Source organism: Lathyrus oleraceus, chromosome 6, assembly GCF_024323335.1.
Source record: "Lathyrus oleraceus cultivar Zhongwan6 chromosome 6, CAAS_Psat_ZW6_1.0, whole genome shotgun sequence".
Lineage (NCBI taxonomy): Eukaryota > Viridiplantae > Streptophyta > Magnoliopsida > Fabales > Fabaceae > Lathyrus > Lathyrus oleraceus.
In genome coordinates, this window is record NC_066584.1 from 261,772,338 (window position 1) to 261,844,426 (window position 72,089).

At 38.5% G+C, this 72,089-nt stretch overlaps 3 protein-coding genes across 3 annotated transcripts; 2 read left to right on the forward strand and 1 right to left on the reverse strand.

The window, feature by feature from the left end:
* Positions 1–31,929: 31,929 nt before the first annotated feature.
* Positions 31,930–34,448, forward strand: LOC127097573 (WAT1-related protein At3g30340). The gene is made up of 6 exons (XM_051036069.1): positions 31,930–32,191; positions 32,265–32,321; positions 32,408–32,524; positions 33,345–33,735; positions 33,810–33,961; positions 34,047–34,448. Exons 1-6 carry the CDS (start codon positions 32,004–32,006, stop codon positions 34,168–34,170), a joined length of 1,029 nt encoding a protein of 342 aa, XP_050892026.1. The 5' UTR covers positions 31,930–32,003; the 3' UTR covers positions 34,171–34,448.
* LOC127095057 (uncharacterized mitochondrial protein AtMg00240-like) lies at positions 34,218–35,700 on the reverse strand. The gene is made up of 2 exons (XM_051033802.1): positions 35,367–35,700; positions 34,218–34,309 (listed from the first exon to the last, which is right to left on the reverse strand). Exons 1-2 carry the CDS (start codon positions 35,698–35,700, stop codon positions 34,218–34,220), a joined length of 426 nt encoding a protein of 141 aa, XP_050889759.1.
* A 28,063-nt stretch (positions 35,701–63,763) lies between these two features.
* On the forward strand, positions 63,764–65,641 carry LOC127095058 (uncharacterized). Its single transcript, XM_051033803.1, has 2 exons — positions 63,764–64,045; positions 64,103–65,641. Exons 1-2 carry the CDS (start codon positions 63,764–63,766, stop codon positions 65,639–65,641), a joined length of 1,821 nt encoding a protein of 606 aa, XP_050889760.1.
* Positions 65,642–72,089: the final 6,448 nt, after the last annotated feature.

Consider the following 72,089-nt stretch of genomic DNA (forward strand, 5'->3'; position numbering starts at 1 on the left):
TAGTCAAAGTAGTAGGAATCAGTTGTATTCGGCATAGTCAAATACAACATATTGTTGTTGTGTCGAAGCAAAATATAACTTTGTATATTTTGGGTTTGAGTTTTGCTTGCCTATATATATGCATACCTTTGTACTTTTCAATAACAATTTCATTGTAATCACTTCAGTTTTAACTCAATAGTATTCTTCTCCTTTCTCTCTTCTTCTTTTTCTTGAAACCCCAATTGTTCCCTCAGTTCCAACAAATTGGTATCAATGAACCCGATTGCGATTCAGAGAAAATTTGTAATGTCAAACAAAAACACAATTTCCATCGAATCTACCGGTTTTCAAAGGGGAGAACTACGAGATGTGGGTTTCGCAGATGAAGGTCACCTGCACATTTCAAGATGTGGCTGAAATTGTGAACGATGGAATACCCGCATTGAAAGAGAATGCGAATGATGTTCAAAAAGTTGCACACAAGGAACAGAGAAAGAAAGATGAAAAATCTCTGATTTTGATCCATCAATGTGTGGATCCTAACATGTTTAAGAAGATCATTGAAGAAGAGACAACAAAATAAGCATGAGACAAGTTAAAGTACTTGTGCGGTGGAGATGAAAAGTTGAAGAGGGTGAAGTTGCATACGTTGAGAAAGCAATTTGAGATGACTCAAATAAAAAAAAGATGAGTCAGTTTCAAATTTCTTTATGCGTGTGCTAGAACTAACAAACAAGATGAAGGAGAATGGTGAATCAATCACTGATCTGCAGAAGATTGAGAAAGTATTAAGATCTCTGACTGGAAACTTTGATTACATTGTCATGTCCATTGAAGAGCCCATGAACCTAGATGAGATAAGGGTGGAAGAACTTCAAACTTCATTGGAGGCTCATGAGATGCCACTAAAGCAGAGGAACTCAGAGAGGGAGAAAGTGGTTAAACAGACAATGCAAGCAAGATTCACCAAGAAATTTAGGAAGGAAAGGGTGAAGCAGAGGAAGAATCTTTCTAATGATGATAAGTCAAGCAAGAACTCAAAGAATCACTCTAATTCAATCGAGGTAGTCATGGGCAACAAGTATTCGGGGAAGAAAGTTGACATCAAGGAGGTGCAGTGTTACAACTGTCAAGGATTTGGGTATTACGCTCTAGATTGTCGAAGAAAGAAGTAATCAAGAGAAAAAGATAATGACTATGTGCAATATGCACATGATGGAGAAAGAGACTCTGTTGACATGCTGCTCATGGCAGATACTCAATCGAAAAATTAATAAACCAATATGTGGTATCTGGATTTAGGATGCAGTAACCACGTGACTAGTTATAAAAACTAGTTTACCAAGTTATATGAATCAGTTAAAAAAGTGATCAAGTTTGCAGATGGCATGCACGTCACATCAGAAGGAAGAGAAAACATAGATATGGTTAGAAAGGACGGTCGAAGAGCCACTATTACTAACGTATTGTATGTACCTTCAATGACAAGTAACTTGATAAGCATAGGTCAATTACTTGCCAAAGGGTATAACATGAAGTTGGAATAAAATCTAACCAAGGTCTATAATTGTGAAGGAAGATGATCCTTAAGGCACCATTTTCATATAACAAAACCTTCATGGTTGAGATCAACATGGTTGATCAATAGTGTCTTGCTTTGACTGTTGTAGAAGATAAGAACTAGCTATGGCATCATAGGTATGGACACCTAAACTTCAGAGGTCTAGGTATGCTCAACCAGAAGAAGATGGTGTATGACTTACCTCAGGTTAAAGAACCAAGTCAAGTATATGTATTGAATGATACAAAGCAAAGCAAGCTAGGAAGGCATTCAAACAAGTCTTGTTTATGAAGTCGAGAGAAATGGATGCAACTGTTATTTTCTAACCTTCATAGATGAATTCACTAGATATATGTGGATTTACCTTATTAAAAGAAAGAGTGAGGTACTCACACAGTTCAAGAAATTTAAATTACATGTTGAGAAAAAAAGTGGATGCAAGTTAAAGAAACCGCGAACTGATGGTGGTGGTGAATACACCTCTAGAGAATTTGCAAGATTTTTTATTCATGAAGGTATATAGCATGAAGTCATTTCCACATATACGCCTCATCATAATGGTATACCTAAGAGAACAAATAGAAGTATATTGAACATGACTAGGAGCATGTTTAAAGATAAAGATATGCTAGAGATTTCAAGGTGAAACAACTTTGATGGCAGTGTACATTCTAAATAAATGTTGGGGAAAGATGATAGTCGAGAAGACACCTTATGATGCTTAGATAGGAAATTAGCCAAATGTTAGTCATCTTAAAGTCTTTCAATCAATATGCTTCAGAAATGTGCTTGAACAATTGAGGAAGAAACTAGATGATCGAAGTCAGGCTATGATACTCATAGGTTTATAATTTGAGTGGTGCATACAAACTGTATTCACCAAATAATGATAAACTTATGATTAATCGAGATGTTCTAGTGGATGAAAGAAATGGGTGAGATTTGATTCAATGGTCAGTTCGACAGGAGCAAGAAACAGTCACAAGTGTGCTTGATGAAAACAACAGACTGAACTCATAACCAATTGAATTGAAGAACCACCTGAGAAGAATGTTAGGAGATCGACTAGATCAAGAACTGAGTCAAAAAGGCTAGATGTATATGAGATATTTCTAGATCAAGTAGTTGGTTCAAATGGTGACTTAATAGAATAACTAATGATAATGGCTGAATTGGAACTAATCGATTTGGATCAAGTCGTGAATGATTTGAATTGGTTAGCAGCCATGCAAGAAGAAATTAAGTTAATCAAGAAGAACAAGACTTGGGAACTTATCGAAAAAGCTATAAAAAAGCCAAGTGATGTGAAGTGGGTCTACAAGTTGAAGCTAAGGTCAAATGGTGAAGTTGTTAAGCACAAGGCAAGACTGGTGGCAAGAAGGCTTCTGCAAAAACCTGGTATTGATTTTGATGAAGTTTATGCACATATGGCAAGGCTGTAAACCATCATAATTATTGTGTCGATGAAAGCATTAAAACCATGGAAGATACGTCAACTAGATGTAAAGTCAGCATTTCTGAATGGACCTTTAGAAGAAGAAGTTTATGTCAGTCAACCACCAGGATTTGAAATCAAAGGGCATGAGTCAAAGGTATACATATTGAGAAAAGCTCTATATGGTTTGAATCAATGCCCAAGGGATTGGAATAAGAGAATAAATAGCTTCCTAATCGAAGCAGGTTTCTCAAAATATGTCTTAGAACATGGAGTGTATGTCAACAATGCAAGCAGGCTTCATCGATTCATCATTTACTATTATATGGATGATTTGTTGATTACAGGTGCCGATGAAGCAGAAATAAAATAAGTCAAGTCAAAACTGACGCAGGAGTTTGAAATATCTAACCTAAGGAACTTGTCATATTTCTTAGGGATGGAGTTTAAAGACACAGGTGAATGATTGTTTTTGCACTAGGTGAAGTATGCCCGAGACATCTTGAAGAGGTTCAATGTGAGTAATTGTAATGCAGTTGTTACACCATAGGAGAATAAAGCAAAGTTGAGAAAGGAAACAAATTATGAGTTTGTAAGTGCAACACTTAACAAACAAATCATTGGATCCTTGAGGTATCTTTGGAATACCAGGCCAGACGTTTGTCAAAGTATCAGATTATTGAGTCGGATCACGGAGAAGCCTCAAGAATGTAATCTAACAGTATACAAGAGAGTGCTAAGATACATCAAAGGTACGATTGATCATGGTGTGTTAATGCTGAGGAAAAAGAAGATGATCATAGATGCAGAGGTATAAGGCTACAACCATTCAGATTTCAATGGAGATCAAGGCAAGAAGAAGAGTACTGAAAGCTTCATATTCATGATTGGAGGTGTGCCAATCTTATGGAGTTCAAGAAAGAAAATAATTATGGCTTTGCACTCTTGTGAAGTTGAGTACATTTCTGTATCATATGTGTAAGAACAAGATTTGGTTTTGAATATGGCCTTTAGTTTTGATGATTATAATACATTGTTTCTTAGAGAACAATTTTCTACTCTGATAGTTTTGTCTAGTGTGTATTTTTTGCTAACAGGTTTTGACTTTGAAGATTTGGCGTGTGATATCATCAGATTCTGGGCTCAACACATTTTGACTCTGAAGAGATGCAAAAGTGCTTTAAAAGATTATGTCAAGTTCTGGAACGCTTTTAGATAATGATTCTGATAAATGTTTGTACTAAAGCTTCTAAATATGACTCTGATAGAAGAGCCTCTGAAGATATTTCAAGCTCTCGAGATTTTGCATTCTCAAGTTCTGAAGACTCTGAAGACCAGGTTCTGAGGAACCGTGTCAAGACTCTGAAGACTCTGAAGACCAGATTATGAGGAACTATGTCAAGACTCTAAAGACCAAGGTTCTAAGGTTTCTCTCAACCAGACTCTTGATCCTTCTAAACATGCTTCAACAACATTTATTCAGAAGCCTTCAAAGATTAGAAGATAAGATCAAAAGGTTTTACGTAAGGAAAATAGTACACAGTACAAGATCAAATATTCCTTTCACTATGCTGATTTTGTGAGCTAAGGATTATACTATTGTATCATTTTTCATCCCATTATGCAAGCCGTTTTGTAAGGATACAACTGCATTTTAGTATTCCAATTCTACCCTCCAACAGATCTTTTCATTGCATATATAAAGGAGACTTGGAATAATGAACAAGTTGTTAATTCACGTTACTACACATAACACTTTTGATGAACTAAATATTATTTTTGTGTAGAAAGAAAAGAAAATAAACATAGAGATTTTGTTCGTTGTTGTGTGATAAATTCATTGTACTTAAATCTATGTTATCTTCTTTCTTAAAAGCAATCTTGTAAACACATTTCTTGTAATCTCATTGGTTGAGTTTGTATTCCTTGACTGACTAGGGTATAGTCAGAATTACTCGAGAAGATATTGACGGGTAGTCTTTGTGTGTCTTTAATCAATTTGGTTATAGTGGATTAAGTCCTTGTTGATAAAGCGAAACCATCTTGGTGGGTGTAGTGGAGGCAACTTAGTTAACAACAAACCAGGATAAAAATAAACTATTTCATTTATTTTTGTTCTTTGTTTACTATTTGTTGTGTTGGGTTGAAAAAACTTTTATTTTTAGAAATCCAATTCAAACCCCCCTTTCTTGTATTTCTTGCCACCTTCAATTGGTATCAGAGCTCCGGTTATGGTATTCATAAGATTATCAAACACTTAACCGTGTTAGATAAAGATCCAATTTGTGAAATACAATGGTTGCCATTCCACCTCTAGTTGCTCCTATAAATGATAGAGATCACTATAACTTTAAACCTCCTGTTTTTTATGGAGATAAATTTGATTACTAGAAAGATAGAATAGAAAGCTTATTTTTAGGTCATGACGTAGATCTATGGGATATCGTAGTTGATGGCTACGTACATTATGTAGATCCTAGTGGCAACAAAATAAAAAGAAGAGTGATGACGGAAAAACAAAAGAAAGATTATAAAAATCATCACTGTAGCGGGAAATTCATGATCATCAAGATATTGACAAGTTAGAGATCAATTAACAAGAGTTGCCACCGCGCTTTTATTGTTTCCAAGGGAAAAGGGAAAAAGTACGAAAAAAAACCAAATAGTAAAAAGTTTTCAAATAAAAACTAATAAAAGTCAGAGATCACATGTAAGAGGGTTGGTTACACAGAGGGAAGGTGTTAGCACCCAAAGTGTCTTAGGTACTCCTAGGGAGCCCTTTTTGTGTGCATATGTATTTTGTACAAAGTGATGTTTACAAACAAATAGAGTGGAGGGATGAGAAAAGAATTCATTAATTACATTTTTGTGTTCGACAAGACCTTCGGTCTTGTGCCTACGTACCAACATATTAATGAGGGATCAAAACCTCGTAGTTCGTATTAGAAATTTCAAAATGAGTGTGTTGGTTTTAACAAAATTTAAGTTTGAAAGACACAAAGGCCAAAAATGGTTTGAATGAGTTAGTTCTTTTTGGCTTTTTTTGAAAGTTTAAGTCAAGTATAGTTAAATTTATTCACAAGTTTGATTTAAGAAAAAATAAGTTTGAAAATGCAATGGCATAAGGCCAAAGTTTCTATCATTTTTGCAAAACGGTCCAAGTTTAGAACAAAAGTAGTTCACACAAAGAAGACTTTGAAAATGTAGGGAGAGATTTTGAAATTAAAGAAATGGGGAGAAGATGAAGATACTACCCTATGCACAAAAATTAAAAGTTTAAAGTTGAAAAGATCTGACCAAATGGGAGCAATCCAATAGACAAGTATGTCAATAGAAACCCAGAATTCCCTTGGACTTTTAGAATCAAGCAACACACAAATGCACAATTATATCAATCTTGAAGAGCAAAGGCATCAAATAAATATGGCCTCATCCAAGCTTATCCACTTCAATAATCTTCTTCGAAATAGTCCATGTAGCAGATGAGTTCCACAAGTCACAGGTTCAACATAACAGCTTAACAAATAATCAATGTTGCAGATGAAACTGGAGAGATCTTCAAAGATGTATCAGATGAATTCAAATTATAAGTTCTTGGTTCTTCAACAAATTGGCATTGACCAAGTCCATTAGCAAAGGGATGTTGCCTAAACTCTAAGTCCAATTGGGCTAGATCAAACCAACAATCCACTCAAAAGTCATTTAGGTGTTTTTTTTATTATTAAGTGTATTCATGGTTAAAGACCAAACAAGCAAACAAAATATACACAAAGCAAAATAATATCACACAATATGGTCCAAGTGGACAAAGGAAAAATTATATTAACATAAACAATTAGAATGATATGTATAATGGCAAATGATAATAGAATACTAAAAGTAAATTGCATTAAGGTAAAAGCTTGAAAGTAAAAGTTAATGGTTAGTAAGTTAGTAGTTTGTTTTGTTTTATTTTTTGATTTCAAAACATTCTTTGGAGAATACTCAACCCACTTGCCACAAGCATGGATCCTTGAACCAAAACATCTTCCAAAGGAAGGAAAGAAGGCCAAGTTTCCACACAATACCATGGAAGAGGGGAGACTTACAATCTCACTAACAAGAATGCTTATGCCTTTTGTGTCACAAATTTAGCGCTATGTTAAGCAATCGTAATTGGACTTATATAGAAGTCACAACTATTTGAGGTCGTGCAATAGACTTTTGGTGTTAATGCATGTTGGAGACATAATATTATGAACTATGCTCATTTAAACATACCACACACACAAAAATATGCAAAGGTGTGGCCTAATCTCATCCATACTCATGTTAATCTTTCAATCAACTAGCATTAGGACTTTGAGATGTCATTGGCCAATTAAAAATGAATGAATGAAGAAAGGGAATTAGATGAAGAGGGAAAGGGATGAATGAGATCACAAATTGGTCAAAGGAGGACTTTGACCAAATTAATATTATTCATTCATTTTGGGAAATGTACATTCCATCAATCCCCTAAATCCAATAATATTAACTTGACAAAGTCAAATCAACCTTGACCAAGGCCCAACAACAAATAAGAAACTCAATTAAGTCAATACAAATGGTAAACACAATTAAAATGACATTTATTCAATTACAAATAGTAAAATAATGCATTAAATTCAAATATATTTTGTCCAAATCCTAAAATCTCATCAAAACACCAAATAAATGGCCATGAGATTTATCATAGGTCAAACAAGGTCAAAGTACCTTGGAGAAAAAATTTCATAATTTTTGGACACTAAAAAATATTTTTAAAGAATTAAAAACAAATGAAAAATCAATTAATTCATGAAAAATATTAATAATGATCCAAAAAATAATTTTAATTTAGAATATGAAAGAGTGAAATATTTGAAATTTTTTGGTGAAAGTCCCATATTTTTTTGATCAATATTAAATTTATCATGAATTATTGAAGGATATGGAATAAAAATGAAATTTCAGAAATTGAAAAATATGTGGGCCATCAGATCTCCCTCATTAATTGAGGTGGCAGGTCTGATGATCCAAAACGCGCGTTCCATGTGTTCCCTGGTCAACAGCGATGTAACATGAGTAATCACAAGGCACGGCTAAGATTAAAACATGGAACATGGATCACACGGTTCAGACTCAAGACATATCATCACTGGAGCCAAAGCTCCGATTGTCTTCTCCGGTGAGATTCACCGGACTGGTCAACATGAACCATCACCAAAATTCAAAATAGGGACATGATATTAAAGAGAAAACATCACTCAGCACGAATATCACCTCTAATTCCTCCAATTCCAAATATATTAAGGGATATATGGAATTGAAAAATAAGGTTCATGATTTGAGTTGCTTCGATTTGACCTCAAAGCAACTCAAACTCCTTTCCTACATTGGTAGGACTTCAGACAACTCAAGAATCAATTGAATTGAGCAACAAATTAAGAGAATCAAAGAGTTTAAAATTTCTGCAAATTACCTTCAATGGAGGTTTGAGCTTGCTAGATCTTGATATGAATCGTGCTTGGCTTCACTCCACTTGCTTGCAGGAGAGAAATGGAAAGGTTTAGAAGCAATGTACTCCTGGAGAATTGAATTCCAAAACAGTGGAGATTCAAGCTCAAATTCAAATGAATTTATCAGGGTTATCCTCTTAGAGTGAAGGGTTTTCAATGGAGATTCAAAGCTGGCGCAATGTGTGTGTTAATTCTGAGCATAAGGGCCTCAATTTATAGGGAAATCAAATGATATTTGCACACTCTTTCCACTTTCCAAATTTGGTAAAATAAGGATGCCATGTTGCATGGGCATGCATAGGCCCATGGAATGATGGTTTGAAAGTCCAAATGAATGATCAGATGCTTTTAAGATGGATTATGTAGCGGTGTATTCGTCACTTTATGATTTATTGACTAAATCAAAAGCAAAGCATACAAAGATAGAGTCGCCACCGCACTTTTATTTATCCAAAGGAATGGCTAAAAAGCGAACAAAAGCCTAATAAGTTTTACACATAGAAAACTAATGAAAGGTCAGAGATCTGGGTAAGGGGGTAATTATGCAAAGGGAAGGTGTTAGACACCCAATGCATCCTAGGTACTCCTAGGGAACCTCTTTTCACAACTTGTTGTATCATTATTGTTTATGAAATATTTTTGTGCAAACATTGATTGAAGAGATGAGAAAAGAATATACAATTTTTATTATTTTTGTGTTTGAACGGATGAACCCGTTGCCTACGTACCTTTTCATGAAAGATAAGGATCAAAACGCCGTAGTTCGGCTAAAAGATTTCCAAAATATGAGTGGATTGATTTTAAACAAAAGCCTTAAGGTCTTTCCTTATCCACGGGAGAAAACTCAACCTGAACAACCACAAGTCCACCATGTGAGAAAAGCTTCGACATACTAGAGGGGTTAACCCTGTTTTCAGTATGGAAGTCTTACAATTCGATCACTAAGGACAAAAGGTGAGATTCACATCAACCACTAAGATAATTGAGATCTATGGCTAATGTATGAAAACTTATCAAGAATGGACAAAGCCACAAAACAATTGAATGAGTGAAATTAACCAATTAGGATTTGTTCACAAAGATGAAGTCAAAGTTGACATTATGTTCAATTCAGAAGAAGTATTGTGAAAATGAAGTTTGAAAATCAAAGGCTTAAGGCCTAGGTTTCTAGTTTTGAAAACAGATGAAAATGTTTGCACAAAGTTTTCTGGTTTGGGTTAACATGCAAATGGAGGTTTAAAAACAAAAAGGGTGAAGGTTGAGGGATGCAAAACTTCTTAGGTGTTCACCTCTTGAGATCATATGTAGATGATCCAAGTGATTCCTTTGGAAAAGGCAACAAGCAAAGCGGATAAACAACATAAATGGAAACCAGATGCCAATCAATGGACTTATACTAGTCTCACAAAATAAAGATGGATACCGGATGCCAATCAATGGACTTATACCAATCTCACAAAGCAAAGAAAACATGGATACCAGATGCCAATCTATGGACTTACACTAGTCTCCCAAAGCAAATAAAACATGGATACCGGATGCCAATCAATGAACTTATACTAGTCTCGCAAAACAAAGAAAAACAAAGAAAACAAAATGCAATAAGCAAGAGGAAACAAGTTGCCAATAAATGGTCTTACACTCGACTCCAAGGAATTGGGAGGCCAATCAATGGTCTTAGTCCCAAATCCTACCAGATCACAGGAAACAACTGCCAATAAATGGACTTACAATTGACTCCTCAATGGTCAAAGCAAAATGTCACCAAGTATGAACAATGATCATGAAATGATATTCAATTAATGTTCAAAGATGAAAGCAATGCACAAAGTCACACACAAACAATTATGCACATATGGGCAAACAAGCCAACAAGCAACCAATTAGCACACACTATACATAATCAATGGGCTCAAGCAAGGTTAGGCTTTAGAAACAAGCCAACTGGAATGGGGTGTTTTGAGCTCTTAACCCTAACATTTAGAGTTAGGGTGAAGCAGATGAAATGGGAATGAGGGGTGTGCCTCATAGCTCTTATCCCTGGTCAGGGAGAGCTTTAAACAATAGAAAGTGTGGGAGTTCAGAATGTAGGAACTCTTCTCCACAAATGATTGACTCTATAAGATCTTGGGTTCTTATTCACAATGCATCAACACATGGTGTGAGCAATGTGAATGACACAACTGAATAGCAGGGGATGGATTACACATCCCTTTTATCTGCCAATTGCCTCTTAAGAGGAATTTACCTGCTTGGCACAAAATTAAACAAGCCAAAACATGGCCTCTTAAGGAGGGCTTCATACAGGTGCCTGCCAATAACAGCAGGTCTTCCAGACTACATGAAGATTAGGAATTATACCTAAGTGGTGTGCCAACCACAAGCAAAAGCAAAGCAAAGTTCAAATGAACTTAAAGCAACTTAAGTACCTGTGGAAACAACTAAACAAATCAGTACAATGCTCAGACAAATAGACAGCAGTCAATAACAAACAGACAATCCCAATGTACAAAGTATAAGCCATGAGGCAAACTCAAATGAGTTATCATCAAAGCCTACAAAACAGCAAATGTTAGCAATCAAAAGCAAATATCAACATTCAAATGATGAAGCACCATTAACCATGGAATTTGGATGCTTGAACCTGAAATTCAAAGCTCACATGTAAGTAACAAACCACTAGGTCAAAGCCTAGGGTCAAAGGTGAAGAAAAAATTCAAAACAGGAGCTGAAATTCAACACAATGCAACTTCAAACACATATTAACATGTCCAAAAAAGGATCACATCAAAATCATCAAGAAAAAGCAATTCATGATCAAAAGAAGTCAAAGACAAATTTCAAAGCATTCAAATGGTCAACATGAATGAAAATTCCAAAACAAAACAGAAATGATTCAAATAATTCTGGAAAAATTCATAAGCAGTTAACACACCCAATACAATCATCACACAAAAAATCAAAAGCATCAAAGATCATTTGGCATGGAAATTAAATTGCACAAGTTGAACAACCAAATGTGTGACATAAATTGTCACACCATGTTAACACATGCATAAAACAGGAATGGAGCATGGGAAAAATGTCAAACCAAGCCTAAAACATCCACCAATGTGTCTATAATCAGCATGTAAAATTTCAAGTCCATTGGATTAAAATCAAGCATTTCATGATAGGAAGAGTAAGGCAAGGTCATACATGCACACATGATCAATCAACCTAGAGAAAATAAAATTCCAGCCGTGCACAACTTTCAAACTCATCATCATTAAAAACTAGACATCTCAAGGATCAATTTGCAAAAAATTGGGAGTGAATTGATGCATTTTTCAATTTGTTATGGATTTTTGAAGTTAGCATAAAAAATGAAATCAAACATGAACATGTACATGGAATATGGAGGGAAAACATGAAAATATGATGAATATTTGAAAACTGCCTTCGCTGAGAATCGATCCATGTATGAATTCAAAAATGAGCGCGCCACTGGAGTGAAACATAGCGTTTCATAAAACCCTAAGCCTGCGTAGATTTGGACGGTTCAAACCGACGCTATTTGCCAAAACCGACGCTATTTTTCCAGAAACCGTCACAATGCATGCATCTTCATCTTCTTCATGATGAAGATGATGAACATTCATCCTCAAATTTCCAGAAAATCCAGAAACTTCCAGAAATCCACAAAAAGCATATCATTCAAATCCTTATTACATGTACATCATAGATCAACTAACAATTCATTCTAAAACATCATAACAAGTGTGAATCGAGCATGAACATTTTTGGATGCAAAACTTTAATCGCTCATAACTCAGTGAATAATGCTCCATTTCCCGCGATTTTTAGCTCAGAATTCTTAGCAAACAAAGATCTACACAAATATACACATGGATTTGAGGATCGTGAAGGTCAAAAATCCTACCTCTTGAAGAGCAGGTTCTTGTTTTGCACGATCCACAGCTCTAAATGCTCCAAAGCTGCTCCAGAATCCTTGTTATGATGATTGATGAAGAAGTTGAAGCTTGAGAACGTGTAGATCTAGCTTAATCTTGAATTTCTATTTTCAACTTCATGAGCTTCAACTGCACAATTCTTGCTCGAATTCACCAATTCAACACTTAATCTACACTAAATCAAAGCTAGGGAACAAGAATATGAAGTAAAATTGCAATGATATTTGGAAAAAATTTGAATTATGAATGAGAGAAAATTTTGGAGGGAGAGAGAATTTGGATCTAGAAATGTGAATTGTGATTAACCCCCTTCAATTCTGTTATGATTAGAGTATATATATGCCTTCTTAATCCACTTGCTAATCCATAATTAACTTGGTTAATGAAAATAAGGTGTTTTTGCAAATTCAAAAAAATGCATGGTGCATGGGCTAATTACACGTGAACAGTACCCTTGGCTTGATCATTTTCACTTAAAATTATCTTTTAAACTCAATGGCAATGGTAGAAAGTCCATACAATGCACCATTTTTGAATTTTGCAATTTCCCTCAAAAAAAGGCATGGATATGCAAGTGATCATGTGATGAGATTTTATGTAATGTGATGCATGATTTGGAAATTAGAGGTCAAGAGAAGAATATTGCAAGAAGAGCCACTCATTTTGGAGCTTTGGTTCAAAAGTTATGGTCATTTGAAGTTTCATGCACCCTTGGCAATGATTTGATCATATCTCCTCAACCATTCATCAGATGCTCATGATCTTGGACATTTTGGAAATGGGAGAGAAAGATCTACAACTTTCATGTTCAACAAAATTTCATTTGAAGCTTTCTTGATGATGTAAGATTGAGTTGAAGTTGGTCCAAAACCCTTCCATTTTTGGAAATTTCAAATTATGGGTCACTTTCCATTTTGGGAAATTTTTTCCTTGACTTCAAATTCTTCAATGTGAGTGTTTGAAATGTCAAATGAGACTTGTTTTAACATGAATGAAGTATTTCTAATCACTTCCCACCTCCAAATCCACAGTTGACTTTGCAGTTGACTTTCTGGGTCTTCAGATGACCTGAAAATGTTCTGATGAAATTGGGGCCTTTGCCACTTGGGAATTTGCTCCAAAATGAACCTATAGCTCAAATGAGCTCCAAATAATGATCACATGATCCATATCTCAAGAAAATGCCATCTGCTCTTTGTACCATGAATTCACTTGATGCCTTGACCTGTTGACTGCTTAAGCTGCAAGACAAATGTTAGATGACATATTTTTGTACATTTTTGATTAGTGATTAAAAAAAATGCAATGATATACAAATGCAAACTATTCTTGGTGATCAAGAACCACTCTAAAAGAATATCCTTCCCACAGAGAAGGAAGCCAGGTGTCCAATGATCCTTGAGGCAATGCAATGTTATGATATGATGCCATGAGGGATCTTAGGGACAAAATTGGGTCTTACAGATGCCCCTATTTAAGGTCATTCTAGCCGGAGAAGTGAAGGTTAAAATCTTCATCTCGACGCGGTAGAATGGGCTTAAATAACAATAATGAGACAAATTTTAGTCCCTAAGAGACCTCATGATGCAAATGTATGAATGCAAAAGAAACAAACTCTGTGGGGCTAGAGGTCCACAAAGAAGAAAATACGATCCATCGGAGTAATACACTCACCAGGAACAGAGACTCTAAAAGGACTCTCATGGGGATAAGAAAAAAAGAATGCGTGAGCAGGACACGACTCTGAATTAGGGGAAACAAGAACTAGACACATCGTGAGCAGGACACGACTGGACTGGAGACCCTACTGGGGAGTAAAGGACTCAAACTTGGGAAAAGAAAATTCCAAAGGGAACAAATCCAATGGAAAGACTCAAGTTGACTCAAAGATGCGTGTATTGGGGAAACGCCAACACAGCAAAACTATCCACAAAGGATACTTCGGATAAAAATCCAGACTCGGACTGGGGAAAAATTCACACAGAACCTCCCTGCCGGGGAAAATTGCATATATTGGGGAAAACGCCAATATAGCAAAAGGGTAAAATCACAACAGAAACTCCACTGGGGAAATGTCTAACAAAGAGACTCTCCTGGGGAACAACTGCAAGATGAGGTGTTACCGGTTAGTGAGTAACAAGCTCAGGAAGAATGAATATCTAAGACCTGTGTACGGGTGAGAGATATCAATCGACCAAAACATCTGAGGAAGACCTGAAAAAGGTATATCACTCAGGAAAATCTGACTCCACAGGGGACCAAGGTCATAATAGGGAGCAGAAAGGAAGGAACACCAGGGATACCGGGTTGTAGGCATATAACAGGTGACCGACCAAGGCGTGAATTAGTGTGTGTTCCAAGACACTCATCATCCTGAAGAAAGCTAGAAAAGCAGACTTGTTTATAGGATGGATATTCGATTCTGTAAAGAATACGAATCTTACTCAACTGAAGAAAGACAAAACTTCGACTGAAGAGCGCATGAGGTATATTACCTATAGCCGTCAAAACGTAGATAATATACTCGCATGGAAGATTATCCATAACCGGGTTGTAGGTTGTTAAAGGATAAATCAACCGAAAAGAGAAACAATCGTTACCAACAACAAAAGGGTAGACGAGAGATGACTCACTGGGGATAAATTGCAAGCAAGGCAATCATCCAAACAAAAAGTGAAGAATATTCGACTTCGCAAAGGGACGACGAATCTTACTCGACTGGGGAAACACGAAAGGCTTCGACCAAAGAGTGCATGAGATATATTATCTGTAGCCGTTAAAACGTAGATAATATACTCGCATGGAAGATTATCCATAACCAGGTTGTAGGTTGTTAAAGGATAAATCAACCGAAAAGAAAGGCATCGGAATACCAAACTAGGTATGACAATGATGACCAATCAAAAGGGCGCAACAAACATTACCGGCAAAAGGGTAAATGAAAGCTGACTCGCTGAGGATAAAATTGCTTACTCGTAGCAAATACCCAAAAGGAAGGGGAGGACCCGCTGAGGATAAGATTGCTTAATCAAAGCAAACATCCAAAAGGGGAAGGGATATCAATACCAAAAACTGGATAATGATAACCGCAAAGAGGGGATTACATCTACCGGTTAGTAGGCAGAAAACCACGGAAAAGTAACTGTCATCGGTTGGGATGAACAACAAGGTCAACTCTGCAAGGAGAGAAAATAGGGTTTACAACTACCTAGATGATGGGTAGAAAACCAAAGATTCCGCTGAGGAACAAAGCGAGAAAATAGGATTTACAACTACTGGTTAGTAGGTAGAAGACCGCAACAATCCGCCAACAACCAGAATGAACCACAAAGGTTACCTCTGCTAGGGGGTAAAAGTAGGATTTATAACTACCGGTTAGTAGGTAGAAAACCGTAAAGATAGGACTTACAACTACCGGTTAGTAGGTAGAAGCCAAAAGTTCCACTGAGGATAAGATGAATGAGTGCCGGTTAGTAAGCAACTATTCATTTATACCACAGGGAAGCACAAGAGACAGTTGCAAAAAGGCCAATTCAGGATCAAACCAAAAAGGCGGACTGAATCAAGACTCATCCTAATGAGGAAATAACTCAAAAGGGAAAACCCTTCCCAATATATGTGTTGGGAGGAAACGGAAACAACCGTCATCCACGAGGATATAACTCAGTGGGGAAATGCGGAAGGAAAGACAGACACTTTCTGCTTAAGGGGCTGACTCTATATTGAGATATTAGACACCCGACATCTACTTGGGGAGATCTACTGGGGAGATCTATATCACCAATAGCAGGAGACAACAAACAAAAGATATATGACAAAAAATGCAACATGTATATCTGAATGTTGAAAGTATGCATGAATATGCGTGATTTATGTTTGATGAATGCTGACAAAACAGACATTTCTAACACAAACAGGTCCAGGAATCAAACGCTCGGTACTACACCACAGGAGAGAAAGCCAGGATCACCGGAGAATAACAAATTCTGACGGGATCAGGAAACAACAAGATCTCTGCAAGGATGGATCATCAGTCTCAGCTAGGAAAGAGAGCTCGCTGTACAGGCGAAAACTATCACGAGGACAGAACACACAAGTAGAATCTGGCCGCACAAGCAACTCTACTAGGGATACTGTCAACAACTCCATTGGGGACGAACCCACTGAGGGAGAAAAGATCACGCAAGTAGATTCTGCCACACACGCCGCTCTACTGGGGATCAAAGATATGAGGAAACCACCAAATCTCTGCAGGGGAGAAAGGCCTCGAGAGGTTTCCGGAGGGATCATCAGTCACAACCGGAGAAAAGAGTTCAATGCACAGGCAGAAACGCCGCAACAACAACTCATGCTAGGGATCAGAGATGTCTGGAAGCAACCAGATCTCTGATGGGGATAAACAGCATAAATGAATTTCATCATACCAACAACTCCACTAGGGATCTATCCGAGGAAACGACGAAGTACTGGGATGTCAACCCACTAAATACCGAATCTTCCAAAGAAAAGCACCCATGCTGGGGAGAGAATAATGCTGGAGAGGAAAGTTGAAGTCTTCAACAAACACTATGCTCGGGACTGGCCCACAAAAATGTTCAAACGACACTCTACTGGGGATGACCCACCATAGGGCTAGAACATCACTCCACTGGGGACGAAAACCACCATGGGGCTAGTAGAGGCTAGGAGGAAGAATGTTGTACTGTCGAGGGAAATGAAGCTGAACAACTTCAACCATCACTGCACTGAGCAACCTCGCTGAGGAGAAACCATAAAGGGTTCTACAGGAAAAAGATACAATTATGCTGGAGATATGAACAAACGTCTTACCCTATTGGAAATCATACCACCCTTGGGAGAGCACTGAGAATCTCCTGAGTATCCTTTGATCATTGTGAATGTTCACTTTGTTTAAAAGTTGTTTTTGTGAAAAATTTGTTTATTTTGAAAACAATGACATTTTTATCAATTAATACATGCAAAACATTTGTTGAATTGAAATAAATAAGAGTGCAAATAATTGGATAAAAGCTCAAATTGATTTGATGGAATGGTAGTCTGCAAATGGCAAGACTCCATAGATCTGTACAAATTTGAAATCGGTGATATATTGGAAGAGGGCTACATTGAACATAATGACCATTTCTCTACCAATTTGAATCCGATGTATTTGAAGCTTCAGTTGATGATGACTGAGCGAGAATCCCTGACGAAAAGACAGTTGCGAAACAGAAGGTCTTGTCAGAATGCAGTTACTTGCCAAATCCCTAATTTTTGCCTAGATTGCCCCAGAGTGAGGTACTCAATCTAGCGGGATGCAAATACTTTTTTCAATGTATCTAACTTTTGCCTGGATCGCCCTTTCGGGTTTTCCACCGAGACGCTCATTTTTGCCTAAGCCGCCCTTTCGGGTTTCAACTTAGCGAGCTATTCTGTTTTTCTTTTTAGGCAAAGTATTTCTTGACTGCATCTGAATTCACAGGACGAGTGAAATCCTCCCCATCCATAGTTGTGAGCATCAAAGCACCGCCTGAAAAGGCTCTCTTGACAACATATGGACCTTCATAGTTTGGAGTCCACTTGCCCCTGGAATCGGGCGCGAAAGACAAGACTTTCTTGAGCACAAGGTCACCTTCTCGGAACACACGAGGCTTGACCTTCTTATCGAATGCTTTCTTCATTCTCTGCTGATATAACTGACCATGACACATGGCAGTCAATCGCTTCTCTTCGATCAAATTTAGTTGGTCATAACGACTCTGAATCCATTCAGCATCAGTCAACTTGGGGTTTGAGGGTATACTTTTCTTTTATTTTTCTTTCTTTTTGATTTTGATTTTGATTCTTTTATTTTTCACCCCCCCTTTTTTTTTGATTACGTTTGTAATGCCCCAGTTTGACTGTTTTTGCTGATTCTTAAGATGCAGCTGAATGATCTTCTTTTCATTGCTCAAGGAGTCGGGTAATCTCGTCAGGAATCCCCTTCAACATCATCTTCCTCTGCTTCGAATACAGGGAATTCAAGATTGGGAGATGGCGTTGGATCATTATGTTCAATGGGTTTAGAAATCCCTGCATAATGATTTTGGATAATGAAAAGCTTTAGAATTTAAACAAGCAAATCATTATGCAGATGAAAAGTTTGATTTTATGCTTTTTTTTCCAGGGTTTTTTTTTGTGATCACCAATTTCATGCAAAAAGAAAAAAGTGAAAACAATTGGAAAAACAAATGTTTAACATGCATTTATTGAATGAAATATCATTGTATATGATGCCAACAATGTCATCACTTCTCCTTTTGGCATGGGAGAAGGGTTTCAAACAAAGTGAACATATTAGGCTGACTTATGAATGACCGTAGGAACATCCACAACGACCCAATTGTGGCAGATCCTGCCAGGGATGACAAAATTGTCGGTATCCTATGCATCCTCTTCCAGAATAGCAGCAGCTTCCTCAGCTTGATTGGCGTGGATGAAACCTCCACTCTTGAACAATCCTTTGTCGTTGAAGACCCCAGAAGAATAGCCAATGCCAGCCCGAGACTTGTTATCTTCAAGCTCAATCATCTTCCCTAGACCAGCAACTGCACCACATTCAATGGCCAGCTTCGCATCACGATAGGAAGCAAATGAAGGAGACTTTTTCTCAATTGGCTCAGCAATAGATAAAGCTTGGAAAGGAGTTCCAACTTCATCCTCAGCATCAATGTATGAGAAAGAAGACAAGTGGCTAACCAGGAATAAATCCATCAAAAGCACTTAGTTTGGTAAATTCCTCCTTGAGCTCACGATTCTCTTGCTTTAGATAATCCATCAAATCTAGAAGAGTTGGCTCTGGTGTAGTACCGGCGAAGTGCGTCTTCAAAATAAATGAAGAACAACAGGGATCAGACCACAGGACAGGAGACCGGAACAACACCTGCTTATGCAAATGATGCATGAAATGTTTGTGCATATGCTTTGTTTTTATTTCAAAGGAACTCGAGGGTTTTATTTGCAAACTTTGAAATATTAATCATTTTATCGCATATGGAAATATCTCATTGAACAATTCTTTGTCTTTCCATATCTAAATTTTTTTACAAAGAAACCCCTTAAGTTCCTTGAAAAAAAATTCTCATTTTTTGATGATATGGATGTAGATGAATGCATGAATGTAACAATCACACTCAAGGATCAAGCAATGCACACCAGACAAAGGTCATGGGAAAGCTCATAGCATCCTTAATATCAATCATCCATCTTGGTGGATTATGGTTTTCACCTTATCGACACCCAAGTTCCATTGATATCAACGATACATGAACCGGCTCAATCATCCTTAATATCAATCATCCATTTTGGTGGATTATGGTTTTCACCTTATCGACACCCAAGTTCCATTGATATTAAGGATGTTTGAACGACTCAACCATGAATCACGGGTTTGTTGCGAGTCACGAGCATGGAGTCTCGGTTAAGAACCACCCAAAGGGAGTGTACTAGGGTTTAAACCTGCCGAACATGTTCTACCAGAGGTTCCCATAGTCATCATCCCATCTTTCGAATATTATCGGAGGAACGAATACTCGTATTCCAAAAATATTCTCAAGAGAGACTCTTATGAGTGTAGTATCGCGTAACAATCGCATCAGATCTTACATCTGAACGACCTCCGCACTACGTCCTACAAAATAGGCCAAGATGGGCTTGGTAAACTAAGGTCCTTGGCTTCTATGGCACACATTGAAAGAATAATGCCTAACCACAAATAACTTGTGTGACATCATTAATCCAACATGACCTCCACCAAGTGAATGGGCTCGCAAGTCAACTTGCTAAGGAATAACTCCACACAAGTCGACGAGACTATGCCATTCTCCTATCATAGGGTGCACTCGAGTTCGGGTATAGAACTCATCTCAAAGAGATCACCAAGCAAGCAAGCAATTGATATATCAAGCAAATCAATCATTACAAGCAATACAGTAATCCCAAATTGTACAAAAATATGTCATATAAACAAATATAATACAACAAGGTGTGAAAAGTAGGCAAACCCACCAGGAAGGCATTCTATCCCTAGCAGAGTTGCCACTTTTCTGTAGCGGTGTATTCGTCACTTTATGATTTATTGACTAAATCAAAAGCAAAGCATACAAAAATAAAGTCGCCACCGCACTTTTATTTATCCAAAGGAATGGCTAAAAAGCGAACAAAAGCCTAAGAAGTTTTACACATAGAAAACTAATGAAAGGTCAGAGATCTGGGTAAGGGGGTAATTATGCAAAGGGAAGGTGTTAGGCACCCAATGCATCCTAGGTACTCCTAGGGAACCTCTTTTCACAACTTGTTGTATCATTATTGTTTATGAAATATTTTTGTGCAAACATTGATTGAAGAGATGAGAAAAGAATATATAATTTTTATTATTTTTGTGTTTGAACGGATGAACCCGTTGCCTACGTACCTTTTCATGAAAGATAAGGATCAAAACGCTGTAGTTCGGCTAAAAGATTTCCAAAATATGAGTGGATTGATTTTAAACAAAAGCCTTAAGGTCTTTCATTATCCACGGGAGAAAACTCAACCTGAACAACCACAAGTCCACCATGTGAGAAAAGCTTCGACATACTAGAGGGGTTAACCCTGTTTTCAGTATGGAAGTCTTACAATTCGATCACTAAGGACAAAAGGTGAGATTCACATCAACCACTAAGATAATTGAGATCTATGGCTAATGTATGAAAACTTATCAAGAATGGACAAAGCCACAAAACAATTGAATGAGTGAAATTAACCAATTAGGATTTGTTCACAAAGATGAAGTCAAAGTTGACATTATGTTCAATTCAGAAGAAGTATTGTGAAAATGAAGTTTGAAAATCAAAGGCTTAAGGCCTAGGTTTCTAGTTTTGAAAACAGATGAAAATGTTTGCACAAAGTTTTCTGGTTTGGGTTAACATGCAAATGGAGGTTTAAAAAAAAAGGGTGAAGGTTGAGGGATGCAAAACTTCTTAGGTGTCCACCTCTTGAGATCATATGTAGATGATCCAAGTGATTCCTTTGGAAAAGGCAACAAGCAAAGCAGATAAACAACATAAATGGAAACCAGATGCCAATCAATGGACTTATACTAGTCTCACAAAATAAAGATGGATACCGGATGTCAATCAATGGACTTATACCAATCTCACAAAGCAAAGAAAACATGGATACCAGATGCCAATCTATGGACTTATACTAGTCTCCCAAAGCAAATAAAACATGGATACCGGATGCCAATCAATGGACTTATACTAGTCTCGCAAAACAAAGAAAAACAAAGAAAACAAAATGCAATAAGCAAGAGGAAACAAGTTGCCAATAAATGGTCTTACACTCGACTCCAAGGAATTGGGAGGCCAATCAATGGTCTTAGTCCCAACTCCTACCAAATCACAGGAAACAACTGCCAATAAATGGACTTACAATTGACTCCTCAATGGTCAAAGCAAAATGTCACCAAGTATGAACAATGATCATGAAATGATATTCAATTAATGTTCAAAGATGAAAGCAATGAACAAAGTCACACACAAACAATTATGCACATATGGGCAAACAAGCCAACAAGCAACCAATTAGCACACACTATACACAATCAATGGGCTCAAGCAAGGTTAGGCTTTAGAAACAAGCCAACTGGAATGGGGTGTTTTGAGCTCTTAACCCTAACATTGAGAGTTAGGGTGAAGCAGATGAAATGGAAATGAGGGGTGTGCCTCATAGCTCTTATCCCTGGTCAGGGAGAGCTTTAAATAATAGAAACTGTGGGAGTTCAGAATGTAGGAACTCTTCTCCACAAATGATTGACTCTATAAGATCTTGAGTTCTTATTCACAATGCATCAACACGTGGTGTGAGCAATGTGAATGACACAACTAAATAGCAGGGGATGGATTACACATCCCTTTTATCTTCCAATTGCCTCTTAAGAGGACTTTACCTACTTGGCACAAAATTAAACAAGCAAAAACATGGCCTCTTAAGGAGGGCTTCAGACAGGTGTCTGCCAATAACAGCAGGTCTTCCAGACTACATGAAGATTAGGGATTATACCTAAGTGGTATGCCAATCACAAGCAAAAGCAAATCAAAGTTCAAATGAACTTAAAGCAACTTAAGTACCTGTGGAAACAACTAAACAAATTAGTACAATGCTCAGACAAACAGACAACAATCAATAACAAACAGACAATCCCAATGTACAAAGTATAAGCCATGAGGCAAACTCAAATGAGTTATCATCAAAGCCTACAAAACAGCAAATGTTAGCAATCAAAAGCAAATATCAACATTCAAATGATGAAGCACCATTAACCATGGAATTTGGATGCTTGAACCTGAAATTCAAAGCTCACATGTAAGTAACAAACCACTAGGTCAAAGCCTAGGGTCGAAGGTGAAGAAAAAATTCAAAACAGGAGCTGAAATTCAACACAATGCAACTTCAAACACATATTAACATGTCCAAAAAAGGATCATATCAAAATCATCAAGAAAAAGCATTTCATGATCAAAAGAAGTCAAAGACAAATTTCAAAGCATTCAAATGGTCAACATGAATGAAAATTCCAAAACAAAACAGAAATGATTCAAATAGTTCTGGAAAAATTCATGAGCAGTCAGCACACCCGATACAATCATAACACAAAAAATCAGAAGCATCAAAGATCATTTGGCATGGAAATTAAATTGCACAAGTTGAACAACCAAATGTGTGACATAAATTGTCACACCATGTTAACACATGCATAAAACAGGAATGGAGCATGGGAAAAATGTCAAACCAAGCCTAAAACATCCATCAATGTGTCTAGAATCAGCATGTAAAATTTCAAGTCCATTGGATTAAAATCAAGCATTTCATGATAGGAAGAGTAAGGCAAGGTCATACATGCACACATGATCAATCAACCTAGAGAAAATAAAATTCCAGCCGTGCACAACTTTCAAACTCATTATCATTAAAAACTAGACATCTCAAGGATCAATTTGCAAAAAATTGGGAGTGAATTGATGCATTTTTCAATTTGTTATGGATTTTTGAAGTTAGCATAAAAAATGAAATCAAACATGAACATGTACATGGAATATGGAGGGAAAACATGAAAATATGATGAATATTTGAAAACTGCCTTCGCTGAGAATCGATCCATGTATGGATTCAAAAAGGAGCGCGTGCCACTGGAGTGAAACGTAGCGTTTCATAAAACCCTAAGCCTGCGTAGATTTGGACGGTTCAAACCGACGCTATTTGCCAAAACCGACGCAATTTTTCCAGAAACCGTCACAATGCATGCATCTTCATCTTCTTCATGATGAAGATGATGAACATTCATCCTCAAATTTCCAGAAAATCCAGAAACTTCCAGAAATCCACGAAAAGCATATCATTCAAATCCTTATTACATGTACATCATAGATCAGCTAACAATTCATTCTAAAACATCATAACAAGTGTGAATCGAGCATGAACATTTTTGGATGCAAAACTTTAATCGCTCATAACTCAGTGAATAATGCTCCATTTCGCACGATTTTTAGCTCAGAATTCTCAGCAAACAAAGATCTACACAAATATACACATGGATTTGAGAATCGTGAAGGTCAAAAATCCTACCTCTTGAAGAGCAGGTTCTTGTTTTGCACGATCCACAGCTCTAAATGCTCCAAAGCTGCTCCAGAATCCTTGTTATGATGATTGATGAAGAAGTTGAAGCTTGAGAACGTATAGATCTAGCTTAATCTTGAATTTCTATTTTCAACTTCATGAGTTTCAACTGCACAATTCTTGCTCTAATTCACCAATTCAACACTTGATCTGCACTAAATCAAAGCTAGGGAACAAGAATATGAAGTAAAATTGCAATGCTATTTGGAAAAAATTTGAATTATGAATGAGAGAAAATTTTGGAGGGAGAGAGAATTTGGATCTAGAAATGTGAATTGTGATTAACCCCCCTTCAATTCTGTTATGATTAGAGTATATATATGCCTTCTTAATCAACTTGCTAATCCATAATTAACTTGGTTAATGAAAATAAGGTGTTTTTGCAAATTCAAAAAAATGCATGGTGCATGGGCTAATTACACGTGAACAGTACCCTTGGCTTGATCATTTTCACTTAAAATTATCTTTTAAACTCAATGGCAATGGTAGAAAGTCTATACAATGCACCATTTTTGAATTTTGCAATTTCCCTCCAAAAAAGGCATGGATATGCAAGTGATCATGTGATGATATTTTATGTAATGTGATGCATGATTTGGAAATTAGAGGTCAAGAGAAGAATATTGCAAGAAGAGCCACTCATTTTGGAGCTTTGGTTCAAAAGTTATGGTCATTTGAAGTTTCATGCACCCTTGGCAATGATTTGATCATATCTCCTCAACCATTCATCAGATGCTCATGATCTTGGACATTTGGGAAACGGGAGAGAAGGATCTACAACTTTCATGTTCAACAAAATTTCATGTTGAGTTCTACATTATGAAAAGTGTTGTCAAGTGTCATCACCATGACGAGTCGACCATCACCGCGATGGGAGAGCTGACGACTGTTAGCTAGATGATGGGTTGACTATCATGGTCTTTAGAGAAGACGATCTTATTGGATGTCGCCTGGATGATGTGTGTGTGAGGGAGGTGATGGTTGACACATCATGACGTGTGGGTTTACCGTAATGACCTTGGTTGACCAGCTTTGGGTCGAAACTCGATTTTTCGAGTTGTTTCCCATTCTAGTGATTTTTAGTTGTTGTTGTGCTGTGTTTGATAAGTTGGTGAATAAAATTGACATGCTTCAAGAGTTGTGTGAATACTTGTGAATAAATAAGCATGTGTTGTTGAATGCTTATATGCTTATGCATTGGTGAGTCATAATTATAAAGCATGATTTTATATTGAGATGGTGGCCTTATTGGCGAGTATGCGGTTCGAAAGAGAACCAATGAATGTTCATAACATTGGGTTATTGTTTATGCATCATGGTGTAGGGACTTCGGTCCAGTGTTGTGTCGCTGGTTTAGAAGGGGGGGACCAATGACGAATCGTTGATTCAGAATGGGGGGTCAGTGATGAGTCGTGATTCAGAAGGGGGAATTTGTAACGTTCATGGTTTAGAAGGGGGGACCATTCAGTGATGGGACGAAATCAGTAACATACCTCTAATGTCCAAATTGGTACCACATGCATATAGAGCGAGGAGTTGATGTATTACATACATACCTTCTTTATGATCGAGTTATTATTATTATTGTTGTGATTGATATTCATGAATTGGTGATTGTTTAATTGTGCTCGGTTGAGATGTGAGTAAATTGGTGTTGTTGTGAATAATTCATACATTGATGATTGTCATGTATGATGTTACCATTGTTATCTTCTACACCGTTAACATATTTTAAGTGTATTCTCACCCCTGTTTGCTTTCTTGGTGGTGTTTTGTACTCTCTTGGAGTACATATTATCAAGTATAGGAGTAGCTGCTTTCTGAGCAGGAGGATGAAGTTGATGCCTCTTCATTTATTTATTGTTTTCCAGTTATTTAGTTTTCGTTAAATCTCTGATATGTAACACTGGGGCAAGTTACTTTGTTACATGCTGTGTTTTCTTGAGATGTTTTTGACTTATTTTGTTAAATATTTGTTGATACAAAATAAATGTTTTATTTGGAGTTTTTGGTGTTCCGTTGTTGTTTAATATATGTTATAATTGAAGAAAGATGTATGTTGTGAATGTGTAACACCGATTTTGTGTGAAATTACATGTTTTATTTTCATAAATCAAGGATATTAGGTTTATGGTGTTACATAGTTGGTATCAGAACGGTCGGTCCATTCGGCATATGTTGTGACTAATTTGTATCCTTGTGCGCGACATGTGTGTGAATACTATTGATGCTTTACAGTTATTTGCTATACTGATTGCAATTAGTTAACTTGTTTGAGATGTTTGTGCAAAGAGGAATGGATAGCAGAAACAATCATTCAATTGTTGATGCTTTGGAAGCAATGGCTAATGTGATGGGGCAAGCGAATGAAGCATTGTAGGAAAATCGGGATCAGAATCAGAATGGTGGTGTTGATGGATTATGTGGGATAGGAAAGTTTTAGAGGAGAAATTTTCCCAACTTTAAGGGTAAATATGATCTTGAGGGTGCTCAGAGTTAGCTTCAGGAGATTGAGAAGGTCTTTCGAGTTATGGGTTGCACAAATGAGCTTAAAGTGTTGTTTTGGACGCATATGCTATATGAGGAGGCTAAGTATTGGTACGATAATACTCGTCAGAGGTTGAAAGCTGCAAATGATGAGATCACTTGGGAGAACTTCAAGAAATAGCTTCTAGAGAAGTATTTCCCGATTGATGTTAGCAGTAAGAAAGAGATTGAGTTCCTTAAGCTAAAGTAGGGAAATATGATTGTTGTTGATTATGTGGCTAAGTTCCAAGAGTTGGCGTGATTTTGTCCCCACTATAATTGTACAGAAGCTGAAGGGTATAAGTGCTTAAAGTTTGAGAGTTGCTTACGTCCTAAAATCAAGTAATTCTTGGTTATCAAGAGATTTTTCAATTCTTAGTGCTGATGAATAAGTGTAGGATCCATGATGAAGATAACATGGCCATATCTGCTCACTACAAGATTGCTAGTGAGAAGAAAAATGGGAAACAATATCGTGGAAAATCTTATGTGACTCCAGCTGATAAGGAAAAATAGAAGTATTCCTAGTTTGGCAGGTTACTATAGGAGGTTTATATAAGGATTTTCGATGTTGGCTTTGCCTTTGACTCAGTTGACTCAAAATGGTCGTGCCTATGTGTGGGATGCTCTGTCTCAAAAAAGTCTCCAAGAGTTAAATAAGAGGTTGACAATGGCGGAAATGTTTATTTACCGGATGTGAAGGAATCTTTGTTGTGTATTGTGATGCTTCTAAGATGGGTTTTAAGTGGCACGCTTATGCAGAATCGTCAGATTGTAGCGTATGCTTTGAGACAATTGAAGGTTCATGAGAGGAATTATCCTACCAATTATTTGGAGTTGGTACTTGTGGTATTTGTACTTAGGGTTTGGAGGTGCTACTTGTATGGGTCAAGGTTTGATTTTTTCAACGATCATTAGAGTTTGAAATATTTGTTTGATCAAAAAGAGCTGAATATGAGGCAGATGAGGTGGCTAGAGTTTTTGAAGAACAATGACTTTGAGTTAAGTTACCATCCTGGTACAACTAATATGGTAGCAAATGCTTTGAGTAAGAAGTATTTGCATATGTCAACATTGATGGTTAGAGAGATGGACTTGATTGAGCAGTTCATAGATCTTACTTTGGTGTGTGAAAAGATGCCAAAATGTGTGATATTGGGTATGCTAAATTTGACTAACAGTGTTCTGAAAGAGATCAAAGAAGGTCAGAAGTTGGATTTGGGATTGGTTGACCGGTTAGTCTTAATTAATCAAGGTAAAGAAGTGGATTTCAATGTTGATGAGAATGGAGTTATGAGATTCCGAGATAGAGTTTGTATGCCATATTTTCCAGAGCTTAAGAAAATAATTCTTGAGGAAGGTCATAGAAGTGGTTTAAGTATTCATCCCAGTGTTACGAAGATGTATCAAAATCTTCAGGAGATATTTTGGTGGCTAAGTATAAAAAAGGAGGTTTCCGATTTTGTATATACCTTTTTGACTTATCATAAGTCAAAGGTCGAGCATAAAAAATCGTATGGGTTGAGGCAACCTTTGAGTATCCCTGAGTGGAAGTGGGATATAATTTCTATGGATTTTATGGTGGGTTTACCTAAGACACCAAAGGGAAGTGATTTAATTTGGGTTGTGGTGGATAAACTGACTAAGTCAACTCATTTAATTCTGATAAAGATCAGTTACCTGTTGCAGAAGCTAGCACATGTTTACATTAGTGAGATCGTGAAGTTGCATGTTATCCTTTGAGTATCGTTCCAAATAGAGATCTAAAAATGTTGTGCTCGAACCTGAGATTGTTTAGAAGACTAATGAGAAGATCAAGATGATTTCAGAGAAGATGAATACTTCACCGAGTAGACAAAAGAGTTATCATGATAAGCAAAGAAAGACACTTGAGGTCCAAGAAGGAGATCATGTGTTCTTGAGAGTCACTCTAGTGGCTTGTGTTGCTCGTGCACTTAGGTCTAGAAAGCTCACGCATCATTTTATTTGCCTTACCACCATTTCTTTCTAATCTTCATGATGTCTTTAATGTTTCACAATTCTGCAAGTATATTCCTGATCCGTCTCATGTGATTCAATTAGATGATGTTTAAGTGAGAGATAACTTGACTGTTGAGGCATAACCCTTGTTGATCGAGGATCACGAAGTGCAGCACTTGAGAGGTAAAAAGATTGATTCAGTGAAGGTAGTTTGGGAGGACCTGCTGGAGGGAGTGTGATGTGGGAGCTAGAGATTCGAATGATAGATTCTTATTCGAAGTTGTTTCCTTTAAGTAATTTTCGAGGGCGAAAATTCGTTAAGTGGGGTTGTAATGCCCCAAATTTTGATTAATTGATTTAATTTAATTTTACAGCTCATGCATTATTACATGTTGTGTTTTCTTGAGATGTTTTTGAGTTTTAAGTGCTTTGTTGATACATATTAAATGTTTTATTTGGAGTTTTTTGTATAACGCTACTATTTAATATATGTTATAATTGGATAAAGATGTATGTTGTTAATGTGTGACACTAATGCTGTGTGAAATTACATGTTTTGTTTTCATAAATCAAGGGTGTTAGGTTTACGGTGTTAGAATACTCTTCTCACAACTTGTCACCTTATCAACTGAATGTCTTCATTGGTCCTTCATGATCAAATTCCATACTCTATCTTGAACCCACAATATGATCTCTACCTCATTCCTCTCCGTATGTTTGGTTTCATATGCTTTGTTTATGACCTCAGTCCAGGTAAAGAAAAATTTTCTGCCAAAGCTATCAAATGTATCTTCTAGGCTACTCACGTCTACAAAAATGATATCGTTTTTTTTCCCCCAACTTCAATGATACATCGTTTCCTCCAATGTGATATTCTTTGAAACCTCGCCATTTTTCTCTGCCTCTGGGTTACCTGATGAGATTGGTACTTCAGATTATCGAGATATCCCTTATGTCATCCCCACACCCATTGCAGCTCCTACACATCCATTGTGGGACTACCAGCGATTGACACATCGTTTATCGGAGGTAAGAGATGATATTTATCCAGTAGCACCATCTCCTGCTTCAATTGCTCCTACAGTTACGTCATCTGAACTTGACCTTGAAATAGCATTACTAAAAGGCATTTGGTTTCATCATCCTAATCCTAAATATGCTTGTATTTTAAATTATGACCATTTATCTACTTCTTATGTTTATTTTGTTTCAGCTTTGGATTCCGTGTCTATTCCTAAGTCTACATGTGAAGCTATGACTGGTCCTTATTGGTGTCAGGTGATGGTGGAAGAAATGACTGCATTACATTCAAATAACACTTGGGACATTATTACTTTACCTCAAGACAAAACTATAGTGGGATGTCGATGGGTTTATATAGTAAAAGTTGGACTAGATGGTCAAATTGATCGATTCAAAGCCCATTTAGTAGTCAAAGGATACACACAGATATCTGGTCTTGGCTATGGCGACACTTTTTCTCCAGTGGCCAAGGTCAGTTCATTTCGTCTCTTTCTTGCATTGGCTTCCATTCATCATTGGTTGCTTCATTAGTTGGACATTAAAAATTCCTTTTTACACGGAGAATTAGAGGATGAAGTTTATATAGATCATCCGCCAGGTTTTACTATTCCTAGAAATTCTAGACTTGTTTGTCAACTTCATCGTTCTCTTTATGGGATGAAACAATCCCCACGAGCTTGGTTTGGTTGCTTTAGCTCTGCCTTATACAATTTGGTATGACTAGATGTTAAGAAGATCACTATGTTTTCTTCCTTCATTCCTCCACCGATTGACATCTTTCTCGTGGTCTATGTTGATGACATACTGGAGACGATACAGAGGGTATCAAGCATCTCATAACTCATATTTTCATGAATTTCCAGACAAAAGACTTGGGTCCACTCAGATACTTCTTAAGCATTGAAGTTGCCCAATCCTCATATAACATTGTAATCAACTAGCGCAAGTATACCTTAGATACTCTAAGTGAAACTGGTATGCTTGTTTGTCGTCCTACTGATACTCCTATAGATCCCAACGTCAAGTTACTTTCGGGTCAGGGGGAGCCATTGAAGGCCCTGGAAGATATCGACGATTTATGGGTAGACTCAACTATCTTATAGTCACCATACCAGATATTACATTTGTGAGCCAGTTTTTGAATGCTCCTTGTGATAGTCATTGGGATGCAATCATTCGAATTCTTAGATATATAAAGAATGCACCTAGAAGAGGACATTATATGAAGATAAGGGTGATGCTAAAATCATTTGTTATTCAGATGCATACTGGACCGGATCACCTTCGGATAGAAGATCCAAGTCTGGATATTGTATTATGACTAGAGGTGATATGATATCATGGAGAAATAAGAAACAAAATACAGTTGCACTGCCAATGTTTAAGTTGAATATCTTGCTATGGCAACAGCCTCAAAGGAGCTTGCATATATGGCTTAAAAATATACTCTTAGAACTTAGGTTGGGAGATCTTCATAACACAAAACTCATATGCGATAATCAGATGACACTCTACATTACATCTAATCCGATTTTCCATCAACGAACCAAACAAATGAAAATAGGCTGTCATTATGTAAGTGACAAGGTACTTTCAAGATAAATCACGACATATTTCGTCAAATCTAAAGATCAATTGACTGATATATTTATGAAGTCTCTTAAAGATACTCGAGTGGATTACACTCGACTCATATGATATATATTATCCAATTTGAACGGAAGTGTTACAAATATTTGTATATAAAAAAAATGTAAACCTTTCTATATATGAAACAATTTATAGTATCTTTTAAACACACATTTTTTTCAAAACTCTCACTCACTTATCCTATAATACACTTCATATTATTTTATCTTTAGAGTTTCTTTCAGCTACACATTCTTCTCCTTTTACGAAAAAAGAAAAATCTACGAAAAGAAGACAAATAGTTGAAAGCACCACACATAAAAATCATTTCTTTTATCGTGAAGGCTATACCACCAATTCTAGTGATCATAATTGCAAACTCATTTCTATTAGCGTGAAGGCTACATCACTAACTCTAACTTTAGTGATCAAAATTAAAATTTTACAAATAAATTAATATATTGAAAATTCCCAATTTTGGGTGGCATGATGTTAATAAAAGTGATGATGACGAATGTCGAATGACATATGTAAATCCCACCAAAGAAATAATAAACTAAAAAATATTTAGGAAGGAATATATGTTTGTCTTCCCCTCTTTAAAAGGTTAATTCCTCTCTCTATATATTGAATAACCTATTAGCCATCCCAGCATGTTTCCAAAGCTTTAATGTATAAATTTACAAATTAGAGTCATAATGTTGTTTAATTTTCATGAACAGTTGAAGCCAGTTTTGGTTATGATTATAGTTAATTTAGCTTTATCCGTTGTGAATGTATTTTTGAAGAAAATTTTAAATGAAGGAATGGATCATTTAACCATTTTAACATATCGACAAGCAATTGCATCCATTTTCTTAGCACCTATTGCTTGCATCTTTGAAAGGTACCATATTTAATTAAATGTTCTTAGTTATTATTATCTATTTTTAATTTATTCTTTTAAATTATGTTTTCAGGGAAAGCAAGATTGATAGGCATATAATATGTCTCCTTTTCTTTAGTGCTCTTGTAGGGTAAGTACTATTCTAATCAACTGTTAGCTAAACATTAATATGAATTATTTGAAGTAGTGATTATGATTTTATTGAATGTATTTCAGAGTAACACTCACACAACATCTCTATCTTCTGGGACTAGAATACACATCAGCAACTTTCTCATGTGCATTTCTCAATATAATGCCTGTATTCACATTCATTATGGCTCTCCCTTTGGGGTAAGATAAATTCAAAAATATTATAAAACTTTTTTTTTTTTTTTTGCATGTAATCTAATAAATATAATTTATTTTTTAAAGGTGAATAAATGAAAATGTGCGGATTCGAATCTATTTTACTACATCTTATATTCTTACACAACTATCAACTCAAATGTCTTAACTAGATAATATTATTGTAAAATTTATAGTAACTATTTTAAAGTTTATCCGTGTTATAGAATTTATTTTTAATTTATATATTAGAAAGTGATAAAAGTATCAATGTTTTCGATTCTATTTTTTATTTTTTCAATTAAATATTTAACAATTACTGTGACCTTTTTTTGTATTATTTTAAATCTTTTAAATTTTATTAGTTGTAATTTTAAATCTTTTAAAATCATGAAAAAATTAACCTGGTATCATAATTACACTTAAAACTTCAAATTTAAAATAATTGTTAACTTTATTATTTTATCAAATTCTACACTAATTTTTTAAAAAGCAGTTTTCTAAAATAAAGTAAAATTACGAAAATATTGTTACCACAAAGCTACATAATTTTAGTTCCTATAAAAAAAATTAGTCCTTATCTTTTATTAAAACTGATGTTGTTAATCCAATAATCCCTAGAGAGACAAGAGGCATTCATTATTATAAAAAGGTACCAACTAAAACATAATTTCTTTAATAAAAAAGCAGAGACTAAAATTTGATAGGCAAAAATATCAAAAATGAATAAATATTTATATGAAATAAAAAAAAAATATTATTGTTTATATAAAATTACATTTATTTCTAAAACTAATATTTCTAACCTTTGGCTTGAAATTCTTAGGATGGAGAAAGTGAGCATGCAAAGCAAGAGTGCAAAAGCCAAAGTCTTGGGAACTTTTGTGTGTATTGGTGGAGCTTTGATATTGATCCTTTACAAAGGAATTCCCTTAATCAACCCACAATCTCATAAAGTTACAACACCAGCATCAGCCTCCAGTTTAAAGAAATGGATTATAGGTTCAATATTTCTGACTGCATCTTGCGTCTTCTGGTCTTCATGGTTTCTTATACAAGAAAAGGTTGGCAAAAAGTATCCATATCGATACTCTAGCACAGCCATTACATCGTTCTTTGCTACCATTCAATCCGCAATATTAAACTTGATCATCCATCGAAACAACGCCAAATGGATTCTCAAAGGAAAGCTACAGATAATGACTGTTGTATATTCCGTAAGATTATCATCCCTTATTACAAAACACCATTGTGAAAATTTGTGCATTTGAACTCAAGTTTGCTTTCATAGGGTTTGGTGGGATCTGGCTTATGCTATGTGGCAATGGCATGGTGTGTCAAACAAAAGGGTCCGGTATTCACGGCAGCATTTGCACCACTTTTACAGATGTTTGTGGCTGTGCTTGATCTTTGTATATTACAAGAGGAGATTTATCTAGGAAGGTTAGTTCTAGTTATCACTCTTATGTTTCCATTTTTCAAAATGCATTTTCTCTAAATCTAAAACCTTTCTATCTACAATAATCAGTGTTGTAGGATCAGTCTTTGTTATTTCTGGCATGTATATGCTCCTATGGGGTAAAAGTAAAGAGAGAGAGCAGTGTGCCTTGAAGGACATTCCAGAAAGCCAAAAGGATGAAGAATGTCACTAACAAAAGCAACAACACTACTATGAATAACTTTGAGACCAATGACGTCTTTAAGCTAATGCGTTAAGGGAAACAGGATTTCTTGAGATATTAGACTTGTTTTGCATCTGTCCAGGAGCAATAGCAAATATAGTAGTGACGCCTAAGAGCACAGGCTTATTCATAGTTGTAAACGTTGCATTCATTGAGTGCTATAAGTAAGTTTACATCAAGCTGTTAAAAATACAAGAAAAATAAAACATCTCATGCAGTGTGAATAAATGTTAGGTGACTTCTACTTACACACATGTCAACAATCATAACGATATGACTATGATAGAAATAATAACGTTTGGCATATAAAAGAGCACTTTAATTACATGAGGTCGTTAAAGCTTATGAATAAACTAATTCAAAATTCAAACAATAAAACCTGGTCACTAACAGACTTTTACAGAAACAGACTTTCTGAAAGGCAGAAATAGGGGATGTGAGCAAGAAATGTACTGCCTGGTCTTAATTTCCCATGTGAACTATGTGCACTCAGAATTCATGCATCAAAATAATGTACGTAGCTAATTGTCAAGTAACTCTTAAGTTTTGGCAAAGAAATATCTCAGGTTGCAGCATGCATACATGAATCTATCCCAAGGTTCAAGGACATTTACAAACTATTGAAGTATAAAAGACTAAGAGACGTTATAATAAACTGTGTGTTTAAAAGGCACTATGAATACGTATTATATATAGAGAGATTACGGTTAATTATATGCTATAATCTATGTGAGACTATTTTATACAAAATATTGTTAACACTTTCCCTCAAGTTAGATCATATATGTCATATGAGTCGAGTTTATTATAAATATAATTCACTCGAGAACCTCAAAGAGACTTTGTAAACATATCAGTTAATTGGTCTTCGAATTTTACGAAATTTGTGTTGATTTCTCCTTATAGTACTTTGTCCCTTACATATTGACAGTCTATTTCTATGTGTTTGGTTCGTTCATGAAAAATCAGATTAAATGCAATGTGGAGTACTGCTTGATTATCGCTTATGAGTTTTGAATTCTGAAGATCTCATATCCTAAGTTCTGAGAGTAAATTTTTCATTCATGCAAGCTACTTTGAGGCTGCTGCCATAGCACACTATTCAACTTTAACACTAGATAGTGCACTTGTATTATGTTTATTGTTTTTCCATGAGATCATATTACCTCCAATCATAACACAATATCCGAATGTGGATCTCCTATCTGACGGTGATCCGGCCCAGTCTGCAACTGAATAACAAATGATTTTAGCATCGCCATTATCTTCATATAATAGTCCTCTTTCTGGTGCATTATTTATATATCTAAGAATTCGAATGACTGCATCCCAATGACTATCAAAATGAGCGTTTAAAAACTGACTCACAATGCTAATCGTAAATGTAATATCTGGTCTGGTGACTGTAAGATAGTTGAGTTTTCCCACAAGTCGATGATATCTTCCCGAGTCTTTCAATGACTTCCACTGATTCGAAAGAATTTTGGAGTTGGGATTCATATGAGTATCAACATGACGACAATCAAGAATTACCTGTTTCACTGAGAATGTCTAAGGTATACATGCCCTGGTTGATTGCAATGTCGAATGAGGACTTGACAACTTCAATACCTAAGAAGTATTTGAGTGGACCCAAATCTTTTGTCTGAAAGTTTTTTAAAAGATGAGTTTTGATTCGCTGGATACCCTCGGTATCGTCTCCAATGATAACAATGTCATCAACATAGGCCATAAGAAAGATGCACTAATCGTTGGAGGAATGAAGAAAGAAAACAGAGTGATCTGCTCAACATCTAGTCGTATCAAACTATTTCAAAACAGAGCTGAAGCGACCAAACCAAGCAGGTGGGAACTGCTTCAGCCCATAAAAAAAACGACGAAGCCAAAAAACAAGTTTAGAATTGTTATAAACAGTAAAACCTAATGGAGGTTGATCCATATAAACTTTCTCCTCCAATTCTTCGTGTAGAAAGACATTTTTAACGTTCAACTAATGAAGTCACAACTGATGAAGTAGAATTGTCAAAAATAGTAAAACCCGGAGGTTAATTCCTCTCTTGTGAGATGGAATATTTCGTCTCAATTTAATTTGGTGTGATCAAATGGTACAGGCTAAGGCACGTCAGATTTAGGTGTTGTGTTGATTTGATTAGGAAATATAGGTTTTGACATTTTCTTGAGACAACTTAATTAAGTGACACAGTACTGCTTTAAGTATACTTCTTTCCAACTCAAAATCTCCTTTATCTTCAAGAGCTTTTCTTTCGCATTTATCAGAACAATTTTTTGTTTCTTTAACACTATCAATTAAATTATTATTTTTATAAAACACTTTCCCTCCTTTATGTCTACCTTTTTCTGCATTTTATTATTTCTCCCAAAAATCATATCACCTCTATCCTTGAAACATTAAAAAAAAGTTAGTACTTGAGATTTCACTAAATTAAGGGCTCGACTATGAAACATGCACTACATTGTGGAGTTGGGAGGAATATGAAAGGTCCAATTTGTAAGCCATTTGTCCAATACTACGTTTTTACCGAAGGGACCAAAATAATGTTTGACTAGTGTCATACCCCAATTTTGCTCCTCATTCAATAAATCGATACACTCATCATGAGTTTCACATTATCTGCACATCATAGCATGCATTTCATATTGCATAATGCTTGAAATATCAATCAGAATAAATTTTCAGATTTACAGACAGGTCGGTCGAACTGATCCTCAAATGTACGTAAAATTAGCGGGAGGAAACTTTTCAAGATCGATCTTGCAGACGTCAATTTTATTAATCTACGGTTCGCGTAGTTCAATCTGATGTGCTTGGTTTATTTTTCTGCTAATTTTTCGGTCACATTTTGATCCTTCTAAGCATTTTAGCCGAGCGTTTCCCATTCAAAATTTGGCAAAAACCGGTATGTTTTCGAGAGGTTCATTTCGCGCCGGTTAGTTTAGTGCATCCAGTTTAATTTTTTGAGCACTTTTGCGCCCGGTTTTTATTCATTTTGAGTCCGTTTATTTATATCTCTTTGTCAACGTGTTCATACAAAATAAACAGGATTAAATGTGATTTTATTTCGATATTATTTTGATTAATTTTATGTGTTTGATTTTATGTGGACTACTTAGTTTTTAATTTATTTTTATCTTGTAATTATCCAGGTGTATACGTGCGTTTTCGACGCCATGAGATTTGGTGTACAGAATGACTTTTTCGACAAATGATGACATGGGATAAAACGATTTGGTTGATAAGTGTGGCTCGACACTTCGACAAAATGGAAGCTTTGATATTTCGACATGATATTTGCAGCTAGAAAAGTACTTTTGACAGACATGGAAAACATTGCAGTATATTGATAATTCGACAAAAAGCCTGAAGGAAGACGTCATTTCGACTTAAAGTGTAAATTTGAATTTAAAAAGTTGTAACGTTTGGCAGAAGACGCGTGGAAGCATCTGGCGAAAGGAAGAAAGCCATGTGTCACAGTTTTAGGATTTGGTCGTTAGTAACAGTTATGTTATTTGTTTATAAATAGGGTAGTTGTTATCGGAAAAAGGTGTGAAGAATTACTTGTACAAAATTCCTGAAAACGCTCAAAGTACCCGTGTGAGAGAAAAGAGTCATATTTGGAACATGTATGTGTAAACAAACACCAACTCCTTCAAAGTTTATTTTATAAAGTTTAAAGTTCTTTACAAATCTCTTTTATGTTTTCCAGTCATTTATCTTTCTGCACTTTCTCTTTTTCGACACTTTACATTTCGTCAGTTATTTTCCGCCATTTACTTTATCTTGTTAAATTTACATCCACTTAACGTTTTAATCAACATATTTCGACGTAAAACACTTAGAGAACAAAAATGAAAGATATGAAAGTGGTTCTAGGCATCTCCAAGACCATCTAGATCTGCACATGTCCTAGGATTTGTGTGGTTGATCCTGCAAGTAACCCAATTCTACAAGTTTTGGTAAACCAGAGGTTGTTCGCCAAAATTCACAGCGAACAAATTGGCACGCCCAGTCGGATGGTGCAGAAATCTAGAAATTTAGATAATCACTAATCAAAATTTGTTCTTCATTGTATGAGACTGAGAAGCGGTAAAATAACCGTATCCGACGTAGAAATACCTAAAAGAACAAGAGAAAGGAAAATGGCGAACCAGCCAAATAATCCAAACGAATCCATCCCAGTATCCAACCCTGCCCCTTCGACAGAAGGCAATATAGGATCGGTCCCTGTGTCAGAGGCTGTACCTTCGTCAACAGGGTCGATACCAGCGGTTTCGATGTCGCAAAACGCGCCTAGTTCGTCCTTCAGGGCACAACAAATGCCCGTTGGGACACCCCCTCCTGTGGGGAACACTCCTAGGCCTTTTGTAACAAATTTCACCTTGCCTCCGCCTGGTAGGGAACAACCCTTTGGAATGCCAACTTCGGTGATGGCAAATTTACACAACTCCCCGTTAATATATTCAGATTCGATGGCCAACGTGTCTTCACCCTTACAACATCTCATGCAGTGTGAATAAATGTTAGGTGACTTCTACTTACACACATGTCAACAATCATAACCATATGACTATGATAGGAATAATAACGTTTGGCATATAAAAGAGCACTTTAATTACATGAGGTCGTTAAAGCTTATGAAAAACTAATTCAAAATTCAAACAATAAAACCTGGTCACTAACAGACTTTTACAGAAACAGACTTTCTGAAAGGCAGAAATAGGGGATGTGAGCAAGAAATGTACTTCCTGGTCTTATTTCCTATGTGAACTTTGTGCATTCAGAATTCATGCACTTTCCCTATAAAACTGTGTATTCAACAGAATTCATGCATCAGAATAATGTAGCTAATTGTCAAGTAACTCTTGAGTTTTGGCAAAGAAATATCTCAAGTTGCAGCATGCATACATGATTCTAATCAACATATCCCAAGGTTCAAGGACATTTACAAACTATTGAAGTATAAAAGACTAAGAAACTTAATAAACAGTGTGTTTAAAAGGCATTACGAATATTATATTATATATGGTAAGATTATCGTTAATTTTTATGTGAGACTATTTTATATACAAATATTTTTAAAACTTCCCTTCAAGCTGGATCATATATGTTATATGAGTCGAGTTTGTTACAAATGTAGTTCACTAGAGAACCTCAAAGAGACTTGGTAAACATAACAGTTAATTGGTCTTCGGATTTTACGAAGTCTGTGTTGATTTCTCCTGATAGTACTTTGTCCCTTACATAATGATAGTCTATTTCTATGTGTTTGGTCCGTTCATGGAAAACCAGATTAAATACAATGTGGAGTGTTGTTTGATTATCGCATATGAGTTTTGTGTTTTGAAGATATCCTATCCTAAGTTTTGAGAGTAAAATTTTCAGTCATGCAAGCTACTTTGGGTCTGCTGCATAGCACGATATTCAGCTTTAACACTAGATAATGCACTTGTACTTTATTTCTTTCTTCTCCATAAGATCATATTACCTTCAACCATAACACAATATTTGAATGTGGATCTCTTATCTGACGGTGATCTGGCCCAGTCTACAACTGAATAACAAATGATTTTATCATCACCATTATCTTCATATAATAGTCCTCTTTCGGGTGCATTATTTATATATCTAAGAATTCAAATGACTGCATCCCAATGACTATTGAACATGGCGAAAATATACCTGAACGCATGGCACGCTCGAACATACAAAAGAGTCACCATCGAACTTTATTTATTCCCGAAGGAAAGGGAAAACATCGATAAAACCCGAGAAAAAGAGATATGTTGGGTAAAAAAGTCGATTATGCAAGGGGAAAAATAAATAAATATGCTCGCGGAATATTCGAACCCTCGTGCCTACGTATTCTCAACGTGCAATGAGAAAGTCAAAGCTCCGTAGTTTGTGAAACTAATGCGGCACAAGGAAAAGATTGATTGGACTCTCTAGAGGGAAAGCAAATTGCTTGAAAAGTAAGGATGCGACATTAACCAATGATGGTAATCAACCACAAGTAGTCATAAAGGCATGGTCTGAACCAAAGATGCTACCAGAGTTTGAGACTCCTTGGGATAGGAAAAGATATTTCCAGGTTTGCAACCCCACAAGGAAGAATGAAAAAATATCCAGAGTCTGAACTGAAGGATATTGGCGATCCAAAACGCAGCGGAAATTAAAATTTTATCCTTTAGTGATCCTTACGAATGGGCATGATCAGTGATAGAATATTTACCTCTTGTGACGATTGAAACCTTTGATACAGATCTACGGAGTGATCACGAACGTTGAACGACGACAACGCCTCTACTAAGTCCACACGAACGGATTCCTTCAATCTCAGTGCTAGCTGCTATGAATGAAGGCTTTGAGTGAGAGAGAGAGAGAGAGAGAAAGAGAAAACGAAAATGCAACCGCAATTAATGCTTCTGCACAAGGGTTCTATTTAAAGAACCACTTGTGTGGCCTTCAAGCTAAAAAGTCCACTTAAGTGTAAGTGACCCATATTTTATAATATGCCAAAATCACTTAAGTGTGTAGTACCTTACCATATTTCGTATTCTACTTAAGTACACCGTACCTTACGATGTTCTACAATTCACTTAAGTACACCGTACCTTACGGTGTTCCTTAGTTACTCTATCTCTCATCAATCCGTCCTTTGTGTGTGACCCTGTAGGTTTTCGCGGCATTGGCAATTATATTAAATCACGCATTTAACATAATAAACAGTGAGCGGTATCTAGTAACACATCACTACTACCCAAGACACGAAAATGTCATGTGATCTGACAAATCCTTTTATGATAATACTTATGCGTATAATTACCCTTTTGCCCTTATGTCTATATTGAACACAAGGCATAGACCGTGTCATCCTTGTCCAGTTCAATATTGGGCCCATAGACATTTATCCTGTTATGCAGGATGGACAAATTCCATCTAGGTCACTCATGTCCCTCAGCATGCTTCGTGGAGTACCCATCAACTGTCTTTATGGTTATCCAGTTACGGACAACATTTGGTCAGCAATAAAGCACTCGACTCTACATCTAGGGTCCATAGTGGTTTCAGGTCGAAGGGTGGTATACACCATTATCACCATGAGAATAACTTATGACACTTTGCATAACATTCTATATAGTATTCTCATAGCGGGTCAATCCGGTACAAATATTACTCTTAATATGCATACTTATGTTTAAGACTTGATAACTCCTTATCCATGATCCATGAGATGTGATCATTAGTCTATATACATAATAGTCTTTATGCTTTAATGTTATCCCACTTCACAATAAAGCTCGACTACGGATACTTTAAGAATAGTGTCCTTATGTTTAATGTGATCTCATGATCAAGTCACACTTGATACATTAAACGGACTAGCTATTCTAGGGACTTTATTAAACAAACGTAATAAAGAAAAAAACCTTTTATTATTAATAAATAATTCGATACAAGTACCAAAAGTATTGGCCTCTAGGTCTTACACCAACAATCTCCTACTAGCACTAGAGCCAATCAGGCATACCCCTAATGCCCATAGATCTAGTATGGCCATCATGCTTCTACTGCGCAAGAGGCTTTGTCAGTGGGTCAGCAATATTGTTAAGTGTAGGTACTCTGCATATTTTCACATCTCCTCTATCTATTATCTCTCGAATGAGGTGATAACGCCTAAGTATGTGTTTGGATCGTTGGTGAGATGTAGGTTCCTTAGCTTGTGCGATAGTACCATTGTTATCACAATAGAGACCAATGGGATCCACAATGCTAGGAACTATGCCAAGTTCACTAATGAACTTTTAGATCCAAACAGCTTCCTTTGCTGCACTTGAGGCAGCAACATACTCGGCCTCGGTTGTAGAATCAGCAACTGTATCTTGCTTTGAACTTTTCCAGCTCACAGCGCCACCATTTAAGCAAAACACATAACCAGATTGCGATCTAAAGTCATCCTTATCTGTCTGGAAGCTAGCATCGGTGTATCCAATTACAACCAGCTCTTCCTGACCTCCATATATAAAGAATGAGTCCTTAGTCCTTCTCAAATACTTAAGGATATTCTGATTCCTAATATATAGGTTGCTTCACCTAGGTCCTTCATAGAAAAGCATTTCCCCAACCAAGACTTTACTTGTTGTAGGGTAGGGATATCGTTTCCAATGAGTAATATGTCATCTACATATAATACCAGGAAAATGATCATGCTTCCACTAACCTTCTTGTAGACACAAGGCTCATCTTCGTTCTTCTCTCAGATACACCATTCTACTGGGGTGTTCCAGGAGGAGTAAGTTGGGATAGGATCCCACACTCTTTCAGATGGTCATCAAACTCTAGGCTTAAATACTCACCACCTCGATCTGATCGAAGAGTTTTAATATTCTTACATATTTGGTTTTTGTACTTCATTCTTGAATTCCCTGAACTTTTCAAAGGACTCTGATTTGTGTTTCATTAAATACACATAACCATATCTACTGAAATCATCAGTGAATGTGATGAAGTACTAAAAACCTCCTTTGGCTGGTATGTTCAGTGGTCCACATACATCAGTATGTATGAGGCCCAAAAGATCATTTGCTCTTTCACCTTTTCCTGTGAATGGAGACTTTGTCATCTTTCCAATCAAACAAGATCTGCATGTCTCATATGATTCATAATCAAAAGAGTCCAAGAGTCCATCTTTATGGAGTTTGGAATTGCGTTTCTCATTTATATGGCCTAAGCGACAATGCCAAAGGTAAGTTGGATTTAACTCGTTAGGTTTCATCCTTTTAGTATTAATGTTATAAATAGGCATTTCGAGATCAAGGACATATAGTCCATTGCTCATTTGTGCAGTAGCATAGAATATATCATTCAAATAAATTGAGCAATAATTTTTCTTTATTATAAATGAAAAACGAAACTTGTCCAAACAAGAAATGGAAATAATATTCCTTCTAATTGCAGGTACATAATAACAGTTCTCTAACTGAATTATTAAACCACTAGGTAAAGTCAATACATAAGTTCCTACGGCTAAAGCAACAAACTTTGCTCCATTGCCAACTCGTAGGTCAACTTCACCTTTTGCCAAATCTCTACTCCTTTTTAGCCCCTGCACATTTGTACAAATGTGAGAACCGCATCCAGTATCTAATACCCATGATGCAGAAGTAGACAAATTTATTTCAATAACAAAAATACCTAAAGTTGAAGTCTCTACTCCATTCTTCGTATCTTCCAGGTACTTTGGGCAGTTTCTCTTCCAGTGTCCGGTCTTACCGCAATGGAAGCAGGTGCCTGCCTTTGCTATGCCTCCACTAGGATTCAAAGCAGCAACAGTGGGTCTGGGTTTTACAACTTCCTTGCCTTTCCCTTTATCACCCTGCTTGGTGGGCCTTTTGTTCTGTCTCTTTCCATTTCCGATCATCAGAATGGACTTCCCTTTTGACTTCAGATTCTGCTCAGCAGTTCTTAACATGGTTAGCAGTTCAGGAAGAGATTTGTCCATATCATTCATATTGAAATTTAGGACAAATTGACTGAATCTATCTGGCAACGATTGGAAGATCAAATCAGTCGCAAGTTCCTCTCCGAGGGGAAAACCCAACCTTTCAAGGTTCTCCACATACCCAATCATCTTGAGCACATGAGGACCTACAGGGGCTCCCTCTGCTAACTTGCCTTGAAAAAGGGCTTTTGAAACTTCAAACCTTTCATGCCTTGCTTTCTCTTGATAGAGCATCTTCAGGTGTTCGATCATATCGAACGCTGTCATGTTCTCATGTTGCTTTTGCAACTCTGAGTTCATGGTAGCCAGCATGAGACAAGCAGTTTCATTGGCATCATCGACATGCTTCTTATAAGCATCTCTTTCTTCCTTAGGTGCAGAACTAGGAGGTTCCTCTTCAGGAACAGGTTTCTCCAATACATACAGCTTTCTATCATGTTTGAGGACAATCCTCAGGTTTCGGTGCCAATCCAGAAAATTTGTCCCAGACAATTTTTCCTTGTCAAGGATTGATCGTAAAATGTTGATAGAGGTGTTTGTTGTCATGGTAATCTACATGAAATTAATGAAAATATAAGTATCCATAACATATTTAATTAGGCCTTTAATTAAATATGCTCCCACTATTTTACTCAAAACAAATGACCCTCATCATTTGATTCGGAAAATCCCGTTGGAAGATTTTCTAGTGGGTCGAGATCCACATTTCACTTTGTTCTAAGTCCGCGTAGGCGGATTACACAAAACTAGGTTATTTAGGTAGGAACTCCTTTCAATTGTATCTAATACAACTCTTGAAAATTTCAGTTGAGTGAATAACTCCTTATTCAAATCCATCATATGGATCATTTCCAACTCTTGCTTCTAAAGATATATAATCTTATTATAATCTGTTTAGTTAAGTTTGAACCATTGTTTTAGCAGTTGGATATTACAATTATCCCATCGCACCTAACTAATATAGAACATGCACCTCGCGTAGGCGAAACCTACATTGTCCGATACTAGTCTTGATGAGTGCTAAAACTTGGAAAGCATAAACTTAATATTTATTTGAGGGAATTGCAATTATTCTGATCTCACCGTCTTATTTATCATATAAATCGTCTCTCACATGCATCAACATACATTCACATGCATCAACATACATTCATAATGAAACAGTTATGGCCCCTAGCGCAATTGTTCTCCCAAGCCAATGAGAGAACCTAAGCTAACCTAATAACGATCTAAGCTTCTCCAAGCAAGATCTTCAAGGTTGTCCTCCATTGATCTTCAAGGCTGTCCTCCTTTGATATTGAATTCTTCTCTTTCTTCATAACATTACATTACATAAAAGAAACTCGTATTACATAAGAGGGATTGAGATGAGAAAAGAAGTTACATTAAGAGATTAAAAGGAGAGGCACGACACGCAAGTCGTATTTTAAAAACCCAAAACAAAATGAAGGAAAACTAAGGCCATAACTGATCACCACAAGGCAATAATAATAAACACATTATTATTATTAATTTTAATTCCTTTAATTAATTAAAACCAAATTAAATTTCGGCGACCGATCAGACTACGCAGAGCTAGCCGGGGGTCCGCTGCCCGGTCAGCGGACGGTGGTTGTAGGGGCAGCGCCCCTGTCCGAAATTTTTAATGAACAATTCATTTGAAATCGACATTGTTTTTGCATCAGCACAACTCTTGCGCAGTCACAAAACAGAAACCCCGAGAATTCTGACTCTGTGAATGTGACGACCGTCACAAGCATGTTACGACCGTCACGTCCAGCTTGTTACGATCGTCACAAGCCCATGACGAACGTCACGCGACCAAAATAACAGAAATGCCTAGAATTATGGATCTGTGAATGTGACGACCGTCACAAAGCATGTTACGACCGTCACGTCTAGCTTGTTACGATCGTCACAGGCTCGTGATGAACGCCACGCGGCCAAAATCATCGCTTTTGAAACAGTCAACAGACGTGATCCAACAAGCCCTCAATTCACAACTCCTTTACGGCACAACCCTTGTGCCGTCACTAACCCTAATGCACCAATTTCAGACCTTCAAACACACCTCGATTGCTGATTCAGTATGATTGATCAACAGGTCATTGCTTCACCATACTAATGTCGGATTCCGAAGCAAATGACCATTGATCGCTCAAAGGAAAACAACCATTTAGTGTTTGAATGAACGAAACAGAAACAGTATATCATATATACCGTACTTTGCATTAGGATTACTTATATCATATATAAGTTGATCGGTCTCAATTGCGTAACCTATGGACGATCGATGTATCGCTGCTTCACCATACTAATGTCGGTTCTGAAGCATAGTCAACATCAATCATCCAAATCGTACACACATGATGCCAAATTTAATTACTCATTTATTCTTTGATTCATTTTGTCTTTTAATCATATTAATACAGAAAATAAACAGTTATCCGATGCATGGTTTCGTAAGTGGCTCTGATACCACTAAAGGACATTGGCGATCCAAAACGCAGCGGAAATTAAAATTTTCTCCTTTAGTGATCCTTACGAATGGGCATGATCAATGATAGAATATTTACCTCTTGTGACGATTAAAACCTTGGATGCAGATCTACGGAGCGATCACGAACGTTGAACGAAGACAACGCCTCTACTCAGTCCATATGAACGAATTCCTTCAATCTCAGTGCTAGATGCTATGAATGAAGGCTTTGAGTGAGAGGGAGAGAGAGAAAGAGAAAACGAAAATGCAACCGCAAGTAATGCTTCTGCACAAGGGTTCTATTTATAGAACCACTTGTGTGGGCTTCAAGCTAAAAAGGCCACTTAAGTGTAAGTGGCCCATATTTTATAATGTGCTAAAATCACTTAAGTGTGTGGTACCTTACCATATTTCGTATTCTACTTAAGTACACCGTACCTTACGATGTTCTACAATTCACTTAAGTACACCGTACCTTATGGTGTTCCTTAGTTACTCTATCTATCATCAATCCGTCCTTTGTGTGTGACCCTGTAGGTTTTCGCGGCATTGGCAATTATATTAAATCACGCATTTAACATAATAAACAGTGAACGGTATCTAGCAACACATCACTACTACCCAAGACACGAAAATGTCATGTGATCTGACAAATCCTTCTGTGATAATACTTATGTGTATAATTACCCTTTTACCCTTATGTCTATATTGAACACAAGGCATAGACCGTGTCATCCTTGTCCAGTTCAATATTGGGCCCATAGACATTTATCCTGTTATGCAGGATGGACAAATTCCATCTAGGTCACTCATGTCCCTCAGCATGTGATGCGTTGGAAAACTTGATGTTCGCAAGTGTACGAACGCGTCAGAGTAATATAAAAGATTATCGAACCACAGAGACCAAGTGTCAATCTATCGTTATTTGTTGTTATGGTGTTTATCAAAGGCAATTAAAATAGGTGTTTTTGTAGTGTGCAATTGAAAAGTAAAGTTTTTTAAAATAAATTTAATTAATAAAGACAGGGTCGAATGTAATTCACGTAATCAATTGATAATCCAAGTACTTGCTAATAGAACTACTTATGGGCAATGTTTCCTACTTTGAAAAGAACTAATTTAACAGGAACTGTCGCTTTCGCGTATTCAGAACTGAGTTGTACTCCCTAATCAAACCCTCTTATTGTCACTTATAAAAAGGCGCGTACTGTGTTAGAGTAGTAAACCTATTTTTAAGAAATATAGTTTCTTGACTAAGTTGAAAAGTATTATAACCTGGATTTCTTAACCAAAAGAGGTTCTTACGAACCAGACTCTAAACTTATAAACGCGTCCGAAAATAGTTTTAAAATCTCTTTTCTTCTTAATGTTAAAAACTCCTAATGAACCAAACAAAGCGCTTTCGCTGTTTTTGAAATAGTTAAAAACAATTAAGTTTAAAAAGACGTTGGACGGCTTTCGATCTTACCCAACGGAATTGAAGTGCGGGAAAACTTAATTTGAAAGTTAAAATAGCCCTTAAGTGTTTCTACAAACATTTGTACGGATTACTGGTTTAATTACGATCCTTACATTCTAGCCTTATAAATTTAGCTAGACATGGTAAAGTAAAAGTGCATTAAAATAAATAAAAGTAGTGCGAGTGCGGAAAGTAAATAATTTAAAGCGAGTGCGAGAAATAAATAAAGTAAAAGCGAGTGCGGGAAATAAATAAAGTAAAAGCGAGTGCGAGAAATAAATAAAGTAAAGCGAGTGCGGGAAATAAATAAAGTAAAGCGAGTGCGGGAAATAAATAAAGTAAAGCGAGTGCGGGAAATAAATAAAGTAAAGCGAGTGCGGGAAATAAATAAAGTAAAGCGAGTAATAAAAACCTGCTCCAATCGGAGGGCTGAGTAAATTGCAATGCGGAAAAGAAAATGGCGGCAGGATTAACTTCCTTCCAAAGTGCTCCAAACTCGAATACAGACTCTATCACAGACTCAATTACACAATTGTGGTAACACTCCAATGCGAAGCGATTACCACTTTATAAAACTGAATATATGCCTAAGTGAAACAATGTTGCTTCTGATTTCGCCTTGTTCCAACGTTTGGATCTTCGTCTGCTCTAAGTTTGGGTGATTGTAAAACTGAATTCGCGTTTCTATTTATAGGAAAATAAAAAAGGTGGAATTGACTTGGATGCCCTTCAACTTGAAAATAGAGGAAACCGTTTTCCTCTTGTGGCGCCCGCCACAAGCACAAAGTGGGGTGCCTTAGTGGAAGTGGTGGGAAAACATGGGAGTTGATGGAAGTTTGAATTGGACACGTCATGGCTTGGACTGTGGCGCCCGCCATGGGGTAGGCCATAAGCACAAAATGCTGATTTTTAGGGTTTTTAGCCCTTTTTCACTCCTTTTCTCGATCGGGGCTCCGATTAAAGTAAAAACCTGTAAACAAAGAAAAACATAGCAATAACACAATAAAAATGATAATAAAACCACTAGAATGCATGTGAAATCGGAGTCAAAATACGTAAATTTTGGTGTGATCAAACTCTCCCACACTTAAACCTTTGCTTGTCCTCAAGCAAAACATTGAAAAAACTCATAAAAGAAAATTTGTGTAAACGAGTGCTTCAGGTAAAAATTCCAAGTTTAAGTCGGGATGCAGTGATAGGTACTAACTGAGTGAACTAAGGGTATCATGATGACACTGATCCGCGAATACGGACATAAACTTCATTCCTATATTAACCAACCCATATTATCCCACAATACCTAGGTCTGCCTCTTCATCTCTTTTGTGTCCTTTTCATTCAGGCACAATCACATTAAGCCCGTTATCCGTACATGCTTCATAGTAGAGTGGCATGTTAGTGATTATGATCAGAGCTTGGGATTTCTGGCACATAAACATGTGTAAACCCTTTTATTGGACCCAACTGTAGTTGTGGGGGATCGGATCGTAATCCGCCCTACCGAGTTCAGTGCCAGATACCTCTGAACCAACTAGCAGTGGGTACTGCTTTTCTTTTTCTTTTTCTTTTTCTTTTTGTAGCAATTTTTTACAATTCTTTGGTTTAAATGACTTTGTGAGGGTCACCTATACCGGAGTTGCCTTTTTGCTTTCTTTTATTATTTTATTTTCTGGATCATTCACTTATTTGCATCGGTTCCCTACGTAGAGGATGCGTAGGCCGGAGCTGACTGCTAAGATAAACTACTAAGGACTTATACGGAAATGATGATTAAGGCCATGGTATATGGGGTTTCGGGAATGATTCCTATATTTACGAAGCTTATGGTGCTAAAACAGATACTGATGTTTCGCAAAGTTCTCCCAAGTCACCGCATTCTTACTCAAAACATGTCCTTAAAACCTGAAAACTTCCGAAATAACACTATTTTCTTTTGCAAAAAATTTTTGGTGAGGCTAAAGGTATGGGGAGGTAGGGTTGTACTAAGGATCTACTATATTTGGTGCTTCGTCAGACTCATGCATTATACTAGAAAGCAAAATAAACAACTAAAAGGGAAATTAAACAACTAAAAGGAAACAAACAGTCTAAAAACAGCAAATAAAACTGAAAATAAAAGGAAAATGATAAATGCTCCTCCCACACTTAAATCGAACATTGTCCCCAATGTTTCGAAATAAGATAAGGGAAGAGTTACCTGGCAACCTATTACTGACCACTAGTGCCCTCGCCATCCTGAGGTGGACGACGGGATCGGGTACGACGACGGTCTCTCTGATCCATCCTCGCCTGCAGGGCATCCTGAGCGGTCCTCACCTCTCGAAGGTTACCGATAATGGAACCTTGAGTGGCTTCAATTAGTGCCATGTGTCTCTGGTTGTATTGTTGTTGACGGGCTTGTGTATCGGTGATCACTTGCAGAGACTGTAGAACAGTGTCATAGGACCTGTCTGTCCTCCGCTGCGATTCTTGCATGAAGTTCATATTACCCGTTATTTGTTGCTGGAGGGTAGAGAGTAGGTTGTCACGCCTTTGCTCTCTAGCCAGGTGGTCACGCCATATCTCCTCTGTAATATAGAAGCCAAGAGTGGTACCTGCAGAAGAAGAAGATGGTGCGGTGTGTGGTGGTGAAGGATGATGGGGGGACACATATGGTACGGGAGATCTCTCTCTCCGATCACATTCATCATTTGTGTCTGGTCCCGCCTCATCAGGAATGTTAGGAGGAAGAGGACCCAAAACAGGTGGAGCATTTAAATCGTAGGTCCAATTCCTCTCATCACGTATATCTGTACGTCTAGTGCAAGGTAGAATAATAGATGGGATGGCTACACCATGAATCATAAGTGTATAACCTCCTTCTCTCCTTGAACGGCACAATTTCATGTCTCTCAGAAATTTTAAATTAATTGTGTGAGGAGGTAAGGGGTCTAGGGTAGCCAACTCATTATTCAGGTTGAGTGCCCGAGCAATAGACGTAATTAACCCACCAAAAGAAATCGGTCCCGCCTTATTTAGAGTTAAAATCATATGGGCGAGCATGAACTGAACCGAATTAATTTTCCTATTTGTGAGGCTTCCTTGCAAAAATAGAAGCTCTCTAGCGTTAACCTTATTTGGATTCTCCCGGCCAAAAAACAGTGCATGCCAACAAATATCTAAAAACTCTGATGGCCGGGTTATGGATGATTGAGGCAAGAACTCCTTCAAAAGAGTTAATGGAAGTGTTTGATAGACGCTCCCAGAAGGAAAATACCTCAACAGCCCATTCGGAATCCAAAGGGGCCTCACAAATAGCACCCTCCCCATGAGGGATCCCTAACAAGCTGGCTAGTTCATCGGTGCTGAATTGGTATTCAACAACAAACATTCTAAATTGAACAGTACCGACTGTGCTAGCAGTGTTAGGGCGGACAACATAAATTAAAGAACTTAAAAATTCAATTGTCAGCCGCTCATAGGTGGGTTCTTTGTTGATAAAGAAATTATGCAAACCTAAGAAGTCTAATAAATGGAAAATGCTATGGTAGATGCCTAAAGTATATAGACAATCTTCGTCAACATACCTTGTCGAGAGAAGTTCCCAATCTTGCAACCGTTCAATGATTTTTCTTTGTCTCTCCCCTGGTTTCCCTCCTCGAAGAACGAATCCGTTGAACTCCATTTGAATGCTCTTGAAATATGGATGAAGGGGATGAAGTGGTTGGTGAAAAGGTTGGATTTTTACAAAATCCGGCGGATGAAATCAAAAACGGAAAGTGGAACAATGATATGTGTGGTATGATGGTTAGGAAAGTATGAGCTTTTTGGGGGTTCAAGGACTTTTTTCCAAGGTGAAAAAATGGGTTTTGAAGGTTGTAAGTTGCAAAAATGGTGAAGAAGAGAGGTCTGCCCCGACCATTTACAGACGTTGTGGCGGGCGCCACAGGTCCTATGGCGGGCGCCACAAGGCAAAATCCGGCTGGGCCAGATTTTGGTCCTTTGGTTTGGGCTTCGCTTGTCTTTTGGCTTTGGGGGGGTCTGGATAGCATTTGTCTTGTGATTCTCCTAGTTTCTTTGACTTGCATAATTATAAAAGTAAAAACGAAAAATAAAAAGTGAAACTGAAAAAAAACAAGAACGAAAATTAAATGTAAATATAAATAAATAACTGAAAAAATTAAAATGCAAAATAAGATAAATATAAAACATATATAGATAAAAATAGAAATACTAATGTACGGCAGTAGTTTATATAATATTCAAATGCGATAATGTAAAATGAGAAATGCAAATACGATAAATATAAAGAGAAATAAACTGAAATGGTGAGATCAGGTATTAGGGTGGTCGTCTGCCTGAGTGGATCCACGGAGCACGACTATCTCCTGCCTGAGCCCGGCGATCTCCTGATATAGACAATCGGCTTCAGTAGCATGGGTGAGATCAGACACTCCTATCTGTAAAGTTAAGTCCGCCACTTCCTGTCTAAGCTCTGCAATCTCTCTACGGCACTCAGCAATCTGGATGCGTATGTCGGGTGTCTGCAATGAATGATTATTAGAGAGAACAGTGATTCTAGGAGATGGTGGGGTAGGCATATATTCAGCAACTGGGGGTGATCTCGACTCCTCAACGGTCTCTCCCTGACCCTCTAGAGCATAACTCCAATTCGCTGGATCATGCACACTGGTCATCATAGGGTCTGGCAATGTGAAGTAATGGATGGCCTCGCTGTCGACTAGTAGTCGGAACTGACATGGGTGGAAAGAGGCTCTCCTCATCAATCCTCTGGTCAAACAGAAATCGATGTCCATGGTCGTGTATCCACAGTAGGTCCGAAGATGTAACAGCTTGCGAGACAGACCTAAAGCGACAGCAATCTATGTGATGATTCCACCAACATGGATGACTCCTTCGGTGGATCTAGAGATACCGCTGAGATTATTCAATAAAAAGTTCCCACATGCTACTGGGCGAGACTGGGATGCGCAAAATAATAGGAAGATCTCCTCTTCACTCAGTAGTGTCTCTGCATCCTGTCTTCCCAAGAAGGAATGTGCTAATATCATCTGAAAATACCTGAAGGATGGGTTATGTATGACATAAGATAACTGTGTAGATGGATCCTGGCTTCCGCCACCTGATATATCACTCCAAAACTTCTCCACTTCCTTACCCAGGAAATATCCCAATGGTGTCTCCGGAATAGCATCAGGAGTAGTCTGGAAACCCAACAGGTCGCCGAACTCTTTCTGGCTGAAAGAGTACTCAACTCCAAAAAGCCTGAAAGCAGCATTCCCATCTGGTCCAGAATATGGGTCGTAGTCGAATGAACTCAGGAACTCCAAAGTCAGGTTCCTATATGTGTTACTCAAGTCATCAGCAAATTCGTCCCAGTGGAGCTGGTGGCTAAGGAATCGGATACTAGGCTCGATACCCAGTGCCTCCATACAATGCTGGTCAGGGTAACGTGTGGGTGCCATAGGACGCTGGTATAAAGCAATGCAGCGCCCCCTCTGAGCATTGTCTCTATAGGCAACATGCATGTCATCAAAACCCTGCATCCTGGCAAAAGTTAAGAAAGTGATCCTGAAAATACAAACCATTTAAATTTTAGTCTCATTGTAAAATAGAATAAAATAAAAATAAAATAAAAGCGAAAAAGTAAAAATGAAAGAAAAAACCATGGGTTGCCTCCCACGCAACGCTTGTTTAACGTCATTAGCTTGACGATTAGAATTTATACACCTGTAGTAGTGGTAATTGGTGGATCAATCAGGGTGTGGCTCGAGTAGTATGCTGGAATGTCTCCTCCTTCGTAGAGCTTCAGTCTTTGTCCATTTACAAGGAATGGACTACAGGTATCGTTCTTGATTTCTACGGCTCCGGATCTCAGAATCTTGGATACTTCAAAAGGACCAGTCCATCTTGAACGTAGCTTTCCAGGGAAGAGCCGTAACCTAGTGTTGAAAAGGAGAACAGAATCGCCTATATTGAAGTTTTTCTTTATTATTCTTTTGTCGTGATAGGCTTTTGTCCTCTCTTTGTATATTCTTGCATTCTCGTAGGCGGATTGCCTAAGTTCTTCTAATTTGTGAATGTCTAGGGTACGCTTTTCTCCAGCAGCTAAGTAGTCTAAATTCAAAGTTTTAATGGCCCAATAGGCCTTATGCTCTAACTCGAATGGTAAGTGACATGATTTTCCATAAACTAGTTGGTAAGGAGTAGTTCCTATAGGGTTTTGAAAGCGGTTCTATAGGCCCATAATGCTTCTTGAAGCTTCTGAGACCAGTCTCTCCTAGAAATAGAAACAGTTTTCTCTAGGATTTGTTTTATCTCCCTATTAGATACTTCTACTTGGCCACTAGTTTGTGGATGGTATGGTGTTGCTACTCTATGCCTAACTCCATATTTTCTTAAAAGTTTGTCAAATATTCTCGATATAAAGTGTGATCCTCCATCGCTTATGACTAAACGTGGTGTTCCAAATCTAGGGAATATATAGTTTTTAAATAATTTGATTACTACCCTAGTGTCGTTTGTGGGTGCAGCTATAGCTTCAATCCACTTAGACACATAGTCTACAACTACTAAGATATACCTGTTTCCTAAGGATGGTGGGAAAGGTCCCATGAAATCTATACCCCATACGTCAAAGAGTTCTACTTCCTGAATGTTTCTTAGAGGCATTTCATCACGTCTTGAAATGTTTCCAGTGCGTTGGCATCTATCACACTTGACAATGAAAGCATAGACATCACGCCACATGGTAGGCCAGAATAGGCCAGCTTGAAGAATCTTGGCGTATGTCTTAGAGGTGCTCGCATGTCCACCATAAGGTGCAGAATGACAATGCTCGATAATATTATTTACCTCTTCTTCTGGAACGCAACGGCGAAAAATGCCATCTTTACCCCTTTTGAAAAAGGAGTGGTTCGTCCCAATAGAAGTTTCTCACATCGTGGAAGAATTTCTTCTTGCGGTGGTAGTCAAGATCAGGGGGTGTTATATCAGCAGCTAGGTAATTAACGAAATCTGCATACCAGGGTACGTTACTTATTGCTAAGGAATTTTGGGAATGCTCATAAGGATCTAGGTTATTGTCTTCAATGGTTTCTACTTTAGCTATCAGTCTATCATAGGCGAAATCATCGTTTATAGGTACTAGTTCAGGTTTTAGATGTTCTAGCCTAGAAAGGTGATCAGCCACTACATTTTCGGTGCCTTTTTTGTCTCTTATATCTAAATCAAACTCTTGTAGTAATAGAATCCATCGGAGTAACCTGGGCTTGGCATCTTTTTTACTTAATAGGTAACGAATGGCAACATGATCGGTGTAAACAATAATTTTTGCTCCTACTAGATAAGATCTAAATTTGTCTATAGCAAAAACTACAGTGAGTAATTCTTTTTCGGTTGTTGCGTAATTAAGTTGGGAAGCATCTAGGGTTCTACTGGCATAATAAATGGCATGTAATTTTTTATCTTTTCTTTGTCCTAGAACGGCTCCAACTGCATAATCACTAGCATCGCACATTATCTCAAAAGGTTCCGACCAATCGGGCGGTTTCATAATGGGTGCAGAGATTAATGCTTACTTTAAAAGATTAAATGCGTCATTACATTTTTCGTCGAAAATGAATTCAGCATCTTTCATTAAAAGTCCGGTTAACGGTTTAGTTATTTTGGAGAAGTCCTTAATAAAACGCCGGTAGAATCCAGCGTGTCCAAGAAAGCTTCGGACTTCTCTGATGGTTTTTGGTGGTTTTAGGTTTTCTATAACTTCTATTTTAGCTTTATCTACCTCTATACCTTTTTCGGAAACTATATGTCCTAAAACTATTCCTTCGGTCACCATGAAATGACATTTTTCCCAATTTAGCACGAGGTTCACCTCCACGCATCTCTCCGGGATTTTCTCAAGGTTAGCAAGACAATTGTGGAAATCGAATCCGCAAACCGAGAAATCATCCATAAACACTTCCATGATACCATCTAGGTAATCTGGGAATATTGACATCATGCAGCGTTGGAAAGTAGCTGGAGCGTTACAGAGGCCGAAAGGCATTCGTCTGTAGGCAAAAGTTCCATAGGGGCATGTAAAGGTAGTTTTTTCTTGATCTTCTGGGTGAATAGGCGTCATACCCTGAAATTCGCCCACACCCTTCACATTGATTTTATAGGTCATTAATCCCAAATATTTGCATATCATCATAAACATCCATGTCATCTGCATAAGCATGGTTCAATTCGATTCACGAGTCGTGTTGGTTGGATTCAATAATCCATGGCAAAGGCCGTCATCATCTCGTAATCATGGCGATAATTGCAAATTAATTCTAATTTCATATCGATTCTAATTTCAAGTTAATTTTTGGAGTTTGGATTGATTTTTGAGGTTAAGTTTGTTTGTGGACTTTTAATTGATCGATGAGTTTCTGATTAATTCATTGTGTCATTTTGAAAGTCGATATTTCGATGTCAATGATTTCGGATTGTTAACTTGCTAAAGCCCATTCATCCTTTTTATGTTAATAATCCACATTAATCCATTTTCACTATCCAAATTCATTTCTTCTATCCATTTAGAAAATCCATTATCCAAACTCATTTTTCTATTCATTTAGAAAATCCATTCATAAACCAATCCAAGTTCTTTTTCATTTACTAATCCAAATATCCCTTTATCCATTTTTAAACCATATCCAATTCCAAAATCAATTAAACCATTTTCCAAATAATTCCATAACATGATCCAAAACCATAAGCATGTAGTTTGTCCATAAAAATAAATAATAATAATAAGTAATGCAATGGAGAAAAAAGCAAATGAAATAATACAGTTGCTACAATGAAACGCAGCATCAAGCTTCCAAGAAGTTGCTACAGCAGCACAACAATCAGCTCCAAAACAACGGATACACGTAAGCTTCAAAAAGGTGCTACCAAAAAGCTGTTGATCCAAACGTGAGCCACCTGCTACAAAGCCAAGGCTTACAAACGCGACTATCCAAGCTGAACCTGCAAAATTTCAACGCAAAGCTTCAAGCCAACACAAGCTAATGCACGAGCTGATACAACCAAACTGCAAAACGTGAGCCAACAACAAAATTGCACAAATTAGCCTGAATAAAATCCGAGCCATTTCAATAACAGAATTCCTGCATAATTTCACAGAAAAATAACCAATCCAATAACATAATTTCTTCCTAACAAGCTTCTAATCTCACTCTCCATCACTCTATATAAATCAATCCTCACCTCTCTCAAAGCTTCCAGATTCTTCTTCTTCCTCCATCACCTAATCTTCTTCAACCTCTAACAACTGAACCAAGCCTCTCTTCAATTCCTTCAACAACCGTAACAAACTCACAAAACCGTTAACCACCACTTCAACCTCCTCTTCCCAACCGAGCTTTCATCCAACCTTCACTACGCTTCCAGATTCTTCTTCTTCTTCCCTCCCTCCAAATTCTAACAAACTTCACAATCACAATCTAGAATCCACCTTCAACCTCCATTGAACCAACACACTGAACCTTCCATTGGTAACACTCAACACCATAAACTCCAATCCCTCTTCATAATCACCTTATCGATAACATAATCGAAACACTAGAAAAGCTTCACAAAAGAATTGAGGAAGAAGCTTCGTAACAGAAGTGATTCGCAACAGAATAAAGTAGAGAAAAAGCTTGAAAGTACCTTTCCGGAATTGAATCGCTTCCGATCGTCGTCTTCACTTCGAGCCTCGTCGCCATTCGCTCTGTTGCAAGCATCATCGTTCATCACTCGGTTTCGATCGTCGGAGTTCGCTTCATTCAACCAACACCAGAATCCGCTTCATCTCCCTCAGTGACTACGACTACTCATCGTCAACAAACAACAACTTCGCACCGATGATCTAAAGATCGTACGAAGCCATAGCCACGCGGTGCATCAACATACGGATCCGACATGTCCAGTCGCTATTGACTTCGATTCTCGCAACAGCAACCACGCGCAGAGGAGGAAGAAGTCCTAGGTGAAGCGGAAGAAGAAAGATTGCGGTATGTGGTAAGCGCTTTTCCATAAGTGCTTTTTCTTCTTTCTTTCCTTCAGTAAACTCTTGTTACGTTTGGATTTGGTCACACCTTGACTGTTTGGGCCTGTCTGTTCACAATGCATACACCATCCACTGGCCAGCACACCTCCCATGCGATTGGGCTTAGTATTTTCCAGTTAGGCCCATCCTGATTTTCTGTGTAGATTTAATTGTTAATCTTGATTTAGAAGTTTAATAGGTGATGTTTGATTGGGAGTTTTTAGAGATTTATTAGGAATGTTGATTTAGAATATTAATTAGATTAGTAATTAGAATCTTAAATTTAATTAGTATTAGAAATCTTATTAGAAGTATTAATTGGAAGCTAATTAGAAAATTTAGAAAATATTAGATAATCGGTTAGAACTTAATTTTTGACATTTGTTTAGAGTTTAATTCTTGATAGTTAGTGATAATTGTTTAGAATTGATAATTGTTTAGATTGATATTTGGTTAATATTTTAGAATTGATATTTTTGTTAATTGTTTTCTTGAATATTTTCTACTTTGATATAACATCTAACCATTAAGTTCTAACATTTAATCCCTAACATTTAAATTTTGCATTCTAATTCCTAATTCTTTACAATTCCGCATCTAATTTCTAACCTTTAATTGCTGCATTTTAAATTCTTGTATCTAACTCCTAACATTTAATTTCCGTCATTTACCTTATGCACTTTTAATTTTATTTTGCTTTTTTATCATATTGTGCATCATCCATCCCATTCTAAAATGAATCTAAAAATGGTTAAGACTTTAAAAAATGAAAAAGGATAATAATTTCCCAAGCATGGAGAGAACTTTGGACAATGGACTTAGAGACTCATTAGGACCCTTTGCAAAAGAAACATTGGACAAATGTGACCTAACATGGAAGAAGCATGCAAGAATCAAGAAGAATTTGTAATATCAATTGTAATCTTTTGCATGCTTTCTAGTTTAGTACACAATTGCACACACATGGCTTTCTCTTGGGCTACCTGACAATGAGACCTTTTATTTCCGCACTCCCTTGTACTTTACATGTACCCCCTCCCCATTCCGATGTACGCATTTACTCGCTTTCTTTTATTGCTTGATTAGATGCTCCTTAGGCATTAGGAACGTTCACCATTTCGCAATCAATAATCAAACCCTTGATCCAACGTCAAGTGGTCTCTTTTTCAAATCAAATTCAATAAACAAACCCTTGATCCAACGTCAAGCGGCATTTTCCAAATAAAAATCCAAAAACACAATAAATGGCGATTGGGATCGTACGTCACGAGCCTTAAGCGATAAAGAAGGGATGAGACTGGAGCTTTCCTACACTCATTCTGAATGCTTCGAACACAAGACGCTCGGCTTTACCGTTTGAGGTATTCACCTTTATCCATAGTCTTTAGTGCAATCCGAAATCAATAACACTTTCTTCAAAACATAAAAATAACTCAACGCATTCAAACCTTTTGTTTGAGCCTTAGGGCGACACCACTCGAAAACCCTTCTTCAAGGTAATAAAATCAACAAAACAAACATAAACAATTTCAAAACCACGAACTACGAAAGCTCTGATTTCTCACTTCAACAAGTGGGCATACGTAGGCACGAGGATCCATTCCTTGGCGAGCACACTAATTTAAAATCTACCTCCACTCCGCAATCCTTTGGCAAGCAAATATTCGATAAACGATACACACGTAAGCGCAAACATCCTAGATGGTTCCCATGGAATACCATGGATGTGAGGGGTGCTAATACATTCCCCTTGCATAACCGACTTCCGAACCTGTTCGTGGTTGCGACGACCATACTTTGGGGTTTTCTCGATATTTTCCCTTTCCTTTGGAATAAATAAAAACCGATGGCGACTCTGTATTTTTCGCGTAGCGACAGCTGGCGACTCTGCTGGGGACACCTCCCTAAGCAAGTCAAGCCTAATCTAGGTTGCTTCCTCGCATGTGTGTATGTTTATCCTTTTGATATTGCTTGTTTTATTTATCGTCTTTTGCTTTAAATTTTGTAATATATTATATGGTTCCATGGTTCTATGATACCAAGTGGGTGCAACTCCGATTGCAAGTAACCGTGTGGGAAAGACTCTCCACCCGAGTCTAGAGTGTAAACTTAAGATAGGAGAGGTTGAGTAGTATGGGCCACCGAGAAGCTTTTCTCGTAAGGGTCGATACGAGAACCTCGCTTAGAGTAGATTCTTTTGGAGACGTTGACGACCGTCAAGCTTTTGGCGTAAGCGATCAATGTCTTCATTTGGATCCATGACTCTAAGGACCTTTGTAGAACATTAAACCTATGGCCTATTAAGATTGATGGTCGCGTAGTATGGGTCCCCAAGAAGCTCTTCTCGTGTGGGTCGGTACGAAGATCTCACTCAAAAGAGATTTTCTTGATGGAGTTGACGACCGGCAAGCTTTTGCCGTAAGCAGCAAACAGTCAAGGAAGTCCATGACTTTGAGACCCTTGTCTAGAACCTAATGTCGATGGTCGCGTAGTGCGGGTCCCCGAGAAGCTTTTCTCGCGTGGGTCGGTACGAATATCTCACCCAGAAGAGGCTCATTTGAGGGAGTTGACGACCGGTAAGCTTTTACCGTAAGCGTCAAACAGCCAAATGAATCAATGATTTTGGGGTCCCTATCTAACCCTAGACTTCGACCAGTGAGATCCCAGTTGAGGAAAGCAATCAGTGTTGCCCTCCATCTGTATCTCGAGACTTTGATCCTAAACCGATTTACGTGTCCAATTTGTGAAGGCCATGCTTATGAACCAAGTCATTCATGCATTCACATACTCATGCATCATGTGCATAGACAATAAAAGCAAGGCTCTTAGTATATGATGTTTATTGTAGGAAAATACAAGGACTTTGCAAAGCAATCATGAATTCCCTCCTCAAAAAAAGTACATTCTCCTTCAGGTACAAGGAACCCAGATTGGATAGCTTGAAAGCTCTAAGCTCCAAGATAGCCCCTGTCAAGTACAAATGCTATGCGGCATATGGGAACATTCTGGATTTGGTAAATGAGAGTGTGGACTACATGGCCCTCACTGCCTTGGCTCAATACTATGATATCCTGATGTGCTGTTTTACCTTTCCCGACTTCCAGATAGCTCCCACATTGGAGGATTTTGAAAGGCTTTTAAACCGCTTCATCAAAGATCATAATCCGTTCCCCAAGATCGAAGAAGAATTTGCCATGCCCAAGCTAGCATCTGTGCTAGGGATCGAGGTAGTTGAATTGGTAGCCAATTGGGCCCCGAAGGGAGCTGACAAAGGATTCGCCAGAAAGTTCTTGGAAGGTCATGCGTGGAGGTTCGCCAAAGAGAAGAAGTGGGATTCTTGCATAGCAGTGTTAGCATTGTTGATTTATGGGATCATTCTATTCCCGAATATCGACAACTTCATAGACCAGGCTGCAGTGAATATCTTCTTATCCGGTAACCCAGTGCCATTTCTCCTGGCCGACTTCTACCATACCTTCCACACCCGCCATGAGAAGAAAAGTGGAACTTTCCTATGCTGTGCTCCAATGTTGCACATATGGATGAAGACCCACATGCCGCTAACCGGTCCCTTCGTGTCTAAAGACCTCTCTTGGTGCCAGAAGTTTGCGTCACTCTCGTCTAGTACCGTCCAGTGGTATAAAAGGGAGTGGGAAACCCAAAACGTCATTCTTAGATGTGGAGGATTTCCGAACATACCCTTAATAGGTACACGTGGATGTATAAATTACAATCCTGTGTTGTGCATGAGGCAGTTTGGACACGCGATGAATGGACCCCCTAAAGAGGAAGACTTAGCCCCTTTTGTCATCAACATAGTTGATCCACTCAACCCAGTAGTGAAAAGAGTAAGGCAAGCCTGGAACAAGATTGTTAGAAGTGGTCCGGAACTTGGCAAGAAGAATGTCATTGCTAGGGAACCATATATGAAGTGGGTAAAAGAGAGGGCCCGAATGGTCAAGATGCCTTTCTACTACGAGTCCACATCTCTCCCTCTAGTGCCTGAGCCTGAGCCCATCTTACAAGAGGATGTCGACAAACTCACCAGCAAGATAAGTGAGCTCGAACTAGAAAACACCCGCTTACGACTCCAACTCATCAAGGAGAAGCAAAGGGGTGATGATCTAGAAGACGAACGCAAAGAAGTGAAGACCTTGTATGAGACCAGTAGAAATAGGTTAAGGGAAGAAAAAGGTAAGAAAGAATGGGTCGGCGGTGCCCTCCTAGGCGCCAATTCAGAACTTGATGGACGAAACAACGAATTGGATCGAGCATGGCGTGTTGTTCGAGACTTGGAAAAGATTCTGGAACTTACCAATAGGGATAAGAAGAGCGCCAAGGAAGATTATGAAGCTCAGATCATCGAATTGAGAAAAACCATCAAAGAATATCAAGATCACGCAGCCCGCAAGAAACTGGAAAAGGAGAAGATACACAGAGCCTACCTTCACGAAAAATTCCAACTAGAAAGGGCTCATGAGAAGACCCGAAGCATGAAAGCTGGAATCATTGATGAAGAGTATCAAGAGATAAGGGATAGTTTCCTATATTGGGAGAGTGCTTACCAAAGAGCCGAAGGAGCTATAGCTGAGAGGGATGCCATCATTGGAAACCTGCAAGGGTTATATAGTGAATGGAGGGACAAGTATGCTAACATGGCGGTTCTGACCAACTATGCCCTCCAGGACTTCCCTGACAAGCTGAAAGAGGCGGATCAGAACATGTGTCCCGATAATACTCCCCACCAAGTTTACAACTTTGTGAAATTTTGCAAGAAGACCATGGTTGAGCTGATCACAGATGTCGAAGCTCTCCGCAGTGCTCAAGGGGTGACCTTTCAAGTTAATTTGTAGTCTGTTCATGATGTAATACGAAGAGGATTGTCTCTTTGATTTCCTTGTACCTGTAAAAAAAATGAATGAATGAGGCTTTATGATTCCATCTTGTGTGTGTCATTATTTTTTTTGCAATGCTAACTGTCTGAATTGTTCCTCGCAATAAATAACACGACAACTAAGAGCCTTGCTAGAAAAATACAATGAAAAAACCTGATCATGCATCATGCCGCATAACATAAAAGCAAAACAAGGAACTTACCACTTGAACTTTCTCTCATCCAGAAACAACAAGCTGACTTCTCAACACCGGTACAACACCCGCAGCAAACAGAAAACTCTCATGGATCAGCTTGAGCAAAACCAGAGCGCTATGAGGGAGGAAATGTTCGGTATGCGCGCCCAGATGGGGAAACTGATGGAGACTCTTCAAGTTGTGGCCAGCGGCCAAAAAGTCATTGCTAGGAGTCATGAGGAACTCCGCTTGGCCAATCAGAGAGCTGTCGCTAATACTCCTGTACCTCCACCTGGAAACCCTCCAATCCAGATTCCTATGGGACCACCAGGAGGTGCACCCCCGCTTGGAGGAGGAGGTCCAGTGAACCCAAATCTTGTCATCCCTCCTGGCTTTGAGGTGGACGATCAGAATGATGCCTTCTACAACCCCAGGGAAGAATCGGTCTATGATGCTTTTGGACCGACCAGTGCTGAAATTGACAGAAAGTTCCAGGCCATAGAGGAGAAAATGAAGGCCATGGAGGGACCCAGTGCCTTCGGCTTGGATGCTGCTGAAATGTGCTTGGTGTCGGACGTGCAAATACCCGCCAAATTCAAGGTGCCTACCTTTGAAAAATATCAAGGGGTCAGCTGTCCCAGGACGCACATCCGAGCATACTGCAGGAAGATGGCTGCGTACTCAAGAGATGAAAAGCTACTCATGCATTTCTTCCAAGACAGCCTAAGTGGGGCTTCATTGGAATGGTACATGCAACTGGAGAGTACAACTATCCAGACGTGGAAGGATCTGGCGGAGGCATTCTTGAAACACTATCAGTACAACACGGATATGGCTCCGAATCAGACCCAACTCCAAAGCTTAACACATAAATCTGAGGAATCTTTCAAGGAATACGCCCAGCGTTAGAGAGAGAGCTGGCGGCTAGGGTTCAACCTCCACTCTTGGAGAAAGAGCTGATTGATATGTTCATGGGGACGCTCCAAGGACCCTATTACGAGAAGATGGTGGGGAGCACCTCGATTGGATTCTCTGATATGGTGGTCGCCGAAGAAAGAATCGAGAGTGGGCTGAAAAGTGGGAAGATACCCAATGCTGTGGGCCCGTCTAATGGAGCAAAGAAACCGTATGTCGATTTTGCCAAGAAAAAAGAGGGTGAGACTAACAACACGTCAGTGGCCAGAGGGAGAGGCAGAGCACATCGAGTCCCATATCAGCAAGTGGCTGCCGTGACACCTGGCCCATATCAGCAGGTGGCCGCCATGACACCCAACCCATATCAGTAACCCTTCGTTGTGCCAACCGGTCAGAATGTGGGGCCACCGCCAAATCACTACCAACAACAGTATGCTCCTCCACAACAACAATACTATCCGCCAGGACAACAGAGGCTAAGGAAGCCTGAAAGGAAATTTGATCCTATTCCAACCACTTATGCACGCATGCTGCCATATCTGCTCAAAGGGTCGCTGGTGCAATTAAGGGAACTAAAGCCTCCAACGGTACTACCTCCTGGATATGACGCGAACGCCCACTGTGAGTTTCATATGGGAGCACCTGGCCATACAATTGAAAACTGCAGGGCCTTGAAGCACAAGGTGCAGGATTTGATCGATTCCAAAGCCATTACCTTCACACCTAATGGCCCTAACACCAATAACAATCTTATGCCGACACACGCCGGTCCCTCCGTGAGTGTGGTCGAAGTGGATAAGATGGTGAAGCAATGTGTAGGGGACATAAGAACTCCGTTGTCTATTGTTAAGGAGCAATTACTGATGAAAGATGTACATCCCGGATGTGACGCCAAATGTGAAGGCTACTTAATGAATCCCCATGAATGTGAAAGGTTGAAGGTCGGTATTCAGAGATTGATTGATCAGCAAGTATTGATAGTGGAACAAATTCCCGCTAATAATGAGGTAGACATGCTTGAAATCCCGTATGATCCTGTACGAGTACCTATCGAGATCCCCTATGATCCGATTCCGGTGCCTGCTACAGCATACCCGATCACACCACTTGTGATTACGGTCCCTGCTCCGTTCGCTTTTGACAATACAAAAGCAGTGCCATGGAATTATGACTCGAAGGTATTTCTATATGGGCAAGAGATGAAAGAGGAGCCCACAAGACCTGAAGAAGCTAGTGTGAATATCACTAGAGCCGGGGGCATAACCCGCAGTGGTAGGGTATTCGCACCAGCATGTCCCGCAGGTGGTGTTGATCAAGGAGCCTCAAACAGAAACCCTGGGAAGCAGGTGGCAAATGATGAGGGACGAGGGCCAAATGCAGCGGAGAAGGTAAATCCTAATGATGAAGTGGAGGAATTCCTCCGCCTTATCAAGAAAAGTGATTACAAGGTGGTTGATCAACTCAATCAAACACCGTCAAAGATATCCATGCTTGCACTCTTGATGAGTTCAGAGGCGCACCGAGAAGCTCTGATGAAGTTCTTGAGGACCGCCCATGTCCCTCAAGAAATATCAGTAAATCAGTTCGAAGCTGTAGTGGCCAACATATCTGCAAGTAGTTGCCTAGGGTTCAATGATGATGAATTGCCACCTGAGGGTAGAAATCACAACAAGGCACTCCATATTTCTATCGAATGTGTGGATACAGTCTTGTCCAGAGTATTGGTGGATACCGGCTCTTCGTTAAATATCCTACCCAAGAACTCACTTTCTAAGCTGACCATCGAGGGATTGGTGATGAAACCTAGCTCACTCATTGTAAGGGCATTTGATGGGTCAAGGAGGACAGTAATAGGAGAGGTGGATCTCCCCATGAAGATAGGGCCTCACATCTTCTTTATCACCTTTTACGTGATGGACATTTACCCTGCCTAGAGTTGTCTCCTGGGACGTCCATGGATCCATTCGGCTGGCGCCGTAACCTCAACCCTACACCAAAGGTTGAAATTCATGATTGGAAGCAAACTGGTAGTGGTGGAGGGGGAAGAAGATATAGTGGTAAGCCATCTAGCCTCGTTCAGGTATGTCGAAGTGGGAGGAGAGATTCATGAGACTCCTTTCCAAGCCTTCGAAGTAGTAAACGTGGAGATGACACCACCTGTGAAAGTAGCTCCGGGCGCAGAACTCCCTATGACTTCATGGAAGGATGCTAAGACTATAATCCAGGCTGGACACCCCGCAGGCTGGGGCAGAGTGCTGGATCTGCCTGTAAACAAAGACCGATCTGGGTTGGGATTCCGTGCTCACCAATTGACCCAGAAGCCAAACACTGTTGATGTGAACAAAAGGCCTATTCCCACAATACCATACACTTTCATTAGTGCGGGGCACCTCGGAGATGACTCCATTTGTGTAACAGAAGCTGAGGGCAGCCTTCCAGAAGAAGCATGCCTCGTGTATCAGAGGGCTGATGGACAAGTGCTCAACAATTGGATTGCCGTGGATATGCCAGAAGTCACCTTCATTGAAGAGTAATTTCCCTTGTTTTGCTTTGAAAGCTCTGCGCCCTGCCCAAGGCGTAGAGTAAAATTGTAGGGCCTCCCATATTTTCAAACAAAGTTTATCAATGAATAAAATAGGCGTCTTTGCATGCAATTTGCGCTCTCTGTCGTTCATATTTTTCTTTTTTTGTTTTGTTTTATTAGCCAAAAAAAATGATACATGGCAACTTTTTTTTCGTTTTGTCTTTTCTGTCCTACCATCCTAAAATAAAACATAAATCATGCAGATCCGCGTCAAGATCCATGGATAATCAGACTGCTATAGCCCAATATGACTTCGATAATCCTATTTACCAAGTTGATTAAGGCGGTGAGGAGGGTTGTGAACTCCCTGAAGAGTTGTCCAGGATTTTACGGCAAGATTCGAGAGTCATCCAACCGCATCAAGAGACAGTAGAGATGGTGAACCTCGGATCAGAAGAGGAAAAGAAAGAAGTTAAGGTAGGCGCAGCCCTCAACGACGAGGTGAAAGGAAAGTTGATCGAGCTCTTGCGAGAGTATATGGATGTATTCGCCTGGTCTTATCAAGATATGCCAGGGCTAGATACAAATATTGTGATGCATCGATTGCCTCTCAAAGAAGAATGCTCCCTGGTGAAACAAAAATTGAGAAGGACTCGTCCTGACATGGCCATCAAGATCAAAGAAGAGGTCCAGAAGCAATTGGATGCAGGTTTTTTAGCAGTGGCAAATTATCCTCAATGGGTGGCTAACATCGTACCGGTTCCAAAGAAAGATGGTAAAGTACGCATGTGCGTTGATTACCGAGACTTGAATAGGGCAAGCCCTAAAGACGATTTCCCGTTACCTCACATCGATGTGTTGGTGGACAATACGGCCCAATTCTCGGTATTTTCCTTCATGGATGGGTTCTCTGGATACAATCAAATAAAAATGGCGCCAGAGGACATGGAGAAGACCACGTTTATCACCCCTTGGGGCACTTTTTGCTACAAAGTGATGCCATTCGGCTTAAAGAATGCGGGTGCGACATATCAGCGTGCAATGGTCACTCTCTTCCATGATATGATTCATAAAGAGATTGAAGTATATGTTGACGATATGATCGCAAAATCCCAAACTAAGGAGGAGCATTTTGTCCATCTTGAGAAACTGTTCGCACAGTTAAGGAAGTTCCGGCTAAGGTTGAATCCAAATAAGTGCACATTTGGGGTAAGGTCTGGCAAGTTGCTAGGCTTTATCGTGAGCCAGCGAGGCATTGAAGTCGATCCCGACAAAGTTAAAGCGATACAAAATATGCCAGCGCCGAAAAACGAGAAAGAGGTTCGTGGATTTTTGGGACGATTGAACTACATAGCTAGATTCATATCTCACCTCACAACCACCTGCGAACCGATATTCAAATTACTCCGTAAAGATCAAGCGATCGAGTGGAACGACAAATGCCAGAATGCATTAGAAAAGATAAAGGAATACTTACAAGAACCACTGATCTTGATGCCTCCTGTTCCAGGCAGACCTCTTATTATGTACCTTACGATTCTTGAGGGATCGATGGGATGTGTTCTCGGACAACATGATGAGACGGGTCGAAAAGAGCATGCGATTTACTACCTAAGTAAAAAGTTCACAGACTGCGAAAGCAGGTACTCATTGCTCGAAAAGACGTGTTGTGCATTGGCTTGGGCCGCCAAACACTTGAGGCAGTATATGATGACACATACAACTCTCTTGATATCCAAAATGGATCCTATCGAGTATATATTCGACAAGCCTTCCCTCACAGGAAGAGTTGCTCGATGGCAGATGGCGTTAACAGAGTATGACATCCAATACGTCACACAAAAATCCATCAAAGGTAGCATGTTGTCTGACTACCTGGCTCATCAACCAGTGGATGACTACCAGCCCATGCGCTTTGACTTTCCGGACGAGGACATCATGTTTGTCAGAGATTGGGGTGTTCTAGAACCAGAAAGGGGACCAGAACCAGGATCGCGATGGACGGTCGTGTTCGATGGAGCCTCTAATGCTCAAGGAAATGGAATAGGGGCAATCATCACTTCCCCAACTGGGTTTCATCTCCCTTTCACCGCAAGACTATGTTTCGACTGCACCAACAATATGGCAGAATACGAAGCATGTATCTTCGGGTTGGAAGCATCTATTGACTTAAAGATCAAGATCTTAGAAGTCTATGGAGATTCTGCGTTGGTAATCAGCCAAATCAGAGGAGATTGGGAGGTCTGGGATTCCAAGTTGATCCCTTACAAAGAACATGTCTTGAAGCTGATACCGTATTTCGATGAAGTAACATTCCATCATATTCCCCGAGCGGAAAATCAGTTGGCTGATGCTCTGGCTACCCTGGCTTCCATGTTTAAGGTCAAATGGAAGAACGAAGCACCTTCTTTCCAACTTGATTACTTGGACGAGCCAGCATACTGTTTAGCGGCTGAAGAAGAATTAGACGGTCACCCCTGGTTCCATGACATCAATAAGTATCTAGAGAAGCAAGAGTATCCAGAAGATGCGTCCATTACGGACAAGAAGTACCTTCGAAAGATCTCAGCTAAGTTCTTCTTAAGCAGAGAAGTGTTGTACAAGATAAATTACGACTCGATCCTGCTCAGATGCGTGGATAGACAAGAAGCAGACCGGATCATAATGGAAATACACGAAGGATCCTTCGGTACGCACACCAGTGGGCACACGATGGTAAAAAAGATCTTGAGGGCCGGTTATTACTGGATGACGATGGAGATCGATTGTCATCGACACGTCCAGAAATGCCATAAATGCCAGATTTATGCAGACAAGATCCATGTGCCACCGGTTCCGCTCAATGTCTTGACATCACCATGGCCGTTCGCCATGTGGGGCATTGATGTAATTGGGCGTATTGAGCCAACCGCCTCAAACGGGCATCGCTTCATACTTGTGGCCATCGACTATTTCACCAAATGGATGGAGGCAGTCTCGTATGCAAATGTCACGAAGCAAGTGGTGGCTCGCTTCTTGAAGAAGGAGATCATATGTCGGTATGGAATCCCTAATAAGATCATCATAGACAACGGGTCTAACCTCAACAACAAGATGATGAAGGAAGTATGTAAGGATTTCAAGATCGAGCATCACAATTCATCATCGTATCGCCCAAAGATGAATGGGGCAGTTGAGGCGGCCAATAAGAACATCAAAAGGATCGTTCAGAAGATGGTGCAAACATACAAAGACTGGCATGAAATGCTTCCGTTTGCTTTACACGGATACCGTACATCAGTACGTACTTCCACGGGGGCAACTCCGTTCTCGCTAGTGTATGGAATGGATGCAGTACTACCTATCGAGGTAGAGATTCCTTCTTTGAGAATATTAACAGATGTCAAACTGGACGAAGCCGAATGGGTACAAGCAAGGTTGGATCAACTTAACCTCATCGATGAAAAACGCCTGGCATCCGTATGCCACGGACAGTTATATCAGAGGCGGTTGAAGAAAGCTTTTGACAGAAAGGTTCGCCCCCGAAACCTCGAGGTTGGAGACTTGGTAATAAGAAAGATTCTGCCTATTCATCCCGATCCGCGCGGGAAGTGGACCCCCAACTACGAAGGTCCTTATGTGGTAAGGAAGGTTTTCTCTTGAGGAGCTTTAATCCTATCAACCATGGATGATGACGATCTCCCATCCCCCGTAAATGCTGACGCAGTAAAAAAGTACTTCGCCTGATAAACCCGCTAAGTTGGTCCTTAGGGACAATTTAGGCAAAAAAGGGTATCTCGGTGGACGATAAAAAGAAACGGTCCAGGCAAAAATTAGGGATAAATCGACAAAAAAGAAAATAAACCCGCTAAGTTGGTCCTTAGGGGCGACTTAGGCAAAAAAGGGGCATCCTGGTAGGCCGAAAACCCGAAAGGGCGGTCTAGGAAAAAGTTAGGGATTATATAAAGGTGAGTGGCGGCAGTTCGGGAAGGATCTTCGTACCCCGTCCTCATGAACGTGGGAATTCCAGAAGGGAAGGATTGATCCAGTCACTGCGTCCAGAAGCAAAGAAACAGGATATCTGAGGATATAAGGGTTATAGCAAGATGAGAACCCAATGGAGGCTTAAGTCGTTGTAGTTGTCTTTTCCAGTTCTTTTGTAATTACCTCTTTAAGGAATTGCTTCCTATTGTAAATCACCCGTTTCACGGGTTCATCATCAATAAAAAGTATTGTCATTCAGATACGTCCAGTCTTTTATAGTTTTCTTTCTTTTTGTTTGCAAAGACAAATAAAACTTGTTAATAAACAATGCTTTGGAAATTATGGGCAAATAACAATAATATATTCAAAGCAAGCAGGAAGTGGCTCTTCTGTGAGAAGTGTCTGAAGGATAATCATTGTGTCCAAGATATAATGGCCCGATCCGCGTAGGATGTTTGGTCCAAAAGTCTCGCCCTGGTTCAATTGAATCCTCATGAAGAAAGGTGGTTAGCTTGGTGGTTCAAATCTAGCTTGGATGTCCCGGGAGGCCCGATGATTGCTCAGTGTTATCCATGACTCAGGAGACCGTAATGTTGGGAAGTCAGATCCCCGTGCCATTTCCTGCCATACCGTCTAACCAAAAGCCTGACCATGCATCAGCATTGCATAAATAATCACGCATTACATAACATTGCATCCCCAAAAGGACGTAGCATATTCCATCAAGATGGAGCATTACGCCATATAAAATAAACATGCATAACTGCATAAAAGTCTTTCTCGAAAGCATAAAAAAGGAAAAGAAAAATCAGTCGGTGATACGTTCTTCCTCCCTAATGAGAATATCATCAAGGATCCTTGGATTGGTATTCCCCACAGGTTTTCCCGAGATATTTCTTCTTCGTGTTGCCTTTTGCAAGTACCCTTCTGAGACTTTCGTCAGTCACTTACCTTTCGTAAGTCCTTTCGGCCTCGTGCCAATCCTCCTTGCCTTTCGCCGGGAGAAGATTATTGAGATAACTTACCTTTTGTGAGTTTATTTTGTTGCTTTGTGCACGAAATCACGTCTCCCCCTCGATGCCTTTCGCACGAGAAGGGTACCTTTGTCAGATCTTTGCATCCTGTTTGTTTAAACACTTGATGTAGGTTTGGTGAGTCCCGGGGTTTGGGTAGCCATTGTTTGAAAACTTCATCCCCGTCGTTGTGCCTGAGGGACAATATGAGGTTTTCATACCTATTTGCAAAGTTCCCCACCTGTCAGAGTGTGCCAAAGCCCAGATTCGTCTGGCAGATCCCCTTTAGTCTAGGTTTTACCTAGCAGGTCTTGTCCCACTCTTTATTTTTCCTCGTGCAAATATTTGTGACCTTTCGTCCTTTACTTACCTTTCGTAAGTATTCCCTGCCTTTTGCATGGGAGGTCTTCCACTTCTAGCTTACCTTTCGTGAGTCCCCTTTGTGCCTTTTGCATAAAGATTGTTATCCCCAGCTTCTTACCTTTTGTAAGTCTCCTCAGCCTTTCGCTCGAGCATTGTTGTTCTTGAACTTGCTTACCTTTTGTAAGTGATCCCTGGTTTTGGCCTGGAAATATCCCCCTACAAAGAAGTCGTTACTATCTCTTGTATGGGAAGATTTTCCTTTTCGATTTCTTCTTAACCTTTTGTTAAGAAGTTTCTCATTACCTTTTGTATGAGAAATGCCCTCCATTTTTCTTCTTAACCTTTTGTTAAGAAGTTTCTCATTACCTTTTGTATGAGAAATCCCCTCCATCTTTCTTCTTAACCTTTTGTTAAGAAGTTTCTCACTACCTTTTGTATGAGAAATCCCTTCCATTTTCTTCTTAACCCTCTGTTAAGAAGTTTCTCATTACCTTTCGTATGAGCAATCCTTTCACCTTT

What these genes read in the sequence shown, in the direction of transcription:
- LOC127097573 (XM_051036069.1), top strand. Translation starts at nt 32,004, where the DNA reads ATGTTGTTTAATTTTCATGAACAGTTGAAGCCAGTTTTGGTTATGATT. An exon ending in TTCTTTAGTGCTCTTGTAGG is followed by an intron (nt 32,322 to 32,407) that starts GTAAGTACTATT and finishes AATGTATTTCAG; the next exon opens with AGTAACACTCACACAACATC. An exon ending in TAATGACTGTTGTATATTCC is followed by an intron (nt 33,736 to 33,809) that starts GTAAGATTATCA and finishes TTGCTTTCATAG; the next exon opens with GGTTTGGTGGGATCTGGCTT.
- LOC127095057 (XM_051033802.1), bottom strand. Translation starts at nt 35,700, where the DNA reads ATGAATCCCAACTCCAAAATTCTTTCGAATCAGTGGAAGTCATTGAAA. An exon ending in ATATTGTGTTATGATTGGAG is followed by an intron (nt 34,310 to 35,366) that starts GTAATATGATCT and finishes CTGTGCTCTTAG; the next exon opens with GCGTCACTACTATATTTGCT.
- LOC127095058 (XM_051033803.1), top strand. Translation starts at nt 63,764, where the DNA reads ATGGGGACGCTCCAAGGACCCTATTACGAGAAGATGGTGGGGAGCACC. An exon ending in CACCTGGCCCATATCAGCAG is followed by an intron (nt 64,046 to 64,102) that starts GTGGCCGCCATG and finishes CCAACCGGTCAG; the next exon opens with AATGTGGGGCCACCGCCAAA.